General features: G+C 37.9%; 1 protein-coding gene across 1 annotated transcript; it reads left to right on the forward strand.

The window, feature by feature from the left end:
- Positions 1 to 13877: 13877 nt before the first annotated feature.
- SLC16A9 (solute carrier family 16 member 9) lies at positions 13878 to 42354 on the forward strand. Its single transcript, XM_049790534.1, has 5 exons — positions 13878 to 14073; positions 21702 to 21845; positions 37954 to 38049; positions 40777 to 41691; positions 42102 to 42354. The coding sequence occupies exons 1-5, from the start codon at positions 13878 to 13880 to the stop codon at positions 42278 to 42280; spliced, it is 1530 nt and encodes a 509-aa protein (XP_049646491.1). The 3' UTR covers positions 42281 to 42354.
- Positions 42355 to 72089: the final 29735 nt, after the last annotated feature.

The following is a 72089-nucleotide window of genomic DNA, read 5'->3' on the forward strand; positions in this document are numbered from 1 at the left end:
AAGGTTGTTTTGACTTATAATATAGCCACAACTCTGAACCTTAGAGACAGAACTCCAAAGTATCTATGCTCCAGACCAGGAACTCATAAGTTTATACCTGTGACCCATAGCGGTATATTTTATAGTATGATCTTGCACACATAGAAATGTTTTTCAAAGGAGTATATTTTCCTTACCTCTATGCAGGAGGTGTTCTTATATTTTCTAGTCTATATTCCAGATTTCTATTTTTTTTATATGAGGCTTCCCCCCAGTAGAGAGGGCCCAGGGCCCAGTCATGTAGAGTATTATGGATTAAAATTCTTATATTTCCAAGTCCTCCATCTTGTGTCTGATACATAGTTCAGTGCTAATAGAATATAGTCATTAAAAGGTATTCTAAGATATAGCTAAGTAATATGGCTAGAAACGTTCCTTAATTTCACTAGTTAGCGGATTCCTAAGAAACTGTTTCATGATTGGGCTTTCAGGATATTTGAAGTGTTTCTGCAGAGTCACGATCAAAGTGGATAAAAATATCTCAATGTAAATAACCCAAAGCAGGCAAGTCTTTCATTTGATGTTTACGTACCAAGATGTCCAGTTATCAAAGGTAGTCTGTAGTTCGTTCTCTTTACTTAGAAACCACACCATGAATCACCTAGAGCCCTTTACAAGCTGCCTCAGCTCCCCAAATCCTGTTTTCATTGGTTTAAGCCAGTCTGGGCATTGATCATTATAAGCTCTAAGTGCTTTTGCTGTGTAGCTAAGTTTAAATCCTTTGCAGAGTTTAGTGTAGACCTTAAAGACTAAAAAAATCTGCTCTTACAGAAACGCCATATTTTTCTTGTTTTTTTTTTTTGTTTTGTTTGTTTGTTTGGTTTTTTGTTTTTTGGGTCACACCCGGTGGTGCTCAGGGGTTACTCCTGGCTGTCTGCTCAGAAATAGCTCCTGGCAGGCACGGGGGACCCTATGGGACACCGGGATTCGAACCAACCACCTTTGGTCCTGGATCGGCTGCTTGCAAGGCAAACACCGCTGTGCTATCTCTCCGGGCCCTAGAAACACCATTTTAAAATGGGGTCCTTTCAGTGGTGGTGGGATCGATGATGGAACAACGAATGTTAGAAACAACTGTTATGAACAGCTTTGTAGACCACAGTATTTAAACAAAGTAATACAATTTTTAGATAAATTAAAATGACACCCTTTCCTTGTTAATGCATTGCCTATTGTCATCCTTTTTTCTATACTAGGAGTTGTTGGAGTAAGGAAAGGATCCCTTTGAATTGGAGAAAGAGTAGAAAAGTTTGATCAAAAAGAATGCAATGACAAACTTTACTTAATGAAGAATTTAAAAGGCAAAGTGGAGTGAAAGCCAGATTAGTGGTGACATTGGGACAAGTGGTGGAGGATCCTGGGCACGCTGGTGGTGGGGCTGAGCTTTCACCCTGTTATCTAAATTATCTAAAACTAGTAGTCACTGTTAACTAGTTACTTATAACGCTGGTATCATATCTGATTAACTAACAAGTACCTCAATAACTACAGCATCATGTGGAAATGGTTGCTAGTGGGCTATGTAAATTCTGGAATAACTTGGCTAACTGAGTTAGATGTTTCAGTTCTTAGGCAGTGTAGCAGTGTTGGGGTCCTCTAGGGCTCACCCAGTGGTGTTTGGGGGACCTTCAGACCTACACCAGGAGGAGGGAGGGCACAAAGGGAGAGCAAGATAAAAAGTACTCTTATAATTACAATCTATCATATTTAAAATAATAAAAAATGATAATTTATATTGAAATTACTGTGTGGTAGGCATTAACCTAATTGCTTTACTCAAACCCATTTAATCATCACAAAAGTCTGATGAGGTCATAGCTATCACGTCCTTCACTTTTATATATGAAGAAAATGAGGCATCAAGGGATTGAAGTAGCTCGAGAGGTCACTTTCTTTTTTATTTTTCTAGAATCACAAACAGGATGTACACTCACTTAGATTATCTTGGACCCAAGCCTATGATCTTACTCATTATGCTGAATTCTCTACAATAAACAACCTCACATATTTCTAGATATAAACTGTTTAAACTTGTATGAAAGTAGCTATTGAAATGACAGGAAGTGGAGATTCCTTCAGCCATTCTTTTATTTTTCTTAGTATTTGTTTTCTTCTAATAATAATTTCTTTATGCATCAAGGTTACAAATATGTTTGTAGTTGAGTTTCAGTCACAAGATGCACACCCACCTTGGCCAGTGCAAATTTCCTGCTATCAGTGTTGCCCACCCATTTCCCTCCTCCCCCACCCCCTGCCTCTCTTTGAGACAACATTATATTTCTCTATCATTGTCATGGTAGTTGTTAGTGTAGTTATTTCTCTAACTGCACTTACCACTCTTTGTGGTATGCTTCAGGGATGGTCATTTCAGCCCTCATCTCTATTGCCTCTTGGTATTATTACAACACTGTCTTTTATTGTTCTTAAATTCCACAGATTAGTGAGACTTTTCTGTGCTTATCTCTCTTCCTCTGACTTATTTCACTCAGCATAAGAGTCTCCATATCCATGTAAAGAGAACTTTCGAGACTTCATTTTTTCTAACAGCTGCATAATGCTCCATTCTGTAGATGTACACAAATAGACTGTTTCTTTAGCCACTCATCTGGGTTGTTTCCAGATTTTAGTTATTGTAAATAGCGCTTCTATAAACATAGAAGTGCAGAGGGCTTCATTGAATTGCATTTTTGTGGTCCTACGGTATATCCCTAGGAGTTGTATAGCAAGATCATATGGGAACTCAAGGTCTAACTTTTTGAGGAATCCCCATATTGTTTTCCAGAAAGGCTGGACTAGATGGCATTCTCACCAGCAGTGAATGAGAGTACCTTTCTCTCCCATCCACGCCAACACTGATTGATTTTGTTCTTTGTGATGTGTGCCAGTCTCTGTGGCATGAGATGGTACTTCATTGGTTTTTGTTTTTTTTTTTTTTGTTTTTTTTTTTGGTACCTCATTGTTACTTTGATTTGCATCTCCCTGATGATTAATGACATGGAACATTTTTTCAAGAGCCTTTTGGTAATCTGCATTTCTTCTTTAGAGAAATGCCTATTCTTTTTTTTTTTTCCTATTTTTTGATGGGGTTAGATTTTTTTTTCCCTTTTAAGATCTATTAGTACCTTGTATATATCTTAGATATTAGTCCCTTATCTGCTGGGTATTCAGTGAATAATTTCTACCATTTCTTGGGTGACCTTTTTACTCTAGTTATAGTTTCCTTTGAAGTGCAGAAGCTTCTCAGGTTGATGAATTTCATTTATTTATCTCTGCTTCCACTTTTTTTGGACAATGGTGTTTCCTCCTTGAAGATGTCTGTAGTTTCATTGTCATGGGGTATTTTGCTTAGATTTTCTTCTCTATACCTTATAGTTTCAGGTCTGATATTAAAGTCTTTAATTCATTTTGATTTGACCTTTGTGCATAGATAGAGGTCTGAGTTTACTTTTTGCATATGGCTGACAAGTTGTCCCAACACCACTTGTTGAAGAAGGTTTCCTTGCTCCATTTTACATTTATTGCCCCTTTATCAAAGATTAATTGATTGTATGTCTGGGGGTCTTTCTCTGAATACTCCAGTCTGAGAGCCTGTCTTTATTTCTTGAAGCAGTGTTTTATAGTTTTCTTTATATAGGTCCTTCACTTTTCACGTTTTTACTTAGGTTGACTCCAAGGTATTTGTGTATGTTTACTTTCATCTATGTAGCATATGTCATCAATATAGCATATATCCATACTTACTCTTTTTTTTACTGATGAATATCTCTTTGTGTAGATATAACCATATTGTATATATTTATCAGTGATGGACATTTAGATATTTCACATTTTTGACTGATGTCATTTATTCTTAAAGATTCTTAGAACATACCATGATTATATGATCTCATTTTAGCTCTTTTCCCATCAGGCTGAAAATTTGAAATTATATAGACTCTTTCTCCTCTTTCTTTTCCTCTTCCTCTTTCTCTTTATCCTCCTTCTCCTCTTCCTCTTCCTCCTCCTCCCCTCCTTTTCTTCTCCTCTTCTTCTTTCTCCTTCTCCACTTCCTCCTCCCCCTTCTTTTCCCCCTCCTCCTCTTCTTCTTCTTCTTCTTCTTCTTCTTCTTCTTCTTCTTCTTCTTCTTCTTCTTCCTTCTTTCTTTCTTTCTTCTTCTTCTTCTTCTTCTTCTTCTTCTTCTTCTTCTTCTTCTTCTTCTTCTTCTTCTTCTTCTTCTTCCTTCTTTCTTTCTTCTTCTTCTTCTTCTTCTTCTTCTTCTTTTCCATCACTCCTGCTTCTTCTCTTGTCTGCAAGGCATTTGATTTGCTTGAAGCTGACTCTAGTTAGAACACCCGCACTGCATATTGTCTCCGGAGCACTAGGAGTAATCTTTGAGTATGGTCAGAATTAAGTCCTAAGCACTTCTGAGTGTAGCCCCCAAACAAAGCAAACAAAATAAAAATCTCACTGATAGTCATTGGTAGAGCAAATAACTTGCTTGCATGAGACCCTGGACTCTGCTCATCTATAAAAAGATGATACTGATTATAAAAATAAGCATATTTACTTTAGACAGAAATAAAACTTCAGTGATCATGCAAGCAACCCAGAATAGCTAATGGAATTGGAAACTAACAGAATTTATGCAGTTACTATAAAAGGATTAACTTACATTAATATGTCAGTATTTACTTATATATGAATCAACAGATTGAGTAGATTTGCTTGAAATTTTATATATCTTTTACCTAAGGGAATTCATATTGATTTAAAGTTTGTGCTACTCATAAATGACTAAAGATCAATTATATGTGTTCTGACACTTTTATATCTGATGACTGCAGGTATTGCTTATTTTAACCTAATAGCCAGTTTAAACATTATGAAGTGAAACTACTTCAGAAATAGAAGAGTAAAAGCAGAAGTTGAATAATAGGATAAAAGGCAGACAAACCCAAGGGATTGGAGTGATAGAACAGGGGTAAGGCCTTACATGTGGCCAATCCAGGTTTAATTTCCGACATTCCTTATGTCTCCCTGAGTTATTCCTAAGTGCAGAACCACAAGTAAATCCTGACTTCTGTACATCACCAGGCATGGTTCCCCAAACAAAAACAAAACAACAGGCAGATCCACGATCTAGATACAGGACAATTACTTGTACATCTTAAATGACTTCTCATTTGCTTGTCTCTCTCACTAAATGAAATTAATTTTTTGGGGGTGGGTTTTGGGATCACACCTGGTGATGCTCAGGGGTTACTCTTGGCTATGTGCTCAGAAATAGTTCTTGGCTTGGGGGACCAGATGGGACGCCTGGGGATAGAACCGCAGTCTGTCCTAGGTCAGCTGCGTGCAAGACAAAAGCCCTATAGCTGCACCACCACTCCAACCCCTGAAATGAACTTTTTTTTTTTTTTTTTTTTTTTTTTTTTTTAGTGTCTCATTTCTTTTTTTTTTTTTTTTTTTAATTTTTATTTTGATCATAATGGTTTACATAGTGTTGACAATAATATTTTAGGTACATATTTACATAAAATCAGGGGGGATTCCCATCACCAAATTGTCCTCCCTACACCTCCATTTCTGTCCTACCTCCCATTTCCTCTTCCCTCATCCCAGGTCGGCTTGAATATGTGGTCCCCTCTTTATCTAACCCACAACTTAGTAGTCTTGCACCTGTTTGGTCTTGATGCCTCCCTTAGTTCCCCCTCTAACTGGAGGCAGGACTAGCTAGTTCAAGTTGCGTGGTTTTGTTTGAAAAAGAGAAAAGTAATAAACTGGGGTAAGGATCTAATACCCCGAAACTGGGCGGAATCCTTCTAGAGGCTCTCATCATCGTTTTGAGAGATGGAGAAAAAGAAGGTGAAACACTCCACCAGTACCAAAAGAAGTGTCAAATATCTAGTGAGGGCTTGAGCTGTATCGATAAGCACCACAAAAAAAAAAAACAAAAAAAAACAGGCAAACAAACAAACAACAAAAAGCAAAACAAGCAAAAACAAACAAACAAAAAAAACACACCATGGTCTTGAAATGAGAAACATGGCATAGCACATAACGAAAGAAAAGAAAGGAAGAGAAAATATAAGTATGGTTGGGGACAGTTTCAATAATCACTCCCAAACAGAGAAATCGACCAAAATAGATAGGTGAATAAAAATAATAACAACAATAATAAATGGAGGTAAAAAATATATAGATAATAACCAAGGTTTTGTGCTTTTTGTATTTTTATTTTTTCCCTCCTGCCCTGGCACAGTAAATATTGGGGTCATTCGAAAAGGAATTCACTTGGCCTAAGAGATATGGGGTTTCTCCGTCCTTGGAGCATACTGTCATGGGATCAACACTAGACTTTGCTCAGGAGCCTTTACTCTCCCGGTGGTGGTTTTTTTTTTTTTTTTTTTTTTTTTGGTGTGTGGAAGACTTCTGTTCTGTGTTTAGAGGTCTCAGTATCTGCACAGCTCCTGAGGTGGGACTTATGATGAAGTCAGTCTTTGTGGTTCTAGAGGTTCTGTTACCTCCGTATCATGAAATGAACTTTTATGTTAATTATAAATTTAAATGATTGTACCAAAGAACACTTGTTTAGCTATTTTTTATTAGAATCCTCATAGAACTGTTTGCTTATCTTAAGTTTTATTAGTACACCCGAAGAATAATTATTTGTGTTCCTACATTTTAAAGAGAACCTCCTATTATTTTTCACACTTGGCAATGCTCAGGGGGTACTCCTGGCTCTGCATTTAGGAAGAACCTGGAGGTACTGGGGTGTGGGAGACATAGGCATGCTGGAATCAAACCCAGGTTAACCCTGTGTAATACAACCCTTGTTGTCTCTGTGTAATGCTGTACTTTTTTCCTTGTTCCTCTCCCCCACTTTTTCCTAATAATTCCTTTATCCCACCTGAAATAATAGAAGGTAAATTATATATGTTTCTAAAGTTACTTCTGATTGTATGAAACTTGTTACCTACATTAAAATAATAGCTAGCACAAAATTTCCAGTAGCTTTTGAGTGGCTTTATTGAGGTATCATTTGATATAAAATTCTCTCATATAGCAAATACAATTTCATTTTGTTTGAGTTGTGTGAACTGCCAATTTATTTTTAAAATATTTTAAAATAGAGGCTGGAGTGATAGCACAGTGGTAGGGCATTTGCCTTGCATGTGGCAATCCATATGGTCCCCCTAGTCTACTAGGAGCAATCTGAGCACAGAGCCAGGAGTAATCCCTGAGCACTGCCAGGTGTGGCCCAAAAACAAAAAAAATTTTTTTTAATAATTTAGAAACATTTTCAGCAACCCCTGAAGAAACATTATACCTTTTAACGCCATCCTTCTTCCCACTTTTTTCCTGTTTTTTCACTGTTTTCCAAGCACCTATTTCTACCAGCTATGTACAAGGGTTATTTTTTCTTATTTTCTCACCATCACTTGCAATTTTCTATTTAATATGAATGACATAAATACAACCTAAAGAAGATCACAAAATCCAGGACTAAAAAGACTTTTGACACACCCATAGATGATTAGATCAATAACCATTTCTTCTTTAGGATTTAATGGTGTGATTTTAGGCATTTAATTAATTAAAACAAAATGCTTCTGCAGAAGGTAATTTGGTAATGACCGAGATTTAAAAGTGTGCATTTTTATATCTGCCTATAATGCAAATGCAAATTATCTTTGGGGATCTTTAGTGAGGTATTTATAACATTTGAAAAAGATTACTAGTGAACTATTATTATTGAAGGAAAAAAAAGGCAAGAAGGAACTGTCAACTGAAAATAAGAAAAAAAATTATAAATCACCGTATTTGGCACAAAAGTAGTGTATATATGTAAGTTTCATGGACTTTTGTGTCAACATTGAATGTGCATAAATGCCAAATATGCATTTCTGACACTATATCTGGAGAAATATTACATTTTCAGCCAGTGTAGATTTGAGAAAATAGTTAAGGAGTGGTATTACTTGAATAAAATTAAATGTCATCTAAAGCACTGATGCTTAAAAGCTTTAGCATGAGTGAAATGTAGACTCTCATCAATAGTCCTTTTAGTTTTCCAAAGAAAATGTCTTGTAATTTACTGAAATTCTCTTATTTAAAAAAATTTTTTTTTTCATTTAATATTAATCCGCCCATGGGCTTTTAATACAGAACTGAGAGGACTGGGGTTGGAGAACTGATCCAGAGACCAGAAGTGACGCCAGGATATCAGTGGAGAATTTTGAATACTTTGCTGCTGGGGACAGGGCAGTAAATTTGTATTCCTGAAGCACTAACATATTATTGTCACAGTGATATTTTAACTACAGCACATAATGAAAGCAAACCAAATTCTAGCTTTAAGAAATCATTTATGTTCATGATTAATTAACATACTTAGTTATGTTAATTTGTGCTGAATAATATGTTAATTTTTTAGGATTTGGACCACACATTGTGGCGCTTAGGGCTTGCTTAGGGCTTACTTCATTCAGGGATCACTCCTGGTGGTACTTCAGGTTCTATATGAGGTGCCAGGAATTGAATATGGATTGACAACATGCAAGCAAGCACCTACTATTGCTTTGGTCCATGTAGGTAAGGGCATATATAGGTCAGTTACCATTCTATGTGTTGACAATAGTGTTCTTGATGAACAGTTCCATCAATTATCTATCCATAATGTAGATCCAAGACCACTATAGTCCTCTGAGGACCATTACAAAGGGGTGATGAAGATTAGCCTACTTATGAAATTACCTTAAAGCATAAACCATCAGAGAAATAACAGGTAAGAAGTAACAAAGGAACAAAGGAAATTATATGTGTTGCCCTGAAGGAAAAGAAGAAATTACTAATGAATATATATATATATATATATATATATATATATTTGGTCTTTGGGTCACATCTGGCAGCACTCAGGCTCTGTGCTTAGAAATCTATGCTCAGAAATCACTCCTGGCAGGCTCGGAGGACCATACGGGATGTCAGGATTCAAACCATCGTCCTTCTGCATGCAAGAACAATGCCCTACCTCCATGCTATCTCTCTGGCCCCACTAATGAATATTTTTGACTCCTATTTTCTTGAGATTACAGGTATGTCAGGTTATGAGCACATTACACTTGAGAAGTTATTAGCCAACTGTAAAAACTTACCATTCTTATCATATGTGGGAGCTTTGTATTTCACATATTTTTTCCCCAAACATTGTTGTGAGAATTTCTTTGGCTCCTCTATCAAGTGTTGAAATGTCACCCAAGGCATAGCAAAGGTATTTAGGGATACAAAGGAATTACTGTCCACTAAGGTCTAAAAAATGGCAAGGAAAATACTCCTTTTTATTTTCTTTCCTTCCCCCAAACTGAATATTCCTGACTCTAAAACTTTGCCTATGAAAATGTATATATTCTCTCAAGTGTTATAATTTGAAAAGTTTAAACATTTTGGGGGGGGGCACACTCAGTGGTCCTCAGGGTTTTCTCCTGTCTCTGCACTCAGGAATTATTCCTGGCAGTGCATAGGGGAACCTCCCGGCCAAGAATTAATCCCAGGTTGGCCATGTACAAAGTAATTTCACTACCTGCTGTACTATTGTTCTGGTCCTGAAGGTTTTAGATTTCTTGCATATTGCTTTTATACAAACTCTAGCCTCATGGGGTGTTTGGCTAGTATTAGCATATTATTTTGTTTAGGGAATTATGCTTAACGGGATTCAGAACTGGAATTGTGAAGTATTGAACTAACGTAAAACGTATGGTTTACTTATGCAGTAGGGTCGATACTATAGCAAGTCAACTTCTGATTAAGAGACATATTTGAGTACTTCAAAGGATTTTAGTGTTTAGAGGTTTGAAATGTCTTTTAACACATCCAGTAGTAAGAGGCTGGATTTTTAAAAAAAATAATATCTTTATTTAAGCACCATGATTACAAACATGTTTGTAGTTGGGTTTTAGTTATAAAACAAAAACACTCTGGATTTTAAACCCTACCAATTAAATGCATAAGTTGTAACTTTTTCTAAGTTTCAGTACTGGTATTGAAAGCTAATTTGTACAAAAGATGAGAATATAATATTTTCACAGTGCTAAGTTTTAAAATGAAGTAATTCACTGAAGTCCAGGTAAAAGAGGGTCCTATGACTCATTTAAGAAAGCAAATGCTTCATGATCTATGTATGAATGGATAAAATTTTTTTCTACTGTCTTATCCGTAATCTGGTGAACAGACAGGACTTGATAAATTTTGTGGGCAAAGATTCTAGTGAATATCACTCTACCCCTGGCATGGTAAAAAGTCACAGGAAATGCAGCATCAATAGGAGCAAGTCTCTGTGGAAGCAAGGAGGACAGGTTGTGATCCAGACAAATTTCCATAGACATGCTTCATCAAATGGATAAGCAGATACGTCAAGATTTATGTAGATATAAGATTATACACTGCATGAGCTAAAGCTATAGTCCAGTCCAATGGGTAGGGCACTCGCCTTGTAAATGGCTGACCCAGGTTTCATCCTCAGCATCCTAGGTGGGCCCCTGGATCTGTCATGAGTTGTTCCTGAATGCAGAGCCAGAAATAAATAAAAAGATGATTCCCTGTAGCATTTTTTTTTTGATTTTTTTTGGGGGGGGGTCACACCCAGCGGTGCTCAGGGGTTACTCCTGGCTGTGTGCTCAGAAATAGCTCCTGGCAGGCACGGGGGAACATATGGGACACCGGGATTCGAACCAACCACCTTTGGTCCTGGATCGGCTGCTTGCAAGGCAAACGCCGCTGTGCTATCTCTCCGGGCCCTCCCTGTAGCATTGGTTTTTATAGTAAGCCTGGGTTTGTTAAATTATGAGAATAATGCAGTGATTTAGAATGCCTCCTTTGTGAGGAGTTCAAATCCTTGGTATCCCCCATTTACTGAGCAAGAGCCTGGCAATAAAACTACCTCACAGCCACAGTGAGTTGTAGCTACATTGCATCCAGATGTGTGTAAGAACCACAGAAATCATTGTGAGGTTTCACAACTAAAAAGGTATGTGTGTGGGGCTGGAGAGATAGCATGGAGGTAAGGCATTTGCCTTGCATGCAGAAGGTTGGTGGTTCGAATCCCAACATCCTATATGATCCCCTTAGCCTGTCAGGAGCAATTTATGAGCATAGAGCCAGAAGTAACCCCTGAACGCTGCTGGGTGTGACACCCCCCAAGAAATCTATGTGTGTGGGGCCTGAGAGATAGCACAGCGGTAGGGCATTTGCCTTGCATGCAGCTGACTTGGGACAGACCCATTTGGCATCCCATAGGATCCCCTGAGTTTGCCAGGAGTGATTTCTGAGCACAGAGCCACGAGCAATCCCTAAGCATCCCTGGGTGTGGCCCAATCAATCAATAAATTAAAAAAAAATATATATATATATATGTGTGTACCAGGACCAGGAAGAATGACCCCTGTAAGCATGTGCAAACACTGTAACTAAAGTCCTGCAAACCTTCACGAGCATGTCAGTTGAGTGCAAACACTGCTGTCTGATGTCAATCCAAACAAGTACCACAGTTAAAAGTACGTGGGTATTGATGCGAAAAATCTTCAAGATATTCTTTCAAGAGGAAACAGGCAAGGCACTTATTGTATATATGTCATTTTGTATTACAATTGAAAGGAAATATACATTCATATACATTCGAATTTGCTTATGTATGCATAGTATGAAGATTAGGTGGGAAATAAATAGATTTTCCTTCTTTCTTCTCTTACTTTTAAATTTCTTTTTCTCCCGTTTCTTCTTTTTTTATTCTTTCTTTGCTGGGGAATCTCAGCCTTTTTCTCCATTCCCCCATTTTTGAGTCATGTCTATTCCATATGTAAAAAAAAAAATTATACCTCCAGGTGGCAAAAGATGGCATGCTTATAATTTAAAAAAAAAAGGTCAAGAGTATCTCTACAAATGGGGGAAATGGGGATACCCCTAACAATTTTAAGGAAACAAAAATATGGAAGTAGAACAGCTTAGAAATCTAAGACTATTTGGCTTACTTTGCTTGAGCATGCATGAAGAACATCTGGAAGGATGTTCCAGTTGTTAGCCATTGCACTGTGCTGACAGTTCCCATTAAGACTTGCTTCAGGAAGGAGAGGGTTCTGCTAGAGAAGCTGAGGGTGAGGCTGGTGGCTGGCTTACAGCTGATGCCCACAAATGGGTTGATTAAAGGTCATACCCCCTTTCTGGATGGTCTGTCCAGAGAATGATCATCGTGAGGGTGTAAAGAGCAAACTTCATGCCCAATAAGGACAACTCTGAAGGGTCTTTCAGCATTATACATTCTCTTTCCTAGTATTGCATTTCCACTTATCATCTTGTCTATTCCTTTCCACAAGAGGGGAGCAAACCGAATACATCTCTTCTTGCTAAGAACTGTCTGCTGGGAAGCAACCTGTGACAGAGACCAAAATTAGTCATCTTTCTCCTTGGGGGGTGGAGGGAACTTGATAAAAGGACACACGCTTAAGAAGGAGATTTTCAATCCTATACCTCTTAGAAATTAAAAATAATGTTTAACTTTTTTTTTTGTTTGTTTATTATGAAAGTGGTACCAAAAGCAAAGTAGAAAATCCTTGCCCCAAGCTTAAGCCAAATCCCTAAAGGCTGAAAAGAGTAGTTGAAAAGTCTTCACGGCCACAAAAAAGAAATAAAAGGATTTGCACATCACCTGCCTGTTCAAGACCCAAATTTTATGACTCTGTTGACAGCCCAAATGTTTATGAGAGAGCTTTCCCGGGAGAGACAATCTGGACCACTATGCCACCATCGAGCTTCCTCTGATGTTGAGCCATCACACAGAGAAGACAGTTCACAGACTTGTATTCATGGTGAATGTCAAGGCCAACAAGCACCAAATGAAACAGGCTGGGATGAAGCTCTGTGACACTGATGTGGCCAAATGAACCACGATCAGACCTGATGGAGAGAAGGAGGCATATCATATATTTATGGCACCTCATTAGGATGCCTTGGATGTTGTCAACAAAATTTGGGGTCACCTAAACTGAGTCCAACTGGCTATTTCTAAATACACATTTTTTTCCACCATGTATAAAAATAATCATAAAGATGCTATATACTATACATCAAAATTATACATAATTTATAGATGTTATTTACTTATACATTACTTATATAGGGGCTGGAGTGAAAACTCAGCAGTAGGGCGTTTGTCTTTCAGTCCGCTGATCCAAAATGGACCTCAGGTTCGATCCCCAGTGTCCTATATGGTCCCCCAAGCCAGGAGTGATTTCTGAATGCATAGCCAGCAGTAACCCCTGAGCATCACCGGGGGTGGCCTAAAATTAAAATAAATAAATAAATAAAAATAAAAATACCAAAGTCAGCCTGATGTCTGCGTTTTTTTAAACGTGAGGGTTCTTTTTAGAGAACAATCTTTAATTTTTTGTTTTGTTTTTGTTTGTCTTTGGGCCACATCTGGTGGCACTCAGGGATTATTTTTGATTGTGAACTCAGAAATTGCTCCTGGCAGGCTTGGGGACCATAGGAAATGCCTAGGATCAAACCCAGGTCTGTCCTGAGTCGCTGCACTGTGTGCTATTGCTCCGGCCCATGTTTAAAACGTATTACTCAAACTATAAATTAAAAATGCCCAACTCAACCTGATGTCCGTGTTATTTTTTTTATGCTTTTATTTTTTTTTAACTTGAGGGTTTTTTAGAAAACAATCTTTAAGTTTTAATTTAGAACTTTTTTTTTTTTTTTTTTTACAATTCACACATAACATGACTTAGCACACTCTAAATGTCTTCTTTTTGTTTTTGTACAGGATCTACAGAGAAGCACCTCCTTGATTGTACCTTATAATGGATTTGAAAAAGTCACCTGATGGTGGATGGGGCTGGGTGATTGTGCTGGTCTCTTTCTTCACTCAGTTTTTGTGCTATGGATCCCCGTTAGCTGTTGGTGTCTTATATATAGAATGGCTCGATGCCTTCGGTGAAGGAAAGGGGAAAACAGCCTGGGTCGGGTCCCTCGCAAGTGGAGTTGGTTTGCTTGCAAGTAAGTGAATAAATATTTGTTATTCTTTACCCATTAATTATTTCATGGCATTAGCTGTATTAATATTGTATATGACAAGACATTTGACCCTATTTTTGTTGTTTTTAGAATAACTCTTTACAGTAAAAATTCTCTGAGAAGTTCAAAATTTCCTCAAGCATTCATTCATTCATTTCTTTAATGCTATGTGCAACAACTATGTGTTAGATAATGGAAAAGATGGACTGCAAACACATCATCATTCCTGGTCTTGAGTGGCTCTCAGTCTATTGAGGGACTTACTCCCCTGAATTAATGAAAAATATGAGGCAGTGCTCCAAATGTGTCCAGTGAACGCTAGTGACCAAAGTGACTGCAGTGTTCATCAATAATATAATCAATTTCTATTAAACTCATAATCACTCCTCTCTGATTCAGATATGTCATGGCTAAATTTATATTACTTTGCAAAGAGAAAAAGGACAGGGCAAAGGTATTTTTCTCTCTCACAATGATTACACAATTCAAGATTTTAATATACTATTATCTGTGACCTTTTAAAATCTTTTATTGAGTCTATTGTGAACTACAAGTCCCTCATAGTTGGATTTCAATATAGTGACAGTGAATTAGGGACATACCCAGCACCAGTGTTGACCTCCCTCCATCAGAGTTCCCAGCATGCATCCTATATCTCCACCCTTAGCCTCAGATCTACCAGTATAATAGGCCCATTTTGTGTTTAACTTGTAGTTTGGGTCTCTTGATTCTATTGTCATTGACTTTGGCTTGGATATTTAGTTCTGATCTTTTTATCCTCCACTAATGTAACTGAGACCACTTAGTCCCTGGGCCCCAACCTCTTTCTCTTTTCTTTTCTCTTTTCTCAATTCGTAGAAAAATGCAGAAATATGAGGTAAAAGAAAGAAATCCATGTCACAAGGTTCTATGAAAATGATAGGAGCCCTTATCTACAAGATACAAATAGAATTTAAAGAATACAAATTTAAAATTTGGATCTAGAAGATACAAATAGAATTTAATTTTTTTTCTTTTTTGATTTTTGGGCCACACCCGGCGATGCTCAGGGGTTACTACTGGCTATCTGCTCAGAAATAGCTCCTGGCAGGCACGGGGGACCATGTGGGACACCGGGATTCAAACCAACCACCTTTGGTCCTGGATGGGCTGCTTGCAAGGCAAACGCCGCTGTGCTATCTCTCCGGGCCCAGAATTTAAATTTTTTAAAAAATTAAAAAAATTAAAAAAATTTTAATTTTAAATTTTAAAAATTTAAGAAGGGGGTGGCTTTTTTTTTTTTTAAATAGATTCAGCAAACATTAGGGAAAATAGAAAAGATATATGCTTGGCCTAAAAACAAAAAAGGTGACTACCTGTAAAGCATCCTGTCATAAGACTGACTATAGACTCTGGGCATACTAATTCTTTCCTCATGGAAAAGAAAAGTTCTACTTAATCATGGTCATCCCAGTCAGACTTCTGTAATATGTGACATGTATTTTGCATAGCTCTCATAGGCCACCTCAAGTTCTTTAGGACAAATGTTTACTTATGCTTTAGAACAGTAGAGATGTGTGTCATAAACTTGATGTAATTTACTGAGCAAATCACAGTTCTTTTTTATTTTTTTAGTGTTTTTGTCTTTGCCCCAATACCTGGTGATGCTCAGGGGTTACTCCAGCTCTGCCCTCAGGAATCACTCTTGGTGGTGCTGGGGGGACTCTGAGATGCTAGGGATTGAAATCAGAATGGCTATCTACAAGGCAAGTGCCCTACCTGCTGTACCATCACTCCAACCTCATAGTCTCCATTTTTATAAGAAAAAATTAGGCTGTTATATGCAATGATTTTTATGTGTGCTGTATGTTAGCTTTCCTGATCACTGACTGGGAAGTTCTTACTGAACTGTTGCTTCCAATTAATATCTTACCTTGTTTAATTAAAAACAACGCTCAATAACAATGAGGGTTCATTTTGATGTGTCAGATAAGATAACTAAGCATAAGTAAACAAATGAAAAGAATACTATCATTCTATGCCCTGGAGAAACAAAAATATTTTATCCATTATTTGTTAGAAAGAATTTTTCCAATTGTAGATAGCGAAGTTATCCAAGTACAAATGGAGGATAATTAATATCTTAACAAAGGGGGTCTTTAAAATGTCTATGATTTTAGAAATCATGAAAAGAGAATATTTTAAAAGACTCTTCAATTTTTATTAGCAGTAACAGAAATAGAATTGCCATGCCTTGCAGCAAAGGTCAAAGTATAATCAAAATGGTATCTTGTTAGCACAAACTAGAGAAACAAAACTGCTTTTTATTAAGTCGGTCTGGTTACGAGTTAGTTGGGGGGTTCAGGGAAGCAAAGATCTCTTCAAAAATGATTGGGACATTGGTACTTAGAGCTGAGACTCAGACTGAATATAACTGCAGTGCTGCACTTTTCTCCAAGTTCCAAAGTGACTGACAATGGTAGTGAGTGGGAGAAATAGAAGGCCTGTTTCGAATACAGGCAGGAAGTGGGGGAGGAAGGAAATGGGGGGCAATGGTGGTGGGAATATTTCACTGGTGAAGTGGGGGTGTTCTATATTACAACTTAAGCCCTACTACAAACATGTTTGTAATCATGGAGCTTAAATAAAGATATTATACACACACATATATGAAGACAATAAAGGCAGAGTTGGTAAACTGGGATTTAAAAAAAAAGTGAATGATGACTCCTTAGGGCTAAAAACAGAGCTCTTCATGAGCAGGATGCACTGCATAATAAATCCCAGGGCAAAATAAAAAATAGGACCCTTGCTTTAAAGGAAACTAATATTATCAGCACAGCAACAGTGTGCAAAGCAGTAAATCAAATGCATGGCCTCTTACAAGCTGTTTCCTGTTTAATCAAATAATGTGGAAAAGCACCTGCAGAGAGAGAGAGAGAGAGAGAGAGAGAGAGAGAGAGAGAGAGAGAGAGAGAGAGAGAACCACTAGAATTTTGGACTAGTTTATCAAAGCTTCTGAAGAATAAAAAGACAACAGGTTTGAAAACAAGAAAATGACAGAAGAGCTGCCACTTACAAGTATGTTCAAGCATGAGTTAATATCTATAAAATACATGTGATATTGGCCTTTCTTGACTCTTCACAGAATAAATTAATGGACAAATATTGAACTCTGTGATAACCTAGTTGGTGTTAGCTAGAGATGCTCCAGCCATGAGCCTCAGTAACTCCTTACTTTGTCAACAACTTGTTTTACTTTACAGAGAGAAAATAGCATGGGTGAGACGATCTTGGATTTTGTACAAATCATGAGCTGGATGAAAAAATGGGCTATGAGAGCCTCAGGTCAAGGGCAGGGCAGGACATGCAGAGTCCTTATGTGCAAAAATCTAGATCCTACACTGCAGATGACACAGTCTGTAGCACAAACTTGTCTGGAGGAGGAACTGTGTTGGGAGGGACTTTGGTCTTTGTTATGACAATATTCCCTAAGTTACTCAACATGAATGGAGGTGTTGTTGTGAAGGCGTTTAATAGATATGTTGAAAGAGCTAAATCTTTAACTTTAAGGAAAACATTATTTTAGATAATCAAGCCATCCTGGTTGCAAGGAGTCTGACCCAGGCAGCTACATGATATAAGAGCAGCAATGATCTCTCCAAGAGAAGAGGTTTGCAGCTATTCAGAGAGTTCCAGTGCATTCTTCCTAATAGTTTGGCTGAGGATGTTATAAACTTGCTTAGTCAGGCTACAAAGGTGCTTCAATTTTTGTTTTAGTTTCTTGAAATGCATCCCATCCTATCTATCTTTTTCTGGTTGTTCTCTCTGGTCAAAGTCTGACAGATACTAAACAAATGAAAAGTACTTGATTAAAGATCTTCTTCATTGTTTGCAAGTTGAACCAGACATTCTTGATTAGATGCCCTTCTTCAGACAAAGAATGGTGGGGCCATACTTCAGATGCCACAGTTGTTGAAGGAGCAGGGCCATTCCTCCCACCACACCACACCCCTGTATTTTTGTACTCAGAAGATTTAATAGTTCTCTCACCACATTTTAAAAAAATCTGAATTCTTTCAAAAGACCATCAAACTAATATTGAATCAGGCCACATCTAAAAACAGAAACTTGAAAGAAAAATATATAGTTAGTCTAGTCAACCTAGCATGCTGAGAGAGTTGTGAGTGCTGGCAGGGATGGATTTGAGCTTCTATCTATGCTTTTAAAATTTTGCTCCTCAGCTCTGTTTTAAACCCTGAAAGAAAAACTGAATTGCTGCAAGGATGGTTGTTATGTTGGCCTCATCCCAGTGCTCTAGGCAGTTCCAGGATTGATGAGAACACTGGCAGGTCATGGTTAAACTTCCCATTGTCTCTCGGTATTACCAAACCAACCAAAAAGCAAGGCAAGCATGTGAAGGCAAAGATTTCAGTGGGTGTGACTTCTTTGTGTCTTTCTCTTCTTCCCGTGACAAGAACTGAAACTCATGGTCTCAGCAGGAGCTGGGGATGCGTATGAGGAACCTGATATTTGGAGGAGCTTGCACCCTCAGTGACCAGCTTTACGGCCCAAGCATGGGACTTCCACACCTTGGAAGTCCTTGGTGTGAGACAGGCACAGAACCTGGTTAATCCTGTATTTTATTTCACTTTTTGTTTTGTTTTATTTTGGGGTTACACTTGGTAGTGTTCATGGCTTACTCCTAGTTCTGCTTTCAGAGATCAATCACTCCTGGTGGTCTGAGGAATCATACATGATACCTGAATTGGTCCTGTACAACACAAGTAACCCCACTTCTGTACCATATCTTCGAGACAGACATTTTATTTCTCACTCTATTATTGCAATGGTCGTTGTTAGTGTAGTTATTTCTCTTAACTGCACTTACCATTCTTTGTGGTAAACTTCATAATAACATGGGCTGGTCCTTCTGGCCCTCATCTCTATTTAGTCTCTGGATATTATTACTATACTATCTTTTATTTTTCTTAAATACCACAGATGAGTGAGGCTATTCTATATTTATCTCTAACCCACTGACTTATTTGACTCAATATAATAGTTTCCCTGCCCATCCATGTATAGGAAAATTTTATGACTTCATTTTTTTCTACCAGCTGCATAGTATTCCATTGTATAGATGTACCACAATTTCTCTAGCCACTCATCTGTTGTTAGACATCTAGGTTGTGTCCAGATTCTGGCTATTGTAAATTGTGCTACAATGAATGTAAGGGTGCAGAGGGTATTATTTTATTGTGTTTTTGTTATCCTAGGATATACCCCTACTAGTGGCATTGCTGGGTAATATGGGAGCTCAATTTCTAGTGTTTTAAGAAATATCCATATTGTTTTTCAGAAAGGCTGGACTAGTTGACATTCCCAACAGCATTAAATTTCTCCTCACATCCATGCCAATAGTGGTTGTTCTTGTTTTTTTGTGAAAGGCTTTCAGTTTTTCTCCATTAAGTACAATATTTACTATGGGCGTGTGGTAAATGGTCTTAACTATATTGAGAACAGTTCCTTCCATTCCCATCTTGTTGACAGTCTTTTTTTTTTTTATCATGAATGGGTGTTCAACATTATCAAATGATTTCTCTGCATCTATTGAAATGATCATGTGATTTTAATTTTTTCTTTTGTTGATGTGGTCTATTACCTTAATTGACTTGCAGATGTTGAACCATCCTTTCATTTCCAGAATGAAACTTATTTGGTCATCTTGTATGATTTTCTTAACGAGGCTTTGAATCCTATTTGCTAGGATTTTGTTGAGGATCTTCGCACTGTGTTGTTCATCACAAATACTGGTCTGTAGTTTTCTTTTTTTCTTTCCTTCCTTCCTTCCTTCCTTCCTTCCTTCCTTCCTTCCTTCCTTCCTTCCTTCCTTCCTTCCTTCCTTCCTTCCTTCCTTCCTTCCTTTCCTTCCTTCCTTTCCTTCCTTCCTTCCTTCCTTCCTTCCTTCCTTCCTTCCTTCCTTCCTTCCTTCCTTCCTTCCTTCCTTCCTTCCTTCCTTCCCTTCCTTCCTTCCTTCCTTCCTTCCTTCCTTCCTTCCTTCCTTCCTTCCTTCCTTCCTTCCTTCCTTCCTTCCTTCCTTCCTTCCTTCCTTCCTTCCTTCCTTCCTTCCTTCCTTCCTTCCTTCCTTCCTTTCTTTCTTCTTTCTTTCTTTCTTTTTTGTGGCATCTCTGTCTACTTTTGGTATCAGTGTAATGTTACCTTCTTAAAAACTACTTGGGAATGTTTCTGTTTCTTCAATATCCCGGAAGAGCCTAAAAAGTATAGGCAATAGGTCCTCTTGGAAGGTATGAAAAACATTCTCTAGTGAATCTATCTAGGCCTGTGCTTTTGTTTTTAGGAAGACTTTTGATTACTATTTTAGTTTCCTCAATAGTGATGGGCCTGTTCAAATATGCTAGATCTGTGGTCGGCAATCTTTTTTTTCAACTGAGCCAAATCTCACCAAAACCACGATTGAAATTTATTTTGAGAGCCACACAGGGCGCGCACTGACAGAGGCTAGGAGAGAGTCCTGACTCCTGGAGCGGCCAAATTAAAAGTGTAAAGAGCCACACATGGCTCTCGAGCTGCAGGTTGCTGACCACTGTGCTAGATCATCTTGGTTCAACTTTGGAGGATTATAAGAGTCCGAGAATTGATACATTTTTTTCTAGGTTCTCTTGTTTTCTGACATGGTGTTATTCAAAGTAGTCTCTGATTACCTTTTGGATTTTTGTAGTTTCTGTAATAATATCCCCATTTTCATTTCTAATTTGGTTTATTTTATTATTTATCTTTCTCTTTCTTTTTGAATTTTGCTAGTGGTTTATTGACCTTGTTTATTTTTTTCAAAGAACCAACTCTTGCTTTCATTTCATTGATCTTTTGGATTGTATTTTTTATTTCTCATTAATTTATTTCTGTCTCAGTATTATTATTTCCTTCTGTCTTCTTATTTTTGTTTCATTTTGTTGATTACTTTCCAATTTTATAAGCTATTCCATTAAACTATTTCTGTAGGCACCTTCTTCCTTCCTGATAAATGCTTACAAAGCTAGAAATTTTCCCCTTAGTACCACATTAACTGTGTCCCACAAATTCTCATAATTTGTGTCTTCCTTCTTGTTTGTTTACAGGAATATTTTGATTTCCTCTTTGATTTTATCTCTGACCCACTAGTTGTTCAGTAGTGAGCTGTTTATTTTACAGGTGTTAAAATTTTTGTCTGTATCTTCTTGTTATTCACTTCTAATTTTAGTGCATTATGACCTGAGAAGGTAGATCTTACAATTTTATCCTCTTGATTTTATGGAGGGATTTTTTTTATGGGCCAGCATGTGGTCTGTTTTGGAGAATGACGCATGTGTGTAGGAGAAGAAATTTTTGTTTTCTTGTCATTTGTCCAAAAGAAAGAGGATAACAATACCCTTTCAGGGACATAGGAAGAATCTAATGAAATGAGCTTGTATGTGTGATGTCCCTCTATATAGCATCTAGTTCTGACAAAAACACAGTTGATAATGTTATTGTTATTATGTTATGATGGAAGTAATTATTTTAACTACTGCTGATATGGATCATATGTTGCGGTTACTGTCAAATAAATAAATTTACATTTGTTATTTTAGGTCCTATCTGCAGTGTCTGTGTCTCATCTTTTGGAGCAAGACCCGTGACTATCTTCAGTGGTTTCATGGTGGCCGGAGGGCTGATGTTGAGCAGTTTTGCCCCCAACATCTACTTTTTGTTATTTTCCTATGGCATTGTTGTTGGTAAGAAATCTGGTCACTCTCTAATGTTATTAAACTTAAAGAGCTAAACAGAATTTTATGAGGGCTATATTTCATTAGGTTTCTTATTCAGCTAAATCAGGAGTGAAAATACTTCCCCCCTTCAATTCCCACCTCCAAATCGGGGCTGATGTGAGAGTACAGTGGGTAAAGAGTTTGCCTTGAATGTGGTTGACCTGGGTTCAATACCTGGCACCCCATATGGTCCCCTAAGAGCTAAGACCATATGGGGAAGTGATCTCTGGGCACAGAACCAGAAGTAAGCTATGAGCATTACTAGGTTTGGCCCAAACCCCCACCCCCCAAAAATGAAAAAGAAAAGAAAATGTTCATCAATACTTTATATTTAGTGTCTTCTTCACCCAAAATTGTAATTAATAAAATATCTCCCCAGAGAATCAAAATAGTTGTCATTTCCTTCCTTCCTTCATTTCTTTACTTTTTCCTTCCTTATTTCCTTATTCCTCCCTCCCTCCCTCCCTCCCTCCCTCCCTCCCTCCCTCCCTCCCTCCCTCCCTCCCTCCCTCCCTCCCTCCCTCCCTCCCTCCCTCCTCCTTCCTTCCTTCCTTCCTTCCTTCCTTCCTTCCTTCCTTCCTTCCTTCCTTCCTTCCTTCCTTCCTTCCTTCCTTCCTTCCTTCCTTCCTTCCTTCCTTCCTTCCCTCCTTTTCTTTGTTCAAGATTCAGGGAGGCCTTTCAACACAGCTCTTATCAGCACAAGACGGGGGGGGGGGGCATGAATCCTAATTGTTATTAACCTCTGTCCTTTCTCATGACTTAGAAAATGGTTTCTTGGGGCCAGAGAGATAGCATGGAGGTAAGGCATTTGCCTTTCATGCGGAAGGACAGTGGTTCGAATCCCGGTATCCTACATGGTCCCCCGTGCCTGCCAGGGGCGATTTCTGAGCATAGAGCCAGGAGTAACCCCTGAGCGCTGTCAGGTGTGACCCAAAAGCCAAAAAAAAAAAAAGTGGGTTCTTTAATATTAAGTGGTTGAACAAGGTTCTGTTTAACTATTTGGATTTTTTAAATTCTGCCTTTCCATCCCAATGGTCCAAATCACAATGTAAAGCAGAAGTAAAAAGTAGATTAAAACATAATAACATTATTATCATTAGTTTATAATAATAATATTATTAGAAGGCATACCAAGCAGTGCTTAGGGATCATTAATTTTAATTTTAATTGGTTTATTTTTATGCCATTGTCTTTTGCTTTATTTATTATTTTTTCTTCTAACTACTTTGAAATTTATTTGTTCTTTTTCTAGTTTCTCAAGTTATTTATTTGATTTTTTTTGTTTGTTTTATGATGTGAGTCTGTATTACTACTTACTTCCCCCTTAGGATAGCTTTTGCTGTGCTCCATAGATTCTTGTAGTTTGTGTCTTCATTCTCATTAATTTGGAGTAACATTTTAATTTATTCTTTGATTTTTCGTTTCATATTAAAGATTAATAAGAGTTGTTCAATTTTTAAACGTAGAACTTTCCCTTCCTTTATATGGCTTTATATGGCTGACTTCTATTTTCTTGACATTATTGCCTGAAAAGATACTTATATAATTTCTATTTGTGTGACTTTATGGACACTCAAATTGTGTATTAGCATGTAATCTACCTGGAGAAGAAGATATATTTGGACTTTAGGGGGTGAAAATTCCTGTACATGTCTATTAATCCCAGTTCTTTTAATTCCTCATTCAGGCCTCTTTTTTTTATATTGATTTGCTGTTTGATTTATGATCTGTCAATCAGAGTAGAAGTTAATATTTCCCACTACTGTTGTGTTTATTTTTATATATTATGCAGAATTATTCACATATGTTTTTATAAACTTTAATGCTCTTCAATTTGGTACATATATATTGATAAAAGTAAGCTCTCACCAATATGTAAAGTTCATTTCTATCTCATTACTTTTTTGTTTGAATGCTAGTGTCTAATATAAGTATGGTTGTTCTTATTTTTTTTCTTAGTCTTTCACTGCCTAAGTATAATTATTTTATAACCTTTCAAGATCATGTCTGATTTATCTTGAGAGTTCAAGTGCCTCTCTTGAAAGCAGCAGAAATTGGATTTTTTTCCTGACCCCTCCAGTCATTTATTTTGAATGGAGAGGTCAGTATTGACAGTAAGACAAATTATTGATATAAAGGGGTTTATTACTATATATTTTTTGTTTTCTTTGCTATGCCAAATGATGTTTAGGGTTTATTCCTGACTCTCAGCTTAGGGATTATTCCTGGCAAGTTCAGGGGATCAGGTGGAATGCCAGGGATTGAACCAGGTCAGCTGCATGCAAATCAAGCACCCTACCTGCTATACTGTCTCTCCAGCTCCACTTGCTATTTTATTTTAGACTTTGATTGCTTTGAAAATTTGTCATTTGCTCTCAAAAGAAGTCACTTCGGTATTCCTTACAGAGCTGGTTTGAGGACAACATATGTTATCAGCAGTTGTCTGTCTGAGAATGTTCTTTTCAAATGTAAGTAATAACCTATCATGGTAGAAGACTTAAAGAAAGGATCTTCACATTTAATACTTTGAATATATTTCAATTAGATTTTTATTACGTTTAAGAGTTTAATTTGAGAAATCTGCTATGAGTTGTATGGTGGTTCCTTTGTGACTTTTATCTAGGGGCAGGAGAGATAACATGGAGGTAAGGCATTTGCCTTGTATGCAGAAGGATGGTGGTTCAAATCCCGGCATCCCATATGGTCCCTCAGCCTTCCAGGAGCTGACACTGCTGGGTGTGACCCCAAACAAACAAACAAACAAACAAACAAAAAAGACTTTTATCTCTCTGGTTCTTGCTATTTTGTTTTGGCGTTGCTTTTATTTTTTTTTAAGGTTTATTTTGTTTAGACTGATTTGGATCCCCAAATCAGTGCATAAAATCTTTCTGCTCATATTGAGGAAGTTCTCAGTTATTGTTTATTCCACCAGTCATTCTTCCCCTTTCTGTCTTTCCTTTTCTTCTGGAATTCCTATAAGGCAGGGTTTGTTCTTTCTGATGTTTTTAAACATATATCTTCAAATCTCTTCATTAAAAAAACTCTTTTCTATTATTTTTTTTATTAATGATACTGGTATTTTATTTTTACAATCATGTATTCAATATTTGACTTCTGGGGCTGGAGAGATAGCAGGGAGGTAAGCATTTGCCTTGTGAGCAGAAGGTCGGTGGTTTGAATCCTGGCATCCCATATGGTCCCCCAAGCCTGCCATGAGCGATTTCTGAGCATAGAGCCAGGAGTAACCCCTGAGTGCTGCCAGGTGTGACCCAAAAAACAAAAAAAAAAATTTTTTTTTTACTTCTTTCGTTATGTCTTTTGTTCTGTTACTGTGTTCTTTATTTCCTTAGTATCTGCGTCACTTTTCTCTTTCTATCAGTGCTTTTTCCCACCCAGGGAAGTAATCCTTAGTTTGAATTTGTCCTCAGTTCTGTGTTTCACAATGTCAAAAAGCTATTTTGAGAGAATAGTCATTTTTTCCAGTGAATTGTCTATGTGTATCCTATTTGTTACGTTCATTTCAGTTTTTATATGTTCTTTGGGTTGATGTCACAAGGGGTCATTAGGAACTTTTTTTTTATACTTTTAGCCCTCTGAACTCTTTCTTTATAGTTCATATTTATAAAGCACTTACTATGTGCTTGTCTCTGTGCTCAATATGATTCCCTTTTACAGAGAGAGAATGAAGTCCAACAAAGTGATATGACTAACTAAAACTACATAGCTAGTTAACTTCATCCATTATGACAATAGATCCTAATTTTTTTGCTTCAAAACTTTCAAGGGTCAGAGAAATAGTACAGGAGATAGATTGCTTGCTATACATGTGGCTGATTTGATCCCCAGAACTCATATCATCTCCCTCTGCCTCACTAAGAGAGATTCCTAAGTGAAAAGTCAGATGTAAGCCCCGAGCACCACCATGTATGATCATAAAACCAAATAAATGAATAAATAAAAGAGAAGGAAAACTTTTAAAGTTTATTTTAAAGTTAAAATACTAAATATTTTAGTATTAAGTTTATTTAAATTGTATAGTATTAAAATACTATACAGAACTTTAATGTTTTTAGACCAAAAAGGTTTGATACTAATATAAGCCTGTAGATATAAATGTGATAATCTCATATAAAATTTGAGAGTTTTCATTAATTAATAATTTTTCACTGTCAAAAGTCATAAAATAAAAATATATCTGTGTATACCACATAATATTATTCCTTCTATGACAAACTCCTTTTTACATGTATAATTAAAACATATCTTAGTAAATTAAACTGTGATCTAAATATTTAAAAATTGATGGCTTCTTCCTAGAACACATATTTCAGGGTTAGCCTAGATTTAGCCTCTGCAATTATGTATCTCAAGTTGCCATTGACATAAAAATTAAAAAATTATTCTCAGTATTTACTTTTATCTATCGGTAAAATTAATATGTAAAAAAAAGAAATTCACTAACATTGTTTAATATTTATATAATTAAATTGTGTAGTAAAATGTGTTAAGTATATATATATTTATAGCTAGATACAAATAGAAGATATATAGAAAGAAAGAGACATAATTATTTCTCATGTCCTAATTTCAAACTTTCTGTGGCAATAAAAATAGTTTTACCAATCTAGAAATTTTATTAGCATTAGAGATATTGGAATATTGGAATATTTAAAATATTTTAATATTTTAAAAATCTTTTGATATTGGCTATCCCTTCCCAAGAACTAACAACTTTAAATTCAAATTTTAATTCGATTAATTATATATTAATTACGTAAGACTTAATTCTGGTTTTAAATTACTCTTTTGACTAGATTGTTGTAGGGATCTACTTAACTTTTAGCAAACCAACTCTAGGCTTGCTAACAAGTTAAATCATTCATCGATTAGGATGTTGTAGCAATGACCACATATGTATTTTGATTAGGCATCAGGGACTGGGGAAATGATTTTTTGGGTCTATGGGCTCAGTGTATCCACTACAAAACAAAGTTGGACAAAGATTTTACACATTACCCAGCCTACATATTACCCTACTCTAGGAGGATGTAATTTAAATGTTTCACAACAGTATTTATCAAAACCAGCTCATGCTTCAACCATCAATGCTCATAAGGTATTTTACTTACAGAACATACAATTACTGAAATAAGTGGTCATAGTTATCTTTGGAGAAAAATCAGGGTATTATATCTATACAATTTTTTGAATAGTAATAACTTCCTTGAATTCTGGCCTTCTTTTCATTAATGGCCTCCGAGTTAAAAATAGAATCCGGATCTTAGGAACACAAAAATACAATACAAAAATCCCTTCCTCACACCTATATTCATTGCAGTGCTATTTACAATAGCCAAACTCTGGAAACAACCAAGATGCCCTTCAACAGATGAATGGCTAAAGAAACTGTGGTACATATACACAATGGAATATTATGCAGCCATCAGGAGAGATGAAGTCATGAAATTTTCTTATACATGGATGTATATGGAATCTATCATGCTGAGTAAAATAAGTCAGAGGGAGAGAGATAGACGCAGAATAGTCTCACCCATCTATGGGTTTTAAGAAAAATGAAAGACATTCTTGCAATAATTTTCAGAGACAAAAGAAAGGAGGGCTAGAAGTTCCAACCTACTACATGAAGCTCACCACAAAGAGTGGTGAGTACAATTAGAGAAATAACTACATTGAGAACTATCATAACAATGTGAATGAATGAGGGAAGTAGAAAGCCTGTCTAGAGCACAGGCGGGGGTAGAGTGGGGAGGAGGGAGATTAGGGACATTGGTGATGGGAATGTTGCATTGGTGAAGAGGGGTGTTCTTTACATGATTGAAACCCAACCACAATCATGTTTGTAATCAAGGTGTTTAAATAAAGATATTAAAAAAAATAGAATCAGGGGGCCTGGAGAGATAGCACAGTGGTGTTTGCCTTGCAAGCAGCCGATCCAGGACCAAAGGTGGTTGGTTCGTATCCTGGTGTCCCATATGGTCCCCCGTGCCTGCCAGGAGCTACTTCTGAGCAGACAGCCAGGAGTAACCCCTGAGCATCGCCGGGTGTGGCCCAAAAACAAACAAACAAAAAAAAAAACAAAAAAAAAAAACAGAATCAGGTTTGGGACCAGAGTGGTAGCACAGTGGTAGGGCATTTGCCTTGTACTTGGCTGACCCAGGATAGACCTGGGTTCGATCCCCGGTGTCCCATATGGTCCCCTGAGCCAGGACCGATTTCTGAGCGCATAGCCAGGAGTAACCTCTGAGCGTCAGCAGGTGTGGCCCCAAAACAAACAAACAAAATAGAATCAGGTTTGTGGATTATATACAACCTGACTTGTCAATAGGTTCTGAAATCTTGTGGCTAGAAATTATCTCATAGATAGATTCCTGGCATTCAAGTCACAAGATGTAGGTCACCTTAATTCCCACAAATGCTTGTTCCCTCATCTGTGAGGCTAAGCAACCTGCCTCACATACATCTTGTGAGGACAAACAATGACAAGCAAAATTAAAATAGTTAGATTGGGATTTATTTAATTAAAAAAACTTGCTCACTATGATAATTATTGGGCTGTGGAAGGCACTTCTTGCGAGCAGATTATTAACACTCTGTGCTATGGTTGACTTCTTTGTGATTTTATTTTATCAGTGTAGGACACATTTGTATAGGAGAAAAAATTAGGAAAATAATGAACCATGACACCTTTGTACTGTTGCCATTTGAAGTCGTGTATCTAACTGAAATTTTTTACGTGATCTATATTTATTTTCTTTTCAGAATTGTGAATTATTTAGGAAATAAAAACAAGAAAAATTTAAACTAACGATTCTGTGCAGAAAAGTAATCCCAAACTATTTTATTTGTTTGAATGAACTAGATAATTTTTTGTTTTGGGAACACACCCAACGTGCTCAGGAATTACTCCTGGCTCTGCACTCAGTATTTGCTCCTGGCTCGAGGCATTATATGGGATGCTAGGGATCGAACCAGGGTCTGTCCTGGGTCAGCAGCATGCAAGGCAAATATCCTATCACTGTGCTATCACTCCATCCACTAAACTAGAGTCTTTTAAGATAGTATGGGATAGGGAGAAATAGCACAAACTCTAGGCTCAGACTATGTTTTTAACTTTGTCTTAATTACAGTGTTAACCATGTCATCATAGACAAATTATCTAAATTCGGCTCCTTGGTTTCACTATGTATCATAATAATAGCATCTCATTATAGAGTCTTACGGATTGATGAGATAATGTAATACCTATTAGTTAATGTAGTAATTATTATTGTATTTTTGACCTTGGAAAACTATTCAATTGCAGAGTTACCTTTAATAAATGGGACTGAGGGACTGGAGATTTAGCATACCGGTTTGCTTTTCACGCAGTCAATCCGAGATGGACCCAGGTTAGATTCCTGGCATCCTATATGGTTCCCTGAGTTTTCCAGGAGTGATTTTTGAGTGCAAAGCCAGAAGTAACCCCTGAGTGTCACCCAGAAAACAAAAATAACAACAAAAAAATGGGACTGAGATGATTTCACAAATATGGGTAGGCACAGGGAGATGCCTAATAACTTTATTTCTTCTTCTTCTTCCAAATTCCTTTTTGACTTCTTACAGTTTAAGACCATGACAACCATCTTTTGCTCTTAAAAAACCTTTATCGGAGCTGGAATGATACTAAATAGGGAAAGGTGCTTTCTTTGCACATGGCTGACCTGGATTTGGTCTTAAGCACCCATATGCTCCCTCACCCCTGCCAGGAGTGATCCCTGGAGCACTGCTGGATGTGGTCCCTCAAAGAATTAAAATAAAAAACTTTATTGACCCATAAATACTTATTTACTCATCCATCTATTCATTTTTGGGGCTACACTGTTAAGAGGTTCAGGGTCAGAGTCTAGGCTCAGAAGTGACCCCTGGTGGTACTTGGGAGACCAAAAATGCAAATAAATGTATTACCTCTTTTAGAACTCTAAGCTACAGATTACATATCCAGAAACAAGTATTCTGTATGCAATTCTTGTAATAGCATAGGCAATTCTAACTGTTGGTTAGGATAATATGTATATATACATAATATATAATTATATATATGTAAATATTTACATTTTATATATATATATATATATATATAGAGAGAGAGAGAGAGAGAGAGAGAGAGAGAGAGAGAGAGAGAATATTAAACCCACATGACCCATGGCCAAGCTATAGATCTCTGCATTTGAGAACAATGTTTTTCATGTACCTACCGGTCACCAGTATACCTTCTTTTCATGCAGACTACCATGCTTAGTGAAATAATTCAGAAAGAAGGGACAGACACAGGAAGATCACACTCATATGCAGGATATAAAAGAAAAAAACAAACCCAGCCACATTGTATGTACATGATACCCCCCCAAAAAATAAAAAATGATGGGCCAGAAGAACTGGTCTAAGGTAGGAAGATTGCCACAAAAGGGGATTGCACTTAGGACAGAGAAGGGACATTTTATGACAATGATACCTGGAATTGATCACTCTGGACAGGAACTGAGTGCTGAAATGAGGTAAAATGATATGTATTTCAGTAAAGGTATCGTAGACCGCAATGCCTAAAAGGAAAAAAGAGATAGAAGAAAAGTGTTTGTCATAGAGGTAGACTGGGGGTTGGAGCGGGAGGAAAATTGGGGGCATTCGTTGGTGAGAAGTGAACATTGGAGAAGGGATGGGTATTGGGACACTGTATGACTGAAAACCAACAACTTTTTAACTGATTTCTTTTTCTTTTCTTTCTTTCTTTCTTTCTTTCTTTCTTTCTTTCTTTCTTTCTTTCTTTCTTTCTTTCTTTCTTTCTTTCTTTCTTTCTTTCTTTCTTTCTTTCTTTCTTTCTTTCTTTCTTTCTTTCTTTCTTTCTTCTTTCTTTCTTTCTTTCTTTCTTTCTTTCTTTCTCTCTCTCTCTCTTCTTCTTTCTTCTTTCTTTCTTTCTTTCTTTCTTTCTTTCTTTCTTTCTTTCTTTCTTTCTTTCTTTCTTTCTTTCTTTCTTTCTTTCTTCTTTCTTCTTTCTTTCTTTCTTTCTTTCTTTCTTTCTTTCTTTCTTTCTTTCTTTCTTTCTTTCTTTCTTTCTTTCTTTCTTTCTTTCTTTCTTTCTATCTTTATTTTTCTTTTATCTTTCTTCTATCATCTATCTATCTTTCTTTCCTTCTTTCCTTTTATTTCTTCTTCTTTTCTTCTTTTCTTTTCTTTCTCTCTTTAATGTGATGACCAGTTTCCCTCCACACCATTTGCTGAAGAGGTTTTTCATTTTCTACTTCATACTTTTAGCTCCTTTGTTGAAGATTAACTGTCCATGTAACTGACATATGTCTCTGGGATATTACTTCTATTCCATTGATTCAAGAGTCTATCTAGGGGCTGGAGAGATAGCATGGAGGTAAGGCATTTGCCTTGCATGCAGAAGGTCAGTGATTTGAATCCTGGCATCCCATATGGTCCTCGGAGCTTGCCAGGAGCGATTTCTGAGCATATAGCCAGGAGTAAACCCTGAGCGCTGCCGGGTGTGACCCCAAAACAAAAACAAAAACAAAAACAAAAAAAGTCTGTCTATATTTCAGTACTGCGGTGTCCTGATTACTATAACTTTAAACTATTTGAACAATGAGGGGGATAAAAAGCCTCCCATTTCTTAACCCAGGATTTACTTGGTCATTCTGGGAGGTTAATAATTCATATAACTTTCAACAACATTTGGTCTAAAAAGTCATGGGTGGGGTCAAAGTGATAGTGAAGAAGTAGGCCATTTGCCTTGCACACAGCTGACCCAGAATAGACCTGGGTTTGATTCCCAGCATCCCGTATGGTCCCCTAGGCCAGGAGCTATTTCTGAGCATATTGCCAGGAGTAAGCCTTGAGCATCACCGGGTGTGGTCACCCCCCTCCCAAAAAAAGTCAAGGGTATTTTTATATGAAGAGTATCATTTGAATGATCTGTTTAGGTGTGCCTATAACTAGAAAAAAGGTTTTCTAGGATATGAAACTCCTCTGGCTAAAAAGAGAATATCCTGGAATCAACCACATCTTCTAACCCACAGTCTATTTCATACCCTTAATGGCTATAAATTTATAATGCTATACTAGAATGCATCATTATTAGAAAAAATTTTGTAAGAATAATATTGAAGGGATAAAATAACATATATTGATGTTCTATTGAGGTCTAATTATATATAAAAATAAATACAAAATGAAAGGATGTTTAACCCCCATATCCCAAAACAAAAAGATGATTGGAGAAATAATCCAAGGTTCATGTGTTTGCCTTCATTGCAGTAGACTCTAGTTTGCTCCCTAGCTTTTCAAAGTCAGAGCCAGAAGTAGAGTGAACCCTGTTGGGTATGTCCTACTCCGCATCTCCCTAAAACAGAAAGGCTAATTTGGGGGTATTTTTTTTAATTTGGGGACACATCTGGCAATGATCAAGCATTACTCTGGACTCTTTGCTCCTGATAGTGTTTGAAGGATCATATAAAACGCCCAGGATTGGTCCTATGCAAGTCAAGCACCTACCTGCTGTACTATCTCTCCTACAAAAGGAAGACTATCTATCTATCTATCTATCTATCTATCTATCTATCTATCTATCTATCTATCTCTATCTATCTATCTATCTATCTATCTATCTATCTATCTATCTATCTATCTATCTATCTATCTATCTATCTATCTAATTTTGGGGTCACATTCAAAGGTGCTCAGGGCTTACTCCTGGCTCTGCATTCAGAGATCATTCCTGGTGGTGCTTAGGGGACCAAATGGGATACCTGGGATTGAACCTGGGTCAGCTGTGTGCAACACAAAGCCCTACCTGCTATGCCAGGAAGAACTATATATGTATATTTTTTTGGTTTTTGGGCCCCACCCATTGACGCTCAGGAGTTACTCCTGGCTATATGCTCAGAAATTGCTCCTGGCTTGGGTGACCATATGGGATGTCGGGGATCGAACCGCGGTCCATCCTAGGCTAGCATGGAAAAGGCAGATGCCTTACATCTAGAGCCACTGCTCCAGCCCCCAGGAAGAAAATTTTAAAAGAACTCAGACCTTTTTCCAAGTATTTACACATGTTCAAATATTTTCTTTTGTTATTGTAAAAATTAAATGATTTTTACATGATTTTATATATATGATATATACATTTTATATATCTGATAGTTCCTTATTGATGTTTTCTTTGCATATACTGAGTAAAAAGTAATATATTAGGCTATGTTATTATGTTTTCTTATTTATATATAATTCTTATCAGTTGAATTTATCTAGAATTTATTCAGTTTTTAGAAGATTATCAAAAATATGAAAACAAGGCAGGCAGTTTAGTGTGATTTGCTCAAAGCATCATCCTTCAGTTCATAGTAGATTTAAACTTATTGAACCTTTTTCCAATTCTGAATTTATGTTATTTGCTTTGAAATTTTAGAAATATTAAATACTTGCTAAGTTAAAATAACTTATATCCCATTTAACAGAAAAAATAGCATGATTAATTGAATAACAGATAAAATGATTTTATCAAATATATGTATATATACATATGCACATGCATACAAACATAAGTGTTTATAATGATGTTTACATATAAATGGGATATAAGATACAGAGAAGAACAGAAAATTGCAAAAGTGATAACCACAGTAAAAAATGATCCATTATGGTTGAAATGAATCAATATGACTTCAAATGGGGGTATGTACAATGAAGTTATGAGAAGAGATAGAATAACTTTATCAGGAAAACCTATTCACCATGATTTACTGTTTTTATTGAAGAAATTTTCCATAATAACATCATATAAATAATAGATATGCATCAATATAAATAAACATCTATATATACTGCATTAAATATACCACCAAAAGTCCATTTCTTCACTATGTAACAAACCCTTTTATTCATGTTTTGTTTTGTTTTTTTTTTTGGTTTTGGGTCACACCCGGCAGCGTTCAGGGGTTACGCCTGGCTCTATGCTCAGAAATCACTCCTGGGCCCAGAGAGATAGCACAGCAGTGTTTGCCTTGCAAGCAACTGATCCAGGACCAAAGGTGGTTGGTTCGAATCCCGGTGTCCCATATGGTCCCCCGTGCCTGCCAGGAGCTATTTCTGAGCAGACAGCCAGGAGTAACCCCTGAGCACCGCCAGGTGTGGCCCCTCCCTCCAAAAAAAGAAAGAAATCACTCCTGGCAAACTTGGGGGACCATATGGGGTGCCGGGATTTGAACTACCCTGCTTTTGCATGCAAGGCAAACACCTTACCTCCATGCTATCTCTCATGTATTTTTAATGTTTTTTAAATTATTCAATTAAACATTGATTATGGCAGCATGGATATACAAGAGTGGAAATGTTTATGTACATTAGGAACATTACACCACTACACCCACTGCCATAAGTAACAACATCCTGCCACCATGGTCTCTTGGACCCTTTAAGTCCACCTCCTTCAGTGACCTACAATTTATGAGTTGAAGGATTTTCATTGTCTATTTTACAGATTATTTTATTTTTCAGGAAAGGTTAGATTTTTTTTTTTTGTAGTTTTTGGGTCACACCCGGCAGCGCTCAGGGGTTATTCCTGGCTCCAGGCTCAGAAATTGCTCCTGGCAGGCACGGGGGACCATATGGGGCACCGGGATTCGGAAAGCTTAGATTTTATCACTGCTAACAAGTCTTACCAGTTATTTCCTTGTGGGTTTCTTTTCTTTTTATGAAGAGGGGGCATCCTAAGCTGTTCTTAGGAGTTTTGGAAAAACCACCTGTGATTTTCAGCCAATTAGGACTGTTATTTTAGTTCAAGGACCAGAGAATGTGATGCTGCTTGAATCCTGCAAGGGGTGTTTAGGCCACAAAGGAAGTGCTGGGGCCATCAGGACTATACTCAGCTGGCATTGGGATTTGAACCTGGTCCAGCATTTGCTTAGATATGGCTTAGCTACTATTTCCTGGTATCCCCTTGGCTTATTTAAAGAAACTGTGGTACATATACACAATGGAATATTATGCAGCTGTCAGGAGAGATGAAGTCATGAAATTTTCCTATACATGGATGTACACGGAATCTATTATGCTGAGTGAAATAAGTCAGAGAGAGAGAGAAAAACGCAGAATGGTCTCACTCATCTATGGGTTTTAAGAAAATTGAAAGACACCCTTGTAATAATAATTTTCAGACACAAAAGAGAAAAGAGCTGGAAGTTCCAGCTCACCTCAGGAAGCTCACCACAAAGAGTGATGAGTTTAGTTATGGAAATAACTACATTTTGAACTGTCCTAATAATGAGAATGTATGAGGAAAATGGAGAGCCTGTCTAGAGTACAGGCGGGGGTCGGGTGGGGCGAAGGGAGACTTGGGACATTGGTGATGGGAATGTTGCACTGGTGATGGGTGGTGTTCTTTACATGACTGAAACCCAAACGCAATCATGTATGTAATTAAGGTGTTTAAATAAATTTAAAAAAATAAATAAAAAATAAAAAAAATGAATATGAAGTACCCAAATCTGGACAAAAATATAAATTGCCTATTAGATTTTTTTTTAATCAAATACAAACAGGGTTGGGAGAGGTACAAGGTGATGTGGTTAATTTAGCTGGCTATTAAAATAATTGCATGAGGGTTTCTTTTTTTAAATAATTGTTATAATTGAGATGAAATGCTTTGAAAATTTTTGTCCTTACATGAGTGGTGGGTAAAAATGATTTGGCACCAATAGTTTTTATTTTTATCTGTGCTAAGGGTTTTACAGTCTGACTCAATTTCATACCACCAGTGTAAATGTGAACAAGGGAAAAGCAGATAACATGTTATTATTATAGAAATATTTTTTACTTCATAGACTTTATGAAAGAGGTTGGAAGCCTGGGGGGCCCTCTTGAATGACTGTTAGCTTAAGGTCATCCTGATATAAATGTGAGAAAGCATTGTATCACCTTTTGCTTTTTCAAAAGTTTAAAGAAAAGGCATTTAAAATTCTGTCACATTTTTTAAAAAGTAATATAGTCTTATCTGAAATCAATGGCCTTGAAATCATTTTCAAAGCATTTTTCTTTTTTGTAGTCTAAGGTTAAAAGTTCAAAAGTTGCTGTTTTCTGGCATTGGCATTTAGTAATCAGAAATGTCTCCTTTCCTTGTCTTTCATGTCTAATATTTGACAGAGCCCTGACAACTAATTCACATAAAAAGCAAGATTCATTCTCCCTCCAAAAACTCTTTGAAGTACAGTCTTAGTTCATAGTGACATGTCTCTGACTTCATGAAATTGATTATACAGAAACACAAGTGTCTTGAAGCCATATGACAACTGTATGCATCAATCTCTCCTGTGGTTTAGTGGTTGTATTTTCTTCTTAATTCATACAAAAGGATGCTTTATATTTGAAGGCTTACTTAAAGTGATTTTTAAGTGTATCTCATTTCCTCGGTAGGGGGTGGGTAGAAGAGAATCCCCAGGCAGTGCACAGGGCCAGCCAGGGGCCAGTCCCAGTAATTCTCCTTCAAGCAGGTCAGATGTTTCAATGTTTGTGATCTGGAGGGAATCTGGAAGAAGAGGTGGAAAATGCCAAAATTATTTGTTCAATGATCATCTTCCCAGCCCCTATTGCATTTTTAGGATGCTTTTATTATCCAATAACAAATGATTATTTGAGTCTTGTGTTATTTTAAATGACAGTTTTCTCATGTCCCACTATTTTGGTAAGTCCATGTGTGAAAGAGAAAATAGTAATTAAAAGTTATGAAAAAAGGTTTTAAGCATATACCCAATGACTTAAAATTTAGTTTTTAGACTATGGTTTCTGTGTTTATAGGGTGCACTTCAAAAACTTATTATTTCTTTATGTAGAGAAGAGTAAAAAAATATGAATTAGAAACTAGTGGAAAACCTTATCAGATCAATTTGAAATATAAGGTGCTGGGCCCGGAGAGATAGCACAGCGGCGTTTGCCTTGCAAGCAACTGATCCAGGACCAACGGTGGTTGGTTCGAATCCCGGTGTCCCATATGGTCTTCCGTGCCTGCCAGGAGCTATTTCTGAGCAGATAACCAGGAGTGACCCCTGAGCACCGCCGGGTGTGGCCCAAAAACCAATATATATATGGTGCTTTTTAAGGAAGGAAAGATAAAACTAATAAGGAGGAACCTTGAAGAATTTGGAAAAATATTTCTTTAAATTAAAAAATACTTTAATATTAAAAGTTTATAAACATACTTGATTCAACTTTGTGTATGGAAAATTTTAATCTAAATTAAAACATCATGGTTTTTTACTCTAAATGATTATGTGTCTCTAAAAGATAGACTTACATATATAAATTTTACCTTGAGAAGATATGAGAGACCTTTAGTACCAACTCTAGAACACTTCAAGTGTAGATTGGGCTGTGCAAGCTGCAAACTCTAGCAAAGGAACTTGAGATAAAGAGATTGAAAAATTATTTGGAGAACTTTGGAGGACTAATTGAATTGAGGTCAAGGGCTGGAAAAGAGATCTAATTAGGAAAGCATGATTTAATCTTGTGTTTGGTGTAGAAGTTAAAAATTTTCTCCATTATCCTATAATTTCTTCATTTGAATTTTTGTTTACATTCATGTTTCAGAAATTGAATTGTTGGTTTTCTTTTGTTTCTTGTTTTTGATTTTTTTTTTTTTTTTTGCTTTTTAACCACACCCAGCAATGCTCAGGGCTTACACCTGGCTCTGCTCAAGAATTACTCTTGGTAGCGTTGGGGGACAATTTAGTATACTAGGGATTGAACCCTAGTTGGCCACATGCAACACCTATCTACCCACTGTACTATTGCCCTGACCCTAAGAAATTAAATTTTTAAAAATTTGACCCTGGCCATAGGGTGGGTGTAGAACGAGAATTGAGGATTCCCAAATGTTTATATTCAAACTATGAAACTGACTTGCAAGAATTCTAGGAATTCATATTCTGAATTGAGTTAGTTTGCTGGTATCTTCCATTAGAGATAATTATATTTTTGCATTAAAGTGATAAAGCATGTCTGAATTTATATAATTTATTTTTATGTTTAGGTCTTGGATGTGGTTTATTATACACAGCGACAGTGACCATCACATGCCAGTATTTTGACAGCCGTAGAGGTCTTGCGCTTGGATTAATTTCAACAGGTACCTCTTTAAAATACGTTCAGGTTTGCCACTATGCAGCCTTCTGATCAGTTAGAAGAACCAAAAAACAGGGGTTAGGGATATAGTATAGTGGATAAGCACCTGGCTTGAATGTACTCTGGCACTGCATGTGGTCTGAGTCAAAAGTACAGAGCTAGGAGTAAGTACTGAACAATGCAAAGTGTGGTCCAAAAACAAGCTAAAGAAAACAAAAGGTTTGAAGCACAGCTTAGTTCAACCAATTGCTTTTTGACTACCACCCAGGTAACACCATATAAAAAGTTCCAATACTAGAAAAAGATTTGGTTTTATTGGGGGTGATGTGTCACACCATAGATGTTAAGGGCTTATTCCTGATTCCTGACTCTGCGCTCAAGAATTACTACTAAGGTGCTTGAAGAGTTATATAGGATGCTGGGATTAAACCTAAGTTGGTCGTATGCAAGGCAAGACTTTTTGCTGTTTTATCTCTCTAGCCCTAGATATTTTGTCTTCCACAATATATAGGGGTGTGGCTTCAAAAAGAAAATGAAAAATATTCTAGTGAGCTGGGGTAGAGATGTAGCTCAGAGGTAGAGCACACATTTTGCATGTTTGAATACCTGGCTTGTATCCCAGTAAACACCCACTCAAACAAACCAACAAACCCAAACCCTAAGAAGCACATATATATTGATATATGTGTATATACTTATATATAATTGGATTATTAAATGCCCAATATATAATACCCAATATACAATTAAAATATATATAGAGAGAATATAGTGAAGAAAAAATATATATGGTCCTAGTAAAATTGGAATCAAATGCTAGCTAAGGACCTTGCAAAGGGGCAGAAATTATAGTAATAGTACAAAGGGTAAGATGTTTGCATTGTATATAGCTGATCTGAGTTTGATCCCCAGCATGTCACGGGGTTCCCTGAATTCAGGAATAATTCCTTTGTACTAACAAGTGTGGCCCTAAATAAAAAACAAAACATAAAACCAAAAGTACTAAAGAACTAAAGCAGGGGCCTCAAACTCAATTTACCTGGAGGCCGCAGGAGGCAAAGTGGGGGTGAGGCAGGGCCGCATAAGGGATTTTGCTTACCAAATATTCGCAATAAAAAATCGCATTAGTAAGAAAAAAAATCGCATTAAACATTTGCAGACCCCGAATGGAACTGCTCGGGGTATGCGAATGTTTAATGCGATTTGTTCTTACTAATGCGATTTTTATTGTGATTATTCGGTAAGTGAATAATCGCGAATACTGCGATATTTGAAGGCCGGCCAAGGGTCACAAAATGTTGTACGGAGGGCCGCAAGTTTGAGATCCCTGAACTAAAGAGATAGTACAGTAGGTAGGTCGCTTGCCTTGTATGCAGCCAACTCAAATTCAATCCCCGGCTCCCATATGATTAGTCCTCTAAGCACAAAACCAGAAGAAACCCTGAGCACCACCATCACCACCACCACCACAATAACAACAACAACAACAACAACAAAAAGAATCTTGTGAAAAGCAGCACTCATGTAAAGAATTCCTGAGGAAAATAGAAACGGAGGAAGAATTTTAGAGCTTCCAAGGTCTGAAAGATTTATGCTGACTTCTATACACCTCCATTTATTGTGAAACTTAAAATTTAAGATCAGCTTACTTAAATGTACATAATAAATAGATAGACTTAGTTGTGTGCTTCTTTCTCATGTGGTCTTTCTTGATGTTATTTTAAAATTATTTTGATTTTAAAGTATAACGTTAAAATTTAAATAACCAAAATTTTGAAATAAGAGCTATTTGAAAATGTTGCGAACTAATTGAATGGGTGTAACTTCCCATGCAAGTATACTTGATGTAACTGTGCTTTAAAAAACTAGAGTACTGGGGTCAGAGCAATAGCACAGTGATAGGGCGTTTGCCTTGCTTGTGGCCAATCTAGGATGGATCTGGGTTTGATACCCAGCGTCCCATATAGTCCCCCAGGCCAGGAGTGATTTCTGAGCGCACAGCCAGGAGTAATCCCTGAGCATCACAGGGTGTGGCCCAAAGACCAAAAATTACAACAAAACAAACCAACAAAAATAGAGTAATTATGCAGTTGTATAGATGTGTAAAGCAGGGACATTTGTTAACTTGTATGCCCTTTGAAATTCCACTTTCCTATTTGTTCATTAATTTTAATAATTAATTTTGTTGTTTCAGTAACATGTTTATCAAATCCCTATAAATATCCTAAAATTAAAACATATTTCTTATCTCCTGGAGTCCAACTAATTGTGAATCTTAGTTATGCCATCTCTCTCTCTCTCTCTCTCTCTCTCTCTCTCTCTATATATATATATATATATATGTATATATATATGTATATATATATGTATATATATATATAAACCTTTGTTAACTGTTGTACATTTCTTACCCTTTTTAGCCCTGGGTCACTTCATACTTATTAAAAAATAATTATAGGACTTACCTAATATCATCATAGTGATTAAGTAAGATCATGCAATTTAATATGCTTCACAAAGTCTTCACTATAAATAATTCTTTTAATTAACATATTATTAATGTGATTACTCTGGCCATTCATTAGTTTCAGTATTCTTGTTGTGATTTTAACATGAAGGTTCCATAAATTCCAGTGTCAAAATAAATTGGCTGTGATACTAATAATGCTTGTCTTAAGAGCCCCAAAGCAGAAAAGATTTAGTTTGATCAACTCCCCATTTCTTTTTTTAGGTTCCAGCGTCGGACTTTTTATCTATGCTGCTCTACAGAGACTGTTGATTGAGTTCTATGGACTCGACGGATGCCTGTTGATTGTGGGGGCTTTAGCTTTAAATATATTAGCCTGTGGCAGTCTGATGAGGCCCCTTCAGATGTCGACTGGTCCTGTACCTGAAAAATCAGTTCTGGAAAATGTACCAGATAGATACTCCATCTACAACGAAAAAGAAAAGAACCTGGAAGAAAACATCAACATTCTAGACAAGAGATACAGCAGTGAGGAATTGTGCAAGAATTCAGTTGCCACTGGGGACTGGAAACAAGACCATGTCCTTCAGAAAAATTCATCTATGACACAAACAAAAGAGAATGAAACGTACAAAAAGAAAGTTGCAGAACAGACATATTTTTGCAAACAGCTCGCCAAGAGGAAATGGCAGTTATATAAGACTTACTGGGGAGACACTGTGGCTCTTTTTAAAAACAAAGTCTTTTCAGCCCTCTTTATCGCAATCTTTCTTTTTGACGTTGGAGGTTTTCCCCCTTCCTTACTTATGGAAGACGTAGCACGAAGTTCAAATGTACATGAGGAAGAGTTTATTGTGCCTCTTATTTCCATCATTGGCATCATGACAGCAGTCGGTAAACTACTTTTAGGGATACTGGCTGACTTCAAGTGGATTAATACTTTATATCTCTATGTAGCTACCTTACTCATCATGGGCCTGGCCTTATGTGTCATTCCACTTGCAAAAACTTATGTCACTCTGGCAATTCTTTCTGGGATCCTAGGATTTCTGACTGGGAATTGGTCCATTTTCCCATACGTGACCACCAAGACTGTGGGAATTGAAAAATTGGCCCATGCTTATGGGATATTAATGTTCTTTGCTGGACTTGGAAACAGTCTTGGACCACCAATGGTTGGTAAGATATTTATTCATCTTAATGTCACCCCATTTCAGAGCTCTTTGTAATATTTTCAGCTGTAGACATTCATATTGCAATCAAAGCACAAATGTACACAAGGTAAGTCTGCAGGAAGCGTGTTATGATAAAATGGCTTCTTTACAATCATTTTGATATGGTTGAAAAAACAAGTCCGTTTGTGCTGAATTTTGTTTTTATTTTTATCCTTTATATTGGAGACATGAAAATACTCTCTTATTTTTGTCGAAATATTTGAGATTTTCTTTTCCTACCCCCCAATAGGCCACTATGAGGTGATATACATCCTAATCTATAACTGGGTATAAAATTGATGATGAAATCAATATATGGGGTTCTATTTGTATGAGTTTTATTAAATTAATATTTTTTTCTTATTCTTTTTTCAGGTTGGTTTTATGATTGGACCCAGACCTATGACATTGCATTTTATTTCAGTGGCTCCTGTGTCCTCCTGGGAGGTTTAATTTTGCTGCTGGCAGCCTTGCCCCACTGGAATGCATGTAACAAACAACTCCATGATCCAAATCCAACAGTCTTTTTGTATAAAGTTGCCTCTAATGTTTAGAGAAATATTGGAAGGCATTACTAGACATTTTTCACATAGAGAAATGCCTCTCGGACTGATTCTGAATGAACTTTTTTTAAGCACACTCTATTTCCTCTGAACTGTATATGTAGCCTCAATCTCCTGTATTTCTGAATGGTTTTATATCTCTTTTTTTTTCTAAGAAATGGGACTATTATATTTTACAAAATATTCATGAGTTCTTGACATTGTAAGTTCTGGCCAGCTTCAGAAGTCTTTTTCTGTGTAAATGTAAAGAAATAAAATGTGTCCGCAGATTCCAATAGTTCCATTGCAAGACACCCAGAGGGGAATCTTCCATTTTTAAAACTGAAGAAGTAGCATGATGAGATCTGTGAAGGCTCTAAGGGCTAAATCACTCTCTTCTTTATTAGACGAGCTAGGAAATGAAGACTCCACACCTGCTAGGAAATAAAGGTGGCATCTAAAAAAGCATTGAGAATTGCAGATAGTCGAGAGGGTAAGACAAACGTTTGCCTCGCATGCCCTGAACCTGGGTTTGATCTCTGGGCTGCATTTGGTCCCCAAGCACAACTAGGAGTGATCTCTGAGTGCAAAACCAGAAGTAAAATGCACAACCTAAACAAAGAATTGCAGTGGACCAAGCTGGCCATTTATCCAAAAGGATATTTCAATTACAGTCACCAATTCCTTTTTTTTTCTTCTTTTTTTCATTTGTTTGCTTTTGGCCCACACCTGGCAGTGCTCAGGGCTTATTGCTGGCTTTGCACTCAGGGATCATTCCTCGCAGGCTTAGGGGACCATATGGGCAACCTCCCTACCCATGGTATTATACTCCACCATCACCAATTCTTAAATTATTTTTTGTCTACCTTAATGAAGCACATTTTTTTTTTTTTTTTGCTGCTTACTGAACTTGCATTGTTTCTGTTCCTAAGCTGTCTGCTGAAATGCAGGCACTTTTCACATAGAGGAGTAGTTACTGTAGCCTGTCTTCATGGTTGGCTGCTGTAACCTCACTCATTTTTGTTTGTCAGCAGCTGCTCCACCGAGATCTCCTAGGAAATGCCGATTTTACCTGTTTCCAAGCTGGAGCTGCATATTAAACCATTCTGTCCTGACAAATGAGAAACATAAATTTGCTTCAAGCACAGCGGGAATGAACTGCAAGTCCTTGCATGCCTTCTCAATGAAGCATGTATTTGCAACTATTAGATTTTTACCATTATCAAAACTTAATTCAAAGGCAGAATGAGAGAGAGAGAGAGAATGTGTGTGTATGTGTGTGTGTGTGTGTGTGTGTTAGAGAGAGAGAGAGAGAGAGAGAGAGAGAGAGAGAGAGAGAGAGAGAGAGAGAGAGAGAGATATGCTGATCTATATGGGGCATGAGAAAGGAAAAGGAAAATAGGAAATTGAAACCCTCATCCAATTTCATTCAATCTAAGAAAAGTGTTCCTAGAGGGAAACCAATGTTTCATAAATTGAAACTCTTTTGTTTTTTGTTTTTTTTTTTTTTTTTTTTTTTTAGACTTTTCTGTGCATCAGCAGTTTCTTTGATCATTTAAAATATATAGTTGTCTGAGTGCCATTCCTAGCAATTTTAATTCTCTAGGTTTAGGCTGTGAATCAAGCATCTTTCTTTTCAACAAACTCTTCATGTGATTGTGATAAAACAGCTAGGATTAAGAATGGCTATTAGAAGATTGGTCATAGAGAAAAATGTATTCTCTTAAAGTAAAACACATATACAGACACACCAATAAACAATGAAAGGATTTTTTTTAAGTAAGCAGGTGTGATTCTTTAATTACGAGACAGCCTTCTCATCGTGCCAAAATCCTCTTTTCATTTCATCAGAAATATATGATGATTTTATACTTCTATGTTGTCTTTCTTCAAAGGCACCTGAAGCACTTTATAGGCATGAATCCCCATAATACCTCAGTGAGGTTTGCGAATAGTGCTTTTTTTTCTATGCAGTTAACCTGGAATGTGGGGAATTTTATGACTGAACTAATCTTAACAAGATAATCCTGGGGTTCTACAGCACCTTGAACTTCTGCACCCTACTCAGATTCCTGGAAATTTTTTTGTACCTCATTCGTTAGGTACAATCAAAATTAGTAAATAAAAGAAGTAATATTAAAATAAGAGATGGGCATTTTTGTGTCCAAAGTTCCTTTTTTGGTTAGTATTAAATTAAGAACACTTCAGATCTTGAAAATGTTGAACATTTATGGCATCATGTATTCATCAATGTTGATAATTGCATAAGTGCATCTTCACAATGTCTGCTAATAGGTGCATTATTCATTGTCTTGGGAATGAATTATAAATTGCAATAAAATATTTTTTTCTGTTTTTGTTGTTGTTGTTGCTGTTGGCATCAGTTTGGTTCCTGTTTTCCCCTACCTCCCAATTCTAAGGAGATTTTACTTGAGTAGAGAAATACAAATTATCTAATGTTCACTTGACATTCCAGAATTCGGTGATTGGGCATTAGTATGCTCGGTGAATTTGCTGAATTATTTGGATGCTTCTTAAGAAAAGTAAATGTATCATCCAGAATCTTTTTGAGAAAAAGGGCAAATTCTTGAGACTGTGATCTTCCCAATCATTAATAGAATTATTATATTCCAAACACTTTACATTGTTTAATCTTCATATTAGCCCTGTGAAATGGTGATTACTATTCTCCTTTGAGGTACAAAATTTGATTTTCATGATAAGGGCAGCATAATATATGTAAAATATCTGTAAAAGTAAAATCAGAAAAATTTCTAGTAAATCCTTTGATTTCTAACAATGTGTCCATCTGTGAAGGTTGCCTTTGTAAAATCATCCCATGTGTCATATCTCTAACCCCACGTGAATGAGTCTGAAGTAGGGTCACACATGAAATAATCCAGACCAGGCTGAGGATGAAACACTTGTACTCTAGCAATCCTCTACCTCTTATATGAGCAAGCTATCTGTCAGAACTGTTTTTATTGTGTACAGAGAGCACCCCCAGGTGTGGCAGTAAGGACATAGTAAGGGTAGATAATAGATAACTCAGACTATTCTAAGCATGTCCCACCCAGGTTTACATATAAAACAATCTTTGGTTTGGGTGACACCAAGTTGTAAACAAAGATAAAAAGAAACCAGGGATGATCTTTGTTTTAGGTAAAATAAGGTATAATGTAACAGTCTTAAAAGCATTCTTTAGTAATAGAAGGGATGTTTATGTAACTAATTATTCATAACTTGCTCATTCTCAAGTACTAGTCTTTAAAAAACTCATCTATTATAACAATTCAAATATAATCCTTATTTTGTGAGTCAAATGGCAATTTCTTGACATTCTGAGTGCCTGAAGCTAAATTGTGAGTTGGGGAAAGATGTGAAGTAGAAATGATAATTTAAGAGGGACTGGAATCTTCTTTGACTTTTCTACCTCCCTTCTTTCATTTTAGCTCTACCATTCTCTCTCTCTCTCTCCTCTCTCTCTCTCTCCTCTCTCTCTCTCTCCTCTCTCTCCTCTCTCTCTCTCTCTCTCTCTCTCTCTCTCTCTCTCTCTCTCTCTCTCTCTCCTCTCTCTCCTCTCTCTCTCTCTCTCTCATTATAGAAATCCTTTGGTGAGCTCCTTCAGTCCAGGGGCTCCGTTTGCGGCCTTCCGTACAACATTTTGTGGCCCTGCCCTAGAGGAATCTTTTTTTATTTTATTTTGTTTTAGTTGTTTGGGTCACACCCCCCAATGTTCAAGGCTTACTACTGACTTTGCACTCAAGGATCACTCCGACGTTGCCTCCTGCGGCCCCCAGGTAAATTGAGTTTGAGACCCCTGCTAGGGTAACCTTATCATAAGAGAAGTTTCATCCACCAACTCTTAACTTCCTAAGATCCCACAAGGAACATGTCCCAAGAACCAAAAGTGTAGTCTGAAGAAGTCATGACCTTATGGCAGCTATGTTGTAGGGGACAAAAATTCCTGCGACCTTAGTTAACCTCAAATTCTAACTACCAATAGAGAATTATCTTACTCCAGGTCGTTTCAGAAAATAAAGGCGAATGCTAGTTGGAAGCAAAGATTGTGTTATTTTTTTTCTTTTACTTGGGAATTTATAATGGACATACAATATAAATGACCAGTGCCACAGAATTTCTTTTTTGTTAGCAACAACTTGGGATCTACTTGAAGCAGAGTCAATTGTGTGAAGGATGCCAGTTAAGATCTTTTGTAGAAAATCAGATCAGTTAATATGAAACATCGAAGAACACATGATTGCTATTCAGAAATAAAGTGCACATACTTGTTGTGGTCCCTCAAGCAGATTGCCTGGTTTCAAATCCCATGTCAGATCTGTGTCTGAGTGACTGTGCATAAGTTGTTCAATCTCTCAGAGTCTCAATTTGCTCATTGTGAAACATACTACATGAAGTTTGGCTTCAATAAAATGGCACACCTGCTTTCCCGATAAATTTTCGATAAATTTTAGCTGTTCTTCTTGTTGTATGGTGTGTGACTTCCCTTAATACCTGAGGGAGGCCTTGAATGGTTCCAGAGCACAGGTGTAAATATTTGCACTGCAAGGCTCATTTAGAACAAGAGTAATGAGTTTGCTTTCTATTATCCCTCACTTGCAGATCAATCACAGCTTTTGCCCTCACTCATAGCCTATTCTTGTCTAAATCTTTTTTTCCTTTGAGATTCAAGACTCAGCACATTTATTTGTGACTAGCCATTCAGAAACTGCAACGAAACAAAACAAAACAAAACAAAACACGTACTGTCCCTCTAAGAATTAAATGACTCCATTGCGCAAACCAAATGCTTGTGGGAATTTGAACTTTCTTTTTCCCTTAAGAACTCATCATCTATCTGAACTGCTTGGAAGGTCACCTTAAAAATGGCAGAATGCAAAATACTCTCAGTTGTTTATTGAGCTAACTGGCTTCATAGGCCCCTTGCCTCACTGTCTTCCCAGCACACATTTGAGACTTATTCTTAAGGGAATGTGTTGATAATTCCTGGCTGGGTCTTCTGAGATTCCATTACTAAGAGTGTTGAGTGCAGTTAGAGACATGACTACACTAAAAAAACTATCATGACAATGGTAATGAGTGAGAGTAATAGAAGGCCTGTCTGGAATACAGGCAGGAGGTTGGGGAGGATGGAGATGGGGGCATTGATGGTGGAAAGGTTGCACTGGTGAAGGGGGGTGTTCTTTTTAATAACTGAAACTCAACTACAAACATGTTTGTAATCATGGTGCTTAAATAAAGATATTATTGAAAAATCACATTAGCTGTTTGTCAGGACATGCACTCCTTGCTCTAAGAAGTTACATCTCTTCTTGAAAATAATTTTTAAATCTTTATTGTATCATTTAAATAAATTTTTTAAGTTCTTTTTTCCTCCAATGTTTGCTTAGCTACGGTTATTTACAATATTGTTAATAATAGCATTTCAGGCATACAGTGTTCCAACACAACAGAAATACATATTTAAAATGTTTAATGTAATTTTCCTAAGTGATCCTCAAAAAACCACTGTGCTTTTTAATAAATAGTAATTAACTGTTGTGTGCTACTGATCACCTTAAAAATAATAGTCATAGTGACCTCCTTAAAGTTCCTAAAATGATAAAGCAAGTTATTATTGGTACACATTAGTTTTAAAACTATTGCACATCTACATATTTAATACAGTATTTCTCCCGGTGGTGTAAATCAATAAACTTGTTTTATAGGGGCCAGTAGCCTCCAAGTTAGTCCAAGAGGGTCAAATATAAAAGCTGTTTGATGAGTCCCATTAAGAAACTAGAGGAACCCCTGGTCAGAATGAAGAACACAACAATTTTAGGAAAAGCTCTGATTGGGTAATTGGAAAAAACCAATACTTGAATGATCCTAGGACCATAGCATCAAAGGAACTGAAGTGAAATTGACTGTATCAATCTCTGCATGACAGTCTCAGCATTCTAGTGTCAATATCTTCTTTGTATGTAGGTTCTAAGGATGCTGAGAGGTACAATTTTGAGAATTGTGCAAGACCCTCTCATGAGGGAGATAACTCTCCTCAAATATCTAGAATAAATAAGGACTTGGTATAAGAATTGAATCCAGTGAAAAAAAATCATACTGAATACAGAATTAGAATGTTCCTTGGTCCCTGGACCCAACTACTGAGTGATGGTGTTTATATGATGAAACAGGTTAATAGATGGGATCTTCCTCAACTCAAAATGAAAACAACTGCAACACCCTAGAGACATATTAGCAGTCTTAGCTCAGAGGCAGAAGCAGACTGTATCTGGGACTTGTCTTCAGAGCCCTGGGGAAGTGGGGTGAACCAAGGTAAGTTGACAACAGAAGTATTGAGGAGCCTCAGTGTCTCAAAGGAGAGGCAATAGATCTTAGAACAACAGCAGGTTTCAATACCTGGGGCATTCCAGTCTTTTCAAAAAAAGAGCTGAAAATGGGAAACCTCTTTATTTTAGACAAGATATTTGGTGTTCTTGGAGAAGTTTAGAACCAACTTTTTTGCTTATGTTTTAGGTTTACCTTGTTGGCATTAAAGACTGGGCAGGGTGCTTGCCTTGCACTGCTGGATATGGCCCCAAAACAAAAACAAAAAGAACTTGGAAAAAAAGAGCAAAGTCTTGGGAATAAAAGAGACAACAGTTTAGTGCTTAGTTTCAAGTAAGAGTCTCTTGCTAGGAAAACTGGAGCATTGAGGGATACTGAGTGTGGGGAATGTAGGGAAAGGGGGGGGAGAAGGTATGTCTTGGTGACAGGCTGATGGGGGTGCTTTGCAGGAAACTGGGAACATTGGTGGGTGGAGGAAATGTTACACTGGTGAAGGGGTGTATGTTGGAACATTGTATGACTGAAACTCAAAAAGAGTAATAATTTTAAAGAAAAAAGTAGCTTATTTAAGGGAAGGAGTATGACATTTAAAATCCAACTGAGCAGTTACTATTTTGCTGAATGGGTAATCTTAATTTTACTTGTGAAACTGTTGAGTTCCATTTTTATTATTAGCAAACCAATTGTTGGGAGTTGTAGAAATAATAGATGCAAAATATTCAATGTATAGCTGTAACTGCCTCTGCTCCTGCCCTTTGCTGGGAGAGATTTCCGGCCAGCAGCTTTCTCTCAACCAGGACAGAAGGCAAAAAGCAGCTACAAATAATTCGCGAGTGTTAAGCTCTTTTGTGAACACCTAGAAAATTAAGCTGTAGAAATTAGTAGAATGGCTCCTGGTGACATAAGCCAGTCAAGAGATTTATTGAGGGAGAGAGGAGGGTTTTTATGCCCTGCTTCAGTGGGAGGAGCAGCAACATAGGATTGAAACTTAAACCAATCAGATTTGTACAGGTACAATGATTTTAACCAATGGGAGCATAGACACATTTTGATGGCGGGAAGGATAAAGAGGAACCTGGCAGGATGGGGGGGAGGGGAAGCAAATCCTTAATAGATCTTTCTTTTGTGCAAGCAATAAGGATTACAGTTTAAAACCTTACAAAAACCTATCTATAATTACTTTTTTGAGAGCAGTTACAAAAACAGGTTCCATGGAAAGGTTAAGGAATCTGGTTTAAGCCAGATTCTGTGTGCCGGGCTAAATTTATTTGCAGAGTTTCTTTTTGGCTCGGGGCTAAGCAAACTTATGGCTTGAATCAGGCAGCGGTGAAAAATCCATTGAATATGTGGGTGTACGGTCGCCCACATCTCCCCCTGTTTAGTATACAATATGGAAGGGACAGACGTGCCTCGGTGGACTGGCCACACTGGGTGAAGAGGTGTGGGGCTTCCAGTCACTGCATCTGCTACCCTTGAGTCAGTCGTTTCCAAAGCTTGGCAAGGCGCCAAGGCGCGAGCGCACAGATTGAGGTCTATGCGCCAGCTCCTCGATTACTTCAAACTTAAGTGGCGGAGAGTTGGCAGGAGGAGAGATGTCAGGCGTCAGCTGGTCTTCTGAGGTGCATAGTTGTTGGTACAAAACTTTTGAGTCCTTTCTGGTTGCTTCATCCACTTGATTCTTTACGAAGGTGGTGAGTTTGCGAAAAGCCCAAGGACCAAAAGAAACTAGCAACATGAAGCCAATGAAGGGTCCCAAAAAAGCTGGGAGCACTGTTGTTATCCATGGAGTGGTAGAAAACCAATTTTTGTACCAGCTCTCACTCTGCTCTATATCTTTTTGTCTATTTACTAAATCATCCTCTATACGTTGAATGCTATCTCTAACTAAACCTGTTTCATCCTTAAAAACACAACATTCTTCTTTAAGGGCTACACAGACTCCCCCTTTCTTCAAAAAAAAAAAAAAAGGAAACCAAATTAAAACACGGTGGTTTTGCTGCACTATCTTTGCTAGGGATTTAACAGTGCGCTCTAAGTATTGTAAACTTAGTTTAAGTTTGTAAACATTTTTAACAACAATTATACTTAAGGCATTAACAGATTTTAGAGTATGAATTAATGAATAAATTATTGTGCCAGCACCAATAATACCCAGGCCCATTAATAAGGCAAGGGTAAGAGCAGTAACTGGTTTTTTCCTGCAGAGGGAGAGAGACACAGAGTTATCTTTTAAGGGGTAATAAATTAGTTTCAGGTTTAACAGTTAATTTAGGCATTAAAACAACCAACACAGTAGTTTTTGGACTGAAAAAACAAATGTAAAACAATGTGGGGAGATAAACCAGTGGAAAAAAAAACAAACATTGAATTGGGGGCAATTATGAACTGAAAGGAGAAATCAACGACAAGAATTTGATTACAATTTTCAATAGGGGGAATCATATTGGGTACCAAGGGGCAAGGTTCAAGTTCCACCACTAGTTTTAAAGTTAAGCCATGTTGAAGCTTCATACCGCATCGCAGAAGTTTGTTGTCGTTGGTGAAGTAAGGCAGTTCAAGGCAGCAATTTAGGCTGGTGAGGTGGGTGAATAGCAGGTACCGAAGGCGTCTGGGCAGAGGCGTTGATCATGACAAGGATGAGTTGAGAAGAGGAGGGGGGTCCGGAGGACAGCATGGGCTGGAAGGGTGGGGAAGCAGGCAGAGTTCTGAAGAGCTCAGGGCATGGGAGAGGTTGAGCTGACATCGCCAGGGGAGTTGGCTATGTCTCCGGCACCATAAAAGGGGAAGGGAAGGAACCAGAGGTGTTGTCATCGTCTTGCAAGGGAGAGTCAAGTGGAGCAAACAAATTAATGAAGCCTTGGTTCGAAGGGGGTGGTTGGTGGCAGCCAGGCAGAGTACCAAATTCAGCATTGTCAAAGGTGGAGTCAGTTAGAAACAGGTCTGCAGGAATGGCAGCTAGCAGGAGGGGTGGCAGGCTCTTTTGAAGTGAATGAGGGCAGGACTGCGGGAAGCTGCAGGAATTATGTCTATAAGAAAACAGCTTGGCAGGAGGCAAAATGGTTACTTGGGGGCTCTTTTTTTTTTTTTGCAATAAAATTTTTATGAATTTAATTCTTATATAAAAATGACATTACACAAATTATTTTAGAATACCATGGTGAATGTTATTTGACCTCTGTTAGACTTCAGCATTCAAAAAAAAGGTGTTATAATTGACAATAGCCAATTTTTTTAAAAAAACTTTAAACTGAACCTAAATGATTTTTGTTAAACTTTTTTGTTATTATATTAAAGCTAGACGCTTTTATTTCTAGCCATTTTTGGCCTTATACTTTTGGCCTTAACTACACATAGCAGAAAGTTGGGCGATTGTAAAGTCCAGAAATTCTCCAGGGAAAAATTATTCCTGATGGCCATTTGAGAAATTTTTGGGGTTTACCATCCCCTACTCTTTCTGCCATACTGATAGGACAAAGCTAGCTTAGCACAGGATTTTTTAGCAGGATTTTACAATTTGTTAGATGACCAGACTAAGCCAGGTTAAAAAAAATTAATTGAAATTTCAAAAAATGGATAAGGCTTTAAAAATTGTATTTATCATGAAATGCAAAAATAACAAATAAACAGACAGAACAAACAACACGAAACACAACATTGTGGCCACTTTCATTCATAACACACACATGAACAGACAAGAGGATTCATTCAAAACTTGCATTAGAAAAATTGACAAGCGCTTTTAAATATTTAGCCGGCATGTTTGTAAAAAATTGTTAACGTAGCTGGGGTGGAACTGCTGAAAATAAATTTTAAGGTTAGCTTTAACACAAAACATTTCTAAAACAATTTTAATTTGAAGTTTAAAGCATGAAGTAAAATGTAAGCAGTTAAAAAAATTTTTGTTAAGTGAAATGGTTAGGGGAGCACTGTAGGAGTTTCCACTCTGAAGTATGATATCATTTGCTGTAAAGGAACAGGTTTTCTTTAAATTAGTGTAACAGGAAAACAGTGAGGCAGCTGCAATAAAGTGTTAAAATTTTTAACAACTGTTTTTACTTTGAAGACTTTAAGTGATTAATTTGTAAAATTTATATACCAAATTAACAAGATGTGTAGACATTATAAAATATAGTTAAAGACATTTGATGCATTTTCACACCTAGAACTTAAGACCAAAATTATATTTGATATTAGTTAATTTGCTTCTATAATATTACTTATAAAATTAAATATGTATATATATTTTTATCAATATTAGATTTGTTTACTTTGACACAGATGTACAGATTTGTATAATGTACTGACCTTTTGAATACACTTAAAAGGATAGTTGTTGTAATGCAAAGGTAAAGAACAATTTCTTTAGCACAAAATTAAAGCTAAGGGTATTATGAAGCACACTTGGGTGTTAACTGCAATAAAATTAACTATGTTATTTAAAAAGGTTAACCACGTTATTTTTAACAGTTTTTTAATACCTTAAGAATTAAAATAAATTTTTAATAGAAATATAAAAAGACTCAGATTTTAATACCTGTGTGTACGATTAAATTTTTAAAACACCAAAAAGTTTTTCTTTGAACCAATCACCTTTGGTCCTGGATCGGCTGCTTGCAAGGCAAATGCTGCTGTGCTATCTCTTCGGGCCCACTGTGCTATCTCTTAGGGCCCTTCCCTTATGTATAAATTTTTAAAACACAAAAAGGTTTCTCTCTTTTTTTATTTATTTATTTATTTATTTATTTATTTATTTATTTATTTTATCCCTCTGCTCGCTGAAATTTGCTGAAGTGGCCGCCTGGCCAGGAGGGCGGGGGGGGGGGGGGGTAGTAGCAAAAGTTTGTTGCCACGTGTGGAACCGGGCTTAAGCTAGGACCTGGAAAATGTGCACTGCACCTTTAAGGCGAAGCCAGCCATAGGAGCTGAGAGATTAGAATTTCAAGCAGGAGAGCGTGTAAGGGGCTTGGGGTCATAGGAGGTTACGGTTTAAAACAGCTCTGTGAGGCTCTTTTTTTTTTTTTTTCAATTAAAGGCTTTGTGCTGTTTGAGCCAGCAGAACCGTGGCTTGTGCACTTCTAGGCGTGCCTCTTTAAGCCTGGAGGCAGCCGCCAAACAAGCAGGGGAAAGCTTTTGTGCTAAGGGAGGGAAAGGTTGTCCTGCAGGTAAGCTGTGTGAGGTGCGCTTAAAACAAAACAAGGGCAAACATGATGAGTGAGGGCAAAAAAAATTTTATAGAGATTTTGTTTGGAGATTTCTACGCGTCTGGCTTTTAACTCAGACTGAATATTAGCAATGAATTTGGCTTCTGTGCTTGAGGGTGTTGCCCATAGTAAAAAAGCACAGGAGTCCCAAAAGCCAATTGCGGGACTATGAGGTCGGCACAAAATGAAAGTGTGCACACAAGGAAGGCTGACTACTACGCATCGTCACCCCTGATGGGGGCTTGTTACCCCTAATGGGGGCTTACCCAACTTATGCGTAAGCTCCTGGACTCGCCTGCTCCAGCCGACCGGATGATCACGTAGGATTCGAAACACACACGTGGGGCGCCATTTTGTAACTTCCTTTGCTCCTGCCCTTTGCTGGGAGAGAATTCCGGCCGGCAGCTTTCTCTCAACCAGGACAGAAGGCAAAAAGCAGCTACAAATAATTCGCGAGTGTTAAGCTCTTTTGTGAACACCTAAAAAATTAAGCTGTAGAAATTAGTAGAATGGCTCCTGGTGACGTAAGCCAGTCAAGAGATTTATTGAGGGAGAGAGGAGGGTTTTTATGCCCTGCTTCAGTGGGAGGAGCAGCAACATAGGATTGAAACTTAAACCAATCAGATTTGTACAGGTACAATGATTTTAACCAATGGGAGCATAGACACATTTTGATGGCGGGAAGGATAAAGAGGAACCTGGCAGGATGGGGGGAGGGGAAGCAAATCCTTAATAGATCTTTCTTTTGTGCAAGCAATAAGGATTACAGTTTAAACCTTACAAAAACCTATCTATAATTACGTTTTTGAGAGCAGTTACAAAAACAGGTTCCATGGAAAGGTTAAGGAATCTGGTTTAAGCCAGATTCTGTGTGCCGGGCTAAATTTATTTGCAGAGTTTCTTTTTGGCTCGGGGCTAAGCAAACTTATGGCTTGAATCAGGCAGCGGTGAAAAATCCATTGAATATGTGGGTGTACGGTCGCCCACATATAGCAGTTTCTAAAAAAAAATGGGAATTTTAATCCATATAGGTGATATAAAAGGAATTATAAAAGAATTATAAAAGAAGTTCCTATAGGTGATATAAAAGAAATATGTACTTCTGCCATAAAATAGGAAACATGGAATATAGTATACATAATGCTTATGATAAATTGGATCTTGTTTCATGGCTATATGATTCAGACATATTAACAGTGATTATTCTGCAATTTTGTGTAGATGGTTGTACTAGTTGGGGACATTCTCTTCTTATATGCTAGATATATAAGAATAAATAAGAATAGTTCTTGACTTGAGTTCAGAGCTTAGTAGGAATAACTGATATTCAATGAAGCCTGTAATCAAAACCAGTTTAATGTTTTTCTTTCTATATTATGCAGTACTATGTTTTCTATTGAGTGTATAACATGAGCCTATGAACTCCAGAAATAATTGCTTTATAAATCTCAGCACCTGGGTCCAGAGCAGTGGCACAAGCAGTAGGGTGTTTTGCCTTGCACGTGGCTAACCTAGGATGGTCCACTGTTCGATCCCCCAGCATCCCATATGGTCCCCCAAGCCAGGACCAATTTCTTAGCACAGAGCCAGGAATAACCCCCAGAGCATCACCAGGTGTGGCCCATAAACCAAACCAAAACAAAACAAAACAAAAAACAAAAAAGAAATCTCAACACCTAAGGCTGTGATGTTCCATATAACATGATCTCAACTGTGAAAAATTGTCTCTGACTCATGCTAAGGGCGACAGCTGAAAGGATATAGGGGGAAATTGCTTATAAATTTATTTAGGGGCCGGGTGGTGGCGCTAAAGGTAAGGTGCCTGCCTTGCCTGCGCTAGCCTTGGACGGACCGTGGTTCGATCCCCCGGTGTCCCATATGGTCCCCCAAGCCAGGAGCAACTTCTGAGCACATAGCCAGAAGTAACCCCTGAGAGTTACCGGGTGTGGCCCAAAAACAAAAAAAAAAATTATTTAGTATTGGTCTAATCATTGTTACAGGGGACACACATGGCAGTGTTGGAGATTAAATCTATAGGTCACACATACAAAGATAGTCTACCTATTAAGCCACATCCCTTCCCATCAAATGCCAACTTAATATTTTGTATGAGAAATATACCAGACAAGAGAACTAGAATTTCCAGTACCTTTTCCTGTAGGTAAGTCTAATAGGAATCCAAATAATGATTAAAAGATTCTTGAGGGATTTGGAGATCCAGGCCATGGAGTTTAATATAGCAACATGAGAATACAACTTAGTTTGAACAATTGCCACACAGAGAATTGCTCGGAACAGCTAGTGGTCTCCATAGCACATGTGTTGTAAACACACTATTGCTAGTTAACCTATTTGTCCCACTGATACTTTAATAACCTCTTTCAGGTTAAAATCTAGACTACTGGTCAAAACCACTAAACAGTATTTTGTTGTATATTATATTGCTCAGAAGGAGTCCATTGGACTATATTGAATGTTTATTGTGGGGGACATCATCACCATGGAATAGATGAAGAAACAGGAAAATCAGGGGAGTTAGAGATGAACTCAGTCAAATTATGATAGCCCTACACAGTTCCTAGATCCTTTCTATTTTTAAAGATGGAAAGGCGAATGTGGATATAAATGTCACTTGATCCAATTGATGGTCTTGCTGAAGAGAGCACGGTGGCTCAGGAAGAGACCCGTTTCAGCAAAGAAATCACCTTTTATTACTTACATCTTAGATTCACGACGTCACTCCTGCCCTTTGAGAACAATCAGGCATTTAATCTACAATCAGAACTTTAATAATATCCAAAACCTTTTTGGGGGAGCCAGAGAGATAGCATGGAGATAATGTTTGTAACCAAGGTGTTTAAATAAAGATAATAATTTAAAAAAAAAAGAAAAAATAGAAGGACAAATTTAGACATTTATTTTATAGTGTGGCGTATGAAGAAACATCAGAGAAGTAACAAATTGTCAAAGGCAATAGAACTTGAAAATTGGTTTAAGAACTGGTGGAGGTTGTAGAATGGGGAGATAAATCTTCAGTGGATCAAGAATTATAACAATGGAATGTATACCTGGGACTTCTGATCACAGATACCTTATTCTGTGAGATTTACTGATTATCAGTTTGGTAACACCCAGAATCACACCTGTATCATTTCTTCTTGGTAGTAGGAATGGAAAGAGGGAAGAAAGCATTTAGTTCTCTCCATGATTCAACAGTCAGAGGCTGCACTGACCTAGCCTGCCCTTACCTGCCCCGCCCCAGAATCTGGAAGTTATCAACTCTGGTCTGAACTGTTTTCCCTCCTGTCACAGGTGATCATTTTCATATGTTGTGTCTCAGAACTTAATGGAAAGTGACAAACTACTAATGCTGATGGCACCCACCTTTTAGAAAAATCAAGAGAAATTCCCTTTAACACGAGATTAAAGGATTAAATAAAATGACATTAATCCAACTGGTTGCCCTTCATTCTGTGATCCTGAAATCATATCACCTCTCTCCCATTTCCAAAGATGTTCCAGAGCTAATTTTAGAGTATAACTCACCTACTAAAGTTCCTAGTCAAAACAGATTTAGTGTGTCTAGTATGTAATACTGGAGAAGAGGGGGAAATTTGGAACTGAGTTGGTAACATTGACAAAACTGATTATTTTACCTTTCTGAAAGTTGAGAATTTCTTCTCTGAGATGTTACAATAGGCTTTACAAGGTAACAAGGTGTAATAGTTGATATTCTTTGGCATCAAACACCTATTGAATTCCTGAGAGTCTGCTAAATGTAGGGCACTGGCCTGATTACGAATTGCACAGTCAGGGCTATTTACATAGAACAGGTTTCATTATTTTAGGTTAATGTTCAGTTTTCTAATTCTAGAATCTTAGTGAAGTTACTGCGACATCCTGAACTCATCCTGGGGAGAGGACAGATGAGAAACTCTCCATTAATCACATTTGATACTGAGAGTATCAAATATATATAATTTATTATATTATAATATAAGGCATTATAAGGAAGGCAAAAAGATTGTTGAAAAGGATAATCGGGTTCAATCACCATTGACCTTTTCAGGGGCTGGAGTGTTGGGACAAGTAGTAGGGTGTTTGTCTTGCACCGCTAACCTAGGATAGACCATGGTTTAATCCTCTGGGGTCCCAAGCCAGGAGTGAGTTCTGAGTGAAAAGTCAGGAGTAACCCTTGAGCGCCACTGGATGTGGCCCACCCCCCCTCAAATAAACACCCCAAACTATTGGCCTTTTCACAGGTCTAATAGTGATTTTCCTACAGTGGGGCAATCACTATGCCTCCAAATGGACATGAAGGTAGGGTCAAAAAGAAGGGTATGGGGTACAAGAGTGAGAGCACAATGGATAGGGTGTTTGCCTTGCAGATGGCTGACTCGAATTTAATTCCCAGCATTCTATATGGCCCTCTGAGTCTGCCAGGAGTAATTTCTGAGCACAGAGCCAGGAGTGACCCCTGAGCACTGCCAGCTGTGGCCCCCAAAACAACAACAATAAAAACTAAAGAGTATGAAGACTATGTGGCATTTCGGAAATTCCTCAAAGCAAACAGATTTCTTTAAAGGTGCTGAATTTGGGGATGGAGTGATAGGACAGGGGTAAGGTGCTTGCCTTGCAGCATTAGACCCTGGTTTGTTCCCTAAGCATTTCCAGGGATGGTCTCCTGTGCACAGTCAGGAGTGAGATAGGAGTAAGCAAGGAACACTGCTGAGTATGTGGCCCCAACCTACTCTCCTCCAAAATAAAAAAAAAAGTGAAGAAGAAAAAAGTAAGGAAAAGTACAGACTATGAACTGATAAACCCAATCACATACTCATGAAATTAGAAATTGGGGCAAAGTCTTAACAGTAAATTGTTGTCTGAGTTAAAATATGCACATCTCCCCAAATGAATACCCCTTTTATCCAGCACTTTAATGATTAAACTTTTGTACTAATCTTGTAGACATGTACAAAGGTGTAAACAAGTGTAGTTTGTAAGAAAACACTTCATAATTGCATTGCATTAAATTGATAGAATAGATTCTAGACAAACATTGCCTGTAAAAACAATAATAGATAGAGAAGCAATGACATGGAATGGGTGGCCGTATGATATATTAGGTGAAAGTACATGTGTGAATACATGCCTGTGTGTCTTCTGTGTCTGTCAGGGAGGATTTCTTCAGAAAAAGAAATCTCCCCCCAGCTAGTCTGAATGAATGGACTCCTCAGCAGTAAAGGTAGACACAGGTAGGCACTGCTCTGCAATGAAAATCACACTTCTCTACCTGGGCCTTCTATCCAGGATTGATGCATCTAAGCATAGGGGATGAACATCTTAGTGGTTTACTCACAAATGTCTCTTTTCTGTTTGCTCTCAGTCATTACTAGAGACATCTTGATCTAGCTTCCACTATTTTACAGTGTGGGGGTGAGGAGATAAAAGACTATCTGAAGCAAACATACAAAATACCAGTACAATTTGGGGAAAGCTGTCCTTTGAGGAATGGCAACCTAATTGATTGTGTTTCATGTCATTCTCCTTCTGTCCACTTTTTACTTTTTTCTCTACTTATACCTCTCTTTCTGTATTCCCCCCCACCCCCCAAGGAATCTAGGCTACATGTTTAGATCTCAAAAGGCTAAAAGGGCTAGATCCCATGAGCAGCTATGGGTATAAAGAGATAGAGATACAATACCATCAGGCATGTGGAGCAAAAGCAGAGGAAGTAGAACTATTCTAGTTTTTCCTCTCACTCTTCACTGTTCTTTTCATTATCACTGAACAAATCTCAATGAACAAATTCAACTATCAATTAATCAACAACGTATAGGAAATGAGTTATTCAAAGGCCTCTTGCTGGTGACAAATGGACATAAAATTGATTAGAAATATAGATCATGCCCAGTGTTTTCATGTATATGAATAGAATAATATCTAACTGCCTATATATGTCCTCTTAAAAGACACTTGATTGTGCATAGAAAAATTCGTGTGCAATATAGACTGTAAGAAGCAGTTACACTTGGTAAGACCACCATGTAACTAGGCTATGAAGATTTGTTCTTCAGTCATTCTTATGACCATTTGAGTATTTTTTATATGGGTGAGCAAGGATTTAATAATATTGAACTTTAAAAGAATTTGAAATAAAGGAATTGAATTTTTAGGTAGGGAATAAAAGAAAGAGATTGGTAGGAATGGTTGGTTTTCATGTGTTGATGGTTACCAACAGTTGCCCTGCATTGTGCTTTATGAGGGCAGAGGAGAAAGATTCCTGTCCTCCTAGAATTTTTTTGTTTGGTGTGTGCAAACAATTATGATAATGCAATGGACCAATACTCCAATGAAGGTGGATTGTCAGGTACAAGAGAAGAATGTGATATCATTGTCTCTTAGAAATCCTCTACATGTAGAGAGTTGATGTTGAAAGCAAAAGATAACCAAGCATATCATCATAACCAGTAAGAATAGATGAGTTAAGGTTGATGGTAAGATAATTGATATAATAATGACAAGAAGAAAAATTGTATATGTTATAATGAGTTTAGATATTGAGAATAGGGCCGGAGCGGTGGCGCAAGTGGTAAGGCATCTGCCTTGCCCTTGTTAACCTAGGATAGACCTGGGTTCAATCTCCTGGTGTCCCATATGGTCCCCCGAGTCAGGGGCAATTTCTGAGTGCATAGCCAGGAGTAACCCTTGAGTGTCACCAGGTGTGGCCCAAAAAGCAAAGAAAAGGACTTCTTTTTATTACAACTGAACTATGGTTTGACAAAGGATTCCCAGCTAATAGATACACTGGTGACTTATGGTCTTTATGAGTAAAACCACTACACCAATTTTTATACAGGCCCTTTTGCAGGTATGTTTTTACTCTTTTTTTTTGGGTGGGGTGAAGTGGGACACAATGTCCAGTGTTCAGGGCTTGCTACTAACTTTGCACTCAAGGATCATTCCTGGTGGGCTTGGGATGCCATGTGGGATCAACTGTATGTTGGCCACATTCAAGGCAAGCAGACTACATGCTGTACTATCATTCTGGCCTCCTGTTACTCTTCTTAGGAGAATATCTAGAAACAGAACTGTTGTGAGGTAGACAATCATTTTAGTTATGAGAAACTCTTTGTTTCTTATTTCCCACTAATAAAGTACTTTTTTAAATTTGTTTTTAGGTCACATCTGGTATTATGCAAGCTTACCCCTGACTCTGCACTCAGAGATCATTCCTGGTGGGCTTGGGAGATCAAATGAGATGCCAGGAATCAAACACTGTCTTCTGTGAACAAGGAAAACACCCTACCTGCTAAATTTTGGCTCTAGTCCTATCCATGGAAAACTTTTGAGCAAGGAGTGACTTATTCTAATTTGCAAGACTGGAGTCCAGAGACTGTTGTATGCATTTCAGAAATAAAGATGAGACTGAAGGATGACTGAAAGATACCTGAATTTGAGGGAAGGCAAGAGGACAGTAAAGAAATTTAGGGAGCAAACTCAATATACTTTTTTTGTTTGTTTGTTTGTTTGTTTGTTTTTGGGTCACTACCAGCAATGCTCAGGGGTTACTCCTAGTTCTGTGCTCAGATATCACTCCTGGCAAGCTTGGGGACCATATGGGATGCTGGGGATTGAACCCAGGTCTGTCCTGGGTCAGCCAAGTGCAAGGCAAATGCCCTACACTATACTACCATTCCAGCCCTTCAATATACTTTTTAATGAGTTGTAAGGATGGGTTAGGCATAGAAGAAGTTTGAATGTCTGCTTTTTTGATAAGTAGGGAATCCTAGAATGTGTAGGGATTATGACTATAGTTATCTTCTTCTGAGCCATATTATAGTGTCTCAAAAAAGCAGAACATAACCAGAGAGCAGAATATAATAAGATTATTTTTCTTACCTGAATTTTATTGGCTTATAAGGAGAAAATCTCCAGATATAGTAAATGTCTGTCCGAATTTCAAAATAATCAATATGCAAAGAGTTATCATAGTGCAGAGAAGAGATTATGACATTTTATTAATGATGATTACCTTTTCCCACATAGTGAAATTTCAACTTCTGGTTGGCATCTAAATTTCTCCCAAATGTACATGATCATAAGGCTTTAGGGACCTTGAAAAGAGAACCAGTCTTCTACAAGAGAGCCTGACAGTCTTGGGTTAAGTATTAGTTTTGATTCAAATTATTTATGTGATTGTTGATGCTTCTCTAGCCCCTCCTCTAAGTATTATAAAGGTTAAATAATGTGATGCCTCAGCAATTTTTTTCTCTTGTGTTCTGTTGAGTAATCGATGATTAGAGCTATGAACTTCTCACTCATAATTGATTGATTATTATTGGGTTCATTAGATCACCCCCCAAATCAGCCCTTTGAGTCTCAGAAGTCATCAGTCATTAGCTATGGCCACATGTATGGAACGTGGTAGAATTTCTTTCCTGCAGTGTTAGGTCTCATTGGCATAACATAGTATAGAAAGGGACTAGTGAAACTTACTATTCTTCCAGGGCAATGTTTTTTGCACTTTTCATCCCTGACTAAGTGGCATCTTCCATGTGGAGGAATGGTGACATCTTTGAATGATGGAGACATGGAGTTTTATTTCACACAGACTAGAGAAGCCCTTGGTACATATTTGCTGTGTGTGTTAAGTTAGTTATAGAACAATCTATTCAATGTCAGTTTCCTCATCGGCAAAGTGGAGGCTTGTTTGGGATATTGATAAGGTGAACCTTGGAACTCTTTTTATACAGAACTTTGTACTCCATGATGTAAAGCTAAGAGGTTGGCCACTGTTGATCTTAGGAAGGAACCATGAGCCTCTGTAGGTCACCTACTGTAGGTCACCCTACTTTTGTCACTGAATTCATATTTACTGATCTGGCTTGTGTCTCATGATATCATCTCATAGCAGGAAATTACACATCACCTATGCATATGGGTGGACAAGCCTTTTCTCCAACATTGTCAGTACTATACAGTTGTGATTAGACAGCTTGTTCTCCCCATCAATGAAACTCTAACCGTGTTTGTGCAGGTGTGGGGACCACAGATCTGATATCCCTTAGATGTGCTGACATGTCAAGATCCTCCTCCAGGTGCAAAGTAATCCAAAGCTTCATCTTTTGAGCTGACAAGAGATGCCTCACTGGTGAACCAAGGTTGCAATATCAGCTCTTCTATAAATGATTTTATTTCCAAGGCTTAATATTGCAAGCATTAGTAAGAGTTATAGCCAGAGAACTGAAAACTCACCTACTCTGTATCCTGGTATTATGATTCAGGTTAGAACTTGGAGAAGCATAATTGCCTATAATTAAGAATCAGAGGGGGCTGGAGTGATAGCACAGTGAGTAGGGCATTGCCTTGCATGTGGACTGACCTGGATTCAATGCCCAGCATTCCATATGATCCTCCAAGCCAGCCAGGAGCAATTTCTGAGCACAGAGCCAGGAGTAACCCTTGAGCACCAATGGGTGTAGCCCCAACTTATATATATATGTATATATATGTATATATACATATATATGTATATATATGTATATATACATACACATATATATATATATGTTAAGAACCAGAGAAGCTGGGGTGATAACACTGAAGAAATCTGTAGGGAAAAATGTGAAGGTCAGCAGGAAAGCCATCAGGGGAATAGGGGTAAGTGGGGCCATCGGAACTAACAAAAACATAGCACTGAATTACAAACTATCCTGAAAGAATTAGCACAGGTGTGGGAAGCATTTCTGTCCAAGGCCAGTGCAGGAAGAACAACAACCTTCACAGCCTGTCTCTCCAGGCAACTGGATTCTAGGGCTTTATGCTATTGATTTCTCCACTCCAACAGCTGTTAAAGTTGCAGGATTGAAGAAGATGCAGGAACCACCTAGTTCCTCAAGATGAGGAGTCACCTACCCAGATGAGAAGGACCCCTTGCTGTTTCTGTTGAACCAGCTCCCAGAACCAGGGCACAATGCAGATCGTTCTGATGCTCCTGCTGATGGCTATGACCCAGGGACAACTGACTGGAATCAACATACCCATTTGCTTGTGGACTATACTTGGACTCTTAGTCTAACTGTGAATGGAAGATTTGTGAGTGAGTCAAACTGTCACCCCAGGGGTGAAAATTAGATAAATGTTGACTTATGTGATTTTTATGGCATTTCCGTTTATGCTCCACAAGATCTCCTCACCATTTTATTCAGGCTTGCATAAGTGCAGTTAAGACGTGTATGTTAAGGACCTACTGTATGCCAATAGGTAGGGACAGAAGATGAGGGACTTCAAGGAAAGTCAAAGATTTGACTCAGGGTCCAAGAGAAGAGGGGGAAGTATGAAGCCTAGAGCAGAAGGCACTCCATTTTGTCTAACCAATGTGAAGTTTCTATTTAAGTCTATTAAGGCTAAGTTTCCATTTAAGAGCTAAAGTTTCTTTTTTGTTTTATTTTGTTTTGTTTTGGGGTCACACCCTGTGGTGCTCAGGGGTTACACCTGGCTCTGTGCTCAGAAGTTGCTCCTGGCAGGCACAGGGGAACATATGGAATGCTGGAATTCAAACCACAGTTCGTCATGGTTCAGCTGCATGCAAGGCAAATGCCCTACTGCTGTGTTATCCTCTCCGGACCCAAGAGCTAAGCTTCTATCTCAACAATGATGACGCAGACCCAAAGGTCCTATAAACCACAATATAACCCTAGATATCTATCCATAAAAGGACAGGATGAAACACCCTACAAATACCCTAGACAACAGCCAATCAACTTAAAGGTTGAGACTTCCTGCTTCTAAACCCTATAGAACCTGGCTGTGGGACCTAGCCCCCCAGGAAAAAGGGGTTGCCTCCTGTGTGATGTGGCCCCCGGATAACCAGGTTGTAACTTGTTGGTTGATGGAATAAAGCTTTGCTTTGCTTTATTTCAATGATGTGGTCTTGTCCTTCAACTTTGGACCCTAACAGTGCAGTGGGTAAGGAACTTGCCTAGAATTTGGACAACCTGAATTTGAACCAACATTTCATACAATTCCTTTTAATTTCTCCTGAGCATGGCCAGGAGTAATTCTTGAATGCAGAGTCAGCAATGTTACCACTGAGCATTGCTGAGTGCATGCCCAAAACAAAACAAAAGATAGAGACCTGTAAGCGCAGATTAAATGCAAATTGGTCTTTAATGCTAATATGATTTACTCTTTTGGTGGGGCAGGTGAAACCAGGGACACATCCAGCTTTATTTAGAGCTTATTATTGGTTCTGAGCTCAGGAATTACTCCTAGTAGGACTTGGGAGATCATATGTACTGCCAGGGATCAAATCCAGGTCTGCTCTGCACAAGAGAAGCATTACATCCACTGTATTATCTCTCCATCCCCTTATGCTATGTGAATTTCTGAAAGAATAACTCAACTTTGTACAGAGCATTCCTCAGAGATTTCCAACTTATTTGTCTCAAGTAGCTTCACCTTAGGCTGAGGATACAGTTCATGGCTTGTCTGTGTGAGTTCCTGGGTTTCATTTCTCAGGACCATGAAAAAGAAAAAGGAAACAGCAACTAATTTATTTTTTTAAACTTTATTTATTGATTAATTGATTGATTGGTTGTTGGGTCACACCCAGTGACACTCAGGGGTCGCTCATGGCTCTGCACTTAGAAATCGCCCCTGACAGGCTGTTGACCATATGAGTGCCAGGAATCAAACCTGGTCTCTCCCAGGTCAGTAGCATGCAAGGCAAATAAATGCCCTACCACTGTACTATCTCTCTGGCCCATGAAACAGCAACTAGTTTAAACTGAAGGGGTGAGCTACTATTTTTTTAGGAGAAGTCAATCTCTTTTCTGGATGTGAAAGGCTGACCTGCTGACCCACTCACTGTTTGATAACCCAATGGTGGTCAGGGATCATTTCATTGTAACCCACGACTAATATGTACAAAATGTGCATTTGCTCACATGATTGGTAGCTGAGAATGAAAGGCTGGCTAAGGTTTGAATTGTCATATGTGCTCATATTCTACTTGGGGAAACCCACAAACAATTAGGACACAAGTTGATAAGTACCAGTACACTTTGTTGATGTGGGTATGAAGTAAAATATATAACAACTGGTAGAATTACACAAAGGCTGCATTTCTCACCAACAGCCAGGCAGGGTGATGAAAGGGCCAAGATAGCTATGACGTTTGTCAGTGGAAGGTCAACACCATTCTTCAGAATGCCAACTGTTCCTGAGCCCAGTTGCTGTTGAGGTTGCTAAAATGGACCCAAATGCTTGTTGTGGGATGGGGGGGCCTGACTGAAAACACAGAAGGTAAGGAGCTTGTCTATAATGTGGCTGACCTGGAGTTCCATCCCTGGCATCCTATGAGGTCCTGAACACTGTCAGGAGTGGTCTCTGAGCCAGGAGTAAGCCATAAGTATCATTTTGGGTGACCCAAAAGTAAACAGACAAAACCCCACAAATGTTTGAGGGATCTAATCTGAGCCAGTAGTGTAGTGAATGCTGTGGCACTGACATAGCAGCCAAACAGTGGAGATTCAGAAAGAAATATGGTCCTAGAACCACATTGTTTTCCCACTGGACAGAAGTAATTTAGTTTTCCAGGAATAATACATTTATACGGATGCTTTGCTCCTTGACCAGCTTTGTTAAATATAAATACACTAGAAGCCATATTTTACTACTTTAGTTTTTTGTTTGTTTGGTTGGTTTTTGGTTTTTTGGGCCACACCCGTTTGATGCTCAGTGGTTACTCCTGGCTAAGTGCTTAGAAATCGCCCCTGGCTTGGGGGGACCATATGGGACACCGGGGGATCGAACCGTGGTCCTTCCTTGGCTAGCGCTTGCAAGGCAGACACCTTACCTCTAGCGCCACCTCTTCGACCCCATTACTACTTTAGTTTTTAATTTAAATGTTTTGTTTTTGTTTGGAGCTGTAGAAGGACGAGACCACCCAACTGGAATAAAGTTTAATACTTTAATCCATCTGACCCCCCCCACTCCCAGCCTGGCCAGCCAGGGACATTCCCCAAAGGAAATGAGCCCTGCTCAAGGTCATCAGGAAGATTATATAGGGAAGGGATATAGGAAGGTTTCAGCTTTCTCATGATTCTTAAAATGATTGGCTCTTATCTAGGGGTACCTTCCTACTGCACCCTTGTCCTTCCCTGATAGGCGACCTGGTATGGCCAGGTAGATTGGGGCGGGGTTTATGGAAATAAGGCGTGTGAAGCCCCCAGCATGTGACCTACACCATGTGGTCCTTAAAAAAATGGCGTCCTCCCTGTTCAGAATTCAGGTCCCAACAGGGCCATGTTCAGCAGTGGTTAGGGTCTATTTGCTCTGTGTTTAGGGACCATAAGTGGCACTGGCAGGGGGTGTTAAAACCACAGTGGTTGCAGGTAAGATGGTACCTGCTGGTACCATCTCTCTAGCCCAGTAATTTCATATTTTAGAGTTAAAATTAAAAGTGAAAATCAACAAGGGAAATTCATTTTTAATATTTTTTCTTATTAATACCAAATCTCATTCAAGTACATCCTTGGTTATTTAATTTCTTTTTAAATCCACTGCACATTTTATTTTACAGCTTGTCTTAATTCAAGAAGGGCTCTGTATCAGACTGAACAGAGCTTTTTTAAGAAAAAATTGTGAACAATCTTTCTCTTGCTTTCTGCCCCCTGGCTTTTGAGGAGGTGATGTTTAGGTGTCTAGAATTAGATGTCTATCTAGATGTCTCTTAGATGTCTAGAATTCTTTTCAGATACTCCCAAATTCTTTCACTGTTTTATTCCCCATGCTAACACACAGCCCTAACAGCCGTAAAATTTATCATGGAGGTTGTCTCTCTCAGCTCTAAGCTCAGTTATATTAATTTCCTAGCTTGTCGCTTCATTACCAAACCAAGTGGTGACTTAATTGCTATTATTTTGAAAGTCCTTGAATTTTCAAGACTAATTTACCTGTGGTCTTGAGCTCCCAAAGCACAGGCAGGCCTTTATAGATTTAGGGGAGAATCCATGAATTTCTCTGCAGGCTCTTTCCAGGCCTGCATTCTCCTTTTCACTCAGCCTCCTGAGATAATAGCTCTGGTTTGCCTTCCTTTGCCCCCCTTCTCTCTGCCACAAGGTTAAGAAGCATTTTCTGTGCTTCAGCACCACCTTGTGGATTCAGAGGAAATCCAATTAGGAGGTGGATTATTTGTCCACAAACAGGCAGTATCCATCTTGGAATCACTGAGCATAATTATCAGCCTTGACAGGCCATCTGGCCTTTGTGGCCTCCTTCAGTCTGAGAGGAAATGAGATTTGTTCCTGAATATGGAATGTCTCTCTGCAGACTGTCTCTACTGCCTGCTGAGAAATCAAGCAGAGTAGTGGGTACAATGTTGAGGCAAGCCAAAGTTTTGTGCAGAAAGCTAAATCCAGGCTGCTATTGTTTTATGATTTAAATTGAATTGTGTCCCCAGTTTACAGATGACTTGGCTCAGCCAGAAAACTTGGCATCTTTGTCTGCTGTTACAGTAAAATGTGAACTCATGCTTTTGTTTTTGTTGTAGCTTTGTTTTTTGTTTTGTTGGGGGTCACATCCCTTGGTGCTCGGGGGTTACTTCTGACTTGGTAATCAGAAATTGCTGCTGGAGGAATATGGGATGCTGGGGATCGAACTCGAGTCAGTTGTGTGAAGGCAAATGGCCTACTCCTTGTGCTATCGCTCCAGCCCCTGAGCTCATTCTTCCAAGTGAGGATTTAGCTCCTGGCCTTTGGTGACACACCCTGAAAATCGCACTCACTTCATGGGTACCAACTCAACCTGCAGCTGAATTTGACCTACCACATGTTGCTTTGGCCAATTGGAGTGGTTTGACTGGTAGATGTTGAAAATAAATGACAGTAGAAAACTGACAGTGTACAATCCTTATCAACATGTTCCCCATACTTCCATCCTTTATCATTGGCTTCAGCCAGTACATGAGTTGGCAATTTCCTAACATTTTAGAGAGAACAATTGATTTTTTTGTGGTTCACATGGCTAATCATGGCAGATATGGACTATTGTTGTCAATTAAAACCCAAGACTTTTTATCGTTTGTGTCGTTCGAACCAAATGTCTGCTGGTGATATTTCGGCAATTCTTTTTTCACAAAGTCCATAAACATGGCTACAAATCACTGAAGATTCATTGATAAAGATAATCAAGGTTAGGAGCACAAAATGACTCACTAGGTTGCTTCACTTTTTGATGACAATAGTTAATATTTGTGCTATTTATGCCCTTGTCCAGGCTATTTTAAAAAGTTATAAAGTTAGCAGAGGGAGTGGAAAGAGGGAGAGAAAGAAAGAGTGAGAGGTGAAACAGTGAGAGAGAGACAGTGAGAGAGAAAGAGAAAGAGAGAAAGTGAGATAGTGAGAGAGAAAGAGGACTATTTTTCCTCTTAAAAGGGTAGTAATCACATTGCTATCTGTTTCTGGTGAAGGGATCTGTTTCCTAAGTTAAAGGCCATCTTCCATGTCTTCCCAAGGTAGTAGGGTGGAAGGCAATGGGCCATCTTTAAAGGAACACTCATGCATTAATGAAAACTTTACTCTCCTTTAATTCCCAAAGGTACCGCCTCCTAATACCATCATATTTAGAATTAGAAATTTAGCAAATGAATTTGGTGGTGAATAGGAAGGGAATATAAACTTTTGGCCTATACCAATATCATTCAGAGTGTCTTTGTCTTTCTTGTGTCTCAAGTGGGCTGAGGAGACCATTCTCAAAGGCTGGTCATCTATCTCCTCATAATTTCTTTTGCCTTCAGAGATTTTTTTTTTTTTTACAACAATGGCTGCATTTCTCGGGTAAGACATGAGAAGACCTCAGGAAATGAACTGATTCTTATCTCATCATAATATTTTCTCAATGTTTAGCTAAGAGGAAGTTATAGCAAGGACTCCAGGGGAGAAAGGATTACATCTACAGAGCCTTGAACGGAGTACAGAGTGTGTGAAAAGGGAAAAACAGCAATACAAATTCCATCAAGAGCTGACATCAATTCTTTCGATGCTTTCCCTTCTGCTGTTCTCACTATTATATCCTCAAAAATATTCTTTTATGAAGAAGCACACATTACTTTTCAGTGCTGTATATAGACAATTCATATAATGGTATTCTTAAATGTTACGTTAATTTTAAAAACTATCACCTTGTCACAGTAGAAAGATGACTGCCCTCATGTCAAGTATCAGAATCTCACTCATTTGTACCTAAAGGGAAAAAACAGCGGAAAGGCATTATTTTTTCTTTTCATGCACTTTTTTTTTGTTTTTATTGGGGGGACACTTGAAGTGGTCATGGGGTTTGGGGACAACTCAAAGGTATACTTGCCCTGTTTGTGTGGACCATATGGTTAGTATTTAGCCTGGAGATGCCAGTTGGTTGGGCTAGCAGTGCAATGGAAATGACAGTCATGCATTCTAGCCATTCTAGCACTTCCCAGCCTTTTGAGTTTTCTCCTGGATCCTTGTCTTATTTATTTATTTATTTATTTATTTATTTATTTATTTATTTATTTATTTATTTATTTTGGATTTTTGGGCTACACCCAGCGGTGCTCAGGGGTTACTCCTGGCTGTCTGCTCAGAAATAGCTCCTGGCAGGCACGGGGGATCCTATGGGACCCTGGGATTCGAACCAACCACCTTTGGTCCTGGATAGGCTGCTTGCAAGGCAAACGCTGCTGTGCTATCTCTCCGGGCCCATCTGTCTTTTATTTTAAACTTTAAGTCTACTTTTATTTATATACATTTTTATATTTATGACTGTATAGAGGATAAAAGAAGAACATTTAATTTTTTTTCTATTGAATCACTATGGATTACAGAATTACAATGCTACTCATTGAGTTTCAGGTATCCAATATTACAACACCAATCCTTCACCAGTGTCCACATCCCTTCACCAATGTCCCCAGTTTCCCTCGTGGCCCCCTTGTCTGCCTATGTAACAGGCAATTTATTTTTCTTCTTTGTTCCTTCCTTGTCCTCTCCCTTGAGGCATGTGTTTTACCTTACTATTACTGAGCAAGTATTATGTATGTAATTTTGTCTCCTTTGAGCACCTAGCTCTAGTCCAGAGTGACCACTTCCTTCTATCATTGTCACAGTCGTCTAAGAAGAACAGTTTGCAAGTGATCTAATATACACAGAGAAGATGTAATATTCTTATATTAGACACATTTTTCTTTTTATGAGGCAGAAAATCATGTCCTGAAAATACTGCTTCATGTACCTTTTGTCTCAGTGTGTCACAAAATATGACCTAGTTGTGAGAGTTTTAGCTTCCAGCTGCTGTGGTCACCTTTGCAAGGACTGAATCAGCCAGAGAGGCAGCTCAGTGAAACCTGGGAAGACGAACTTAAATACACACATATGTGCCATATGTGTATATGTTACATGTAACTATAACAAAGTGGCACTTGCTTATGGTGTTAACAGTGTCTACTCTATCCTGTAAGACAGACATTTTTTAAGTATATCTTGTCTGCCTTTTATTATTTTCTATAATGCGTATATGTTTGTTATCCTATATTTACAGGTTATTTTAAGAGATTTATTTTGAAAATCATTAAACTGGATGACTAAGAAGTCAGAGAATAAAAAGCACAAGCGATTTAATTCTCAATTTTGCTGGAATCCAGTTCGAACCAGAAAAATAATATACGAAGAAAGGCTGTATTAGGTTTATTTCCGTTCCACTTTTTATCTCAGAAGCAATTGTTGCGCGCTGTGGGAAAAGGCTGCCTTAAATATTTCCTGAGACCATCATGCAATTGTAATCAATCTGACTACTTTGAATCAGCGAAGACATTTTTCTCAGTAGGGTTCCTGGATCATATTTGAAAGCCTAAGAACTTCCACTGCAAAGCATATTGAACGCCTTTACCTTTTAATAGATGGACTAGATAGCATTCTCCTATCCTGGCCAAGAAAATTGAGCCAGAAAATGATTATTCAAGGTTTAGCAAGTCAGAGACAAGAACATGGGTTTCTTGACACATGATCCCAATTTCTTTCATCCAATTAGTGAATTCATCATATGTGTACTTATTAACATTTATTACATGGGGATGGAGTGGAAACAGTGGAGCAGGCATTATGCTTGTTCACATCCCTGACCCCTTCTGGAAAAGTGCTTTGTTTCTCTGGGAATGTCCTTTCTCAGATTCAAGAGGCCCTTGTCTTTTCAATAAATAAATTCAATAAATAAATCAGGGATAAATGTTCCTTACTGCT

The sequence above is a fragment of the Suncus etruscus genome, chromosome 17 (genome assembly GCF_024139225.1).
Source record: "Suncus etruscus isolate mSunEtr1 chromosome 17, mSunEtr1.pri.cur, whole genome shotgun sequence".
Classification (NCBI taxonomy): Eukaryota; Metazoa; Chordata; class Mammalia; order Eulipotyphla; family Soricidae; genus Suncus; species Suncus etruscus.

Coding starts and splice junctions, on each gene's coding strand:
- SLC16A9 (XM_049790534.1), top strand. CDS start 13,878: ATGGATTTGAAAAAGTCACCTGATGGTGGATGGGGCTGGGTGATTGTG. Junction 38,050..40,776: donor GCTTGGATTAATTTCAACAG/GTACCTCTTTAA, acceptor TTCTTTTTTTAG/GTTCCAGCGTCGGACTTTTT. Junction 41,692..42,101: donor TCTTGGACCACCAATGGTTG/GTAAGATATTTA, acceptor TTCTTTTTTCAG/GTTGGTTTTATGATTGGACC.